Source organism: Panicum virgatum, chromosome 1N (genome assembly GCF_016808335.1).
Source record: "Panicum virgatum strain AP13 chromosome 1N, P.virgatum_v5, whole genome shotgun sequence".
In the NCBI taxonomy this organism is placed as follows: domain Eukaryota; kingdom Viridiplantae; phylum Streptophyta; class Magnoliopsida; order Poales; family Poaceae; genus Panicum; species Panicum virgatum.
The window spans coordinates 64137663-64208928 of record NC_053145.1 but is presented as its reverse complement, the minus strand read 5'-3'; the positions used below and the strand labels follow the sequence as shown (position 1 = coordinate 64208928).

Genomic DNA, 71266 nt, shown 5'->3' with positions numbered 1-71266 from the left:
GGGAGTACGATAACCGAGAAGCAGCTTCTCGGCGGACCGATAGGGCTGTCACCATATGCGGTCTATCCCAGTCAAACCGTGGAGCAACGTCATATCCGAGGGATCCCGTATACCCGGGCATCATGCCCGCATATGAGGTCACTACCTTAGCACCCCCGGCTCCCCCACCCTTCGGATGGACAGGTAAGATGCTAAGGCAAGCCCGAAAGCACAATGAACCGATATCCTTACCCAGATCATCTGGTCTAAGCAAGCAACTAATACAACTTGATGAAGAACAGATCATGGCCAAGCAAGCTAAGAACATAGCAAGATAACCATGAACGAACTCTGTATGAAAAGCATAACGATAGTCAGAATACAAAGCCATATCGGAGGCCGAGGATTGCTCACCGACTGGATTCGCTAAGGAAATGAAGAACTAGCCTAGCTCCACTACCCTAAGGAGTACAAGTCACAAGAGAGTGTGAGAGAGGCTTCCAAGTGGTGTGTCTTGTGAGAGTGGTGAGAGGCCCCTTTTATAGCTCTTGAGGTCGGTTTCCGCCATCTTTAAATATGGAAACATCATCAACCGACCTCTAGTGGATCAGATCAACCTTCCCGCCAAAATGCACCTGGACATGTGCTTGTCTAGGTTTGACCAGCCCCACTTTGCCACCTCTGGCCACCGTCTTTCTCTGGTACACTGCCTAGTAGGTCCTGATGTCAGATGGTCGGTGCCGGGCTTGGTTGGTCGGTTTGGTCTATTAGGTGGGTCTCTTTTGGATATGTTACGCAGGACGTGATCTTCTGCGACATCGTCTGTGTATTCTTCGTGTTTTCTTCTTATTCCGGACTTGTGCTCCTGTAAACATAAATCTTTCAAAACAACTATAGAGCTAGGTTAGTGATACAAATATGCGAGTAAAAGTTATGATTTTCCTTCTTTAATGAGTATAGTTGACGGTCTTATTTTGCACTTAACGACCGTCAACAGGACCCACCGACGTTTACCGCGCCCCCATCGCGGTAAAAGCCAGAACCACCCCGGGCGGCACCCCGGGACTATCCGGGGTCCCCCGAACCAGGAGGGTCCGCGGGGCGACCCCGAAGGTCACCACGTGGCCACACTCGCGCCACCCCAGATGTCCCCTGGGACACCCCGGGAGCACAAGGACTGGCCAGACTACCCTAGATCGCCCCGGGGCGCAAAGGCCCACCGGTCAGTGTCTACGGCCACCCCGAGTGACCCGGAATGCTCCAAGGTCGCCCCGGGACGCCTCTGACACCGACGGGTCCCCAGAAGCCTGCTACGGCTGGTCCGACAAGACGCCTGCCCGCCTGACTGAAAGCATCTAGGCCCCTAATTCGAGTTTTGGTAATTAATGACAACGGTTTGTGGATTAACAATTTCATTTGAGATAATGAGTATAGGTTGATCCACGGATGAAAGATATTTGGTTGTGAACGTATGGAGTTTTGGAAATGTGAGCAAAGCTCGGGCTCAAGGCAAAAGTATAAAATAGGGCTTTTGCATTTTACCGGTCACAAGGCGATTAGTGGATGAAAAGTGACCGGATTTGTTGGATAGATAGCCGTACTATCAAGAGGGGTTGTGTACTCATGCTTGACGGGTCTTTAGTGCCATTTTGCTCAAAATGTCTAGTTGCATGCATGAGGGCTAACGGCGTTTTGAAAAGATTTGAAAAAGACTAGTTTGAGAGCTGACTGAGTAACGGCGGACAGTCCGCACCACAGGGGCGGACAGTCCGCGCCCGTTCCAGAGAGCTTGCAGAGACTCTGGTGGGCTGGCGGACAGTCCGGCCCAGGTGGGCTGACGGTTCGCCACTGTATTTCAATTTGTACCAGAAAGGGTGTCTCTCTGGTGTGGGCTTCAAAGTTGAACGGCGGACAGTCCGGCCTTGGGGCGCGGACGGTCCGCCGGCTAATCTCAGTTTTGTACCAGAGAGGTTGTTTGTCTGGTTTGGGCTGAAAAGTTAACTGCGGACGGTCCGCTCCTGAGGCGCGGACGGTCCGCAGGCTAATCTCAAAGTTGTTCCAGAGACGATGTTAGTCTCTGGTGGTGTGGAACTCTTAACTGCGGACGGTCCGCCCCTGGGGCGCGGACGGTCCGCCAGGGCTTAACGGCTAGTTCTGACACGCATTAAATGCACTCTGACTCACTGGTTTATAACGGCGGACAGTCCGGTTTTTGAAACGCGGACGGTCCGCGACTTCGCAGAAAAGAGTGTAACGGCTAGTTTTTGAATGGGTGTCTATATATACCCAATGCCCGGCCATTGGGAGGCTCTCTTGGCCATTTGGACAGCTTTCTTGACACATTAGAGCTAAGGCATCCCTCTCTCACACACACTTGCTTAGAGATTGCATTCTTGAGATTGTGAGAGCTTCCTAGTGCATTGCATCAAGAGTTTGAGCTTTGTGGCATTAGGGAAACTTCAAGCAAGCGTCATCAACTTGTTACTCTTGGGAGTTGCCGCTCCCTAGACGGCTTGGAGAAGAGGATTTCGTGGAGCACCTCCAAGGAGATTGTTGAGGAGCCCCGATTTCGGTTGTGAGAGGTCTTGTGCTCACCTCACCGGAGTGGTGAAGAGCAACTCTAGTGGAATCGAGGTGTGGAGCGGTTCCTTGATTCAAGCCGGCTCAAGATCAAGAGGTTCTTGATAGAGGAGCGGTTGGTTCTTGGAATCCACCTCAACGTGGATTAGGGCTGACCGGCAAGTCATCGACACCACGGGATAAACTCTTGTGTCAAGTTTGGTTACTTCTCTTGCTCTCGTTAATTCTTGTTTTACTTTGAGCAATTTACTTTACTAGAGCTTGTTTTGCATCTTGTCATCCTAGGTTGCAAACCCATCTAGAGATAGTAATAGCTTGACATAGGGCTTTTCTTTGGTACTAATTAAATTTCTCTAGTGTTGTTGACTTTAGATTTTAAACCGCCTATTCACCCCCCCTCTAGTCGGTGTTCTTGATCCTACAAGTGGTATCAGAGCTAAGTACTCCATTAATTGCGGATTTAACCATCTTGGAGTAGAACAATGACTAGTGATCATGGGATTCATGTTGGGAAGCCACCATTCTTTGATGGAAACAATTATGATTATTGGAAGACTAGGATGTCGGCACATCTCAAAGCCATGAGTAGAAAGCTATGGAGAGTAGTAAATGATGGATATGTCATTTTGGACCCAAAGAGTTTGACACCCCTAGATGAGGAAAATGAGACACTAAATGATCAAGGGGTTAATGTGCTCTTTAGTGCTCTTGATGTGAATGAATTTAATAGAGTCAAGAGCCTCACAAATGCAAATGACATATGGAAGAAGCTCATGAAAATTCATGAGGGCACATCAACTGTGAAGGAGGCCAAGTTATATTTGCTTAAAGGGAATTTTAGTGAATTCACCATGAAGAAGGATGAGAGTATAGCCGAGATGTTCAACCGGCTAAATGACATTGTGAATGACCTCAAGGGACTTGGATTTGAAGTACCGGATGGGGATTTCAACCACAAGTTTCTTAGATGTCTTCCGGAAAGATATGACACAATTGTGACCTTACTTGTAAGGTCAAATGTGAAGACCGCAACTCCCACACAAATATTGGGAGAAATTCTCACCCATGACATGTTCAAGAAATCTCAAGATGAAGCTCATGGTGGAGAAATTGATATGAAAAAGAAAAGTGTGGCATTCAAAGCTCAAGATAGCAAAAATGAAGAAGAAAGTGGATGCCAAGAAGAAGAATCGGATGAGGAGATGGCTCTCTTTGTCAAAAGATTCAATAGAATGATGAGCAAGAAGAACTTTGGCAAGAGAGGTCAATCATCGAGAAAGAATCCTTTTGTGGACAAGACTTGCTTCAATTGTGGTGAAGTAGGTCATACATTGTCAATTGTCCAAACAAGAAAAAGAACAAGAAAAATGATGAAAAGAAGAAAAAGAAGTTCATCAAGAAGAAGAAGAATGGCCTAGCTTATTTTGTTGAATGAGATTCTGATGCAAGCTCCGATGATGATGATGATGATGACAAGCCATCCAAGGGAGTTGCCGGGGTCGCCATCAAGGAGGCTCCATCACTCTTCTCTACACCACATTGTCTTATGGCAAAGGGTGGTGCAAAGGTACAATAAGATGGTGAACTTGATGAACTTTCATATGATGATCTTGTTGAAATGCTTAATGATGCCGATGAATTCATGACTAAGGAAAAGGCTAAGTTGAAGGACTTGAAGTTGAAGTTTACTTCTCTTCAAGATTCCTATGAGGAGCTAAAGACTTCTCATGAGAATCTCAAAGAAACTCATGAGAAGCTTGAGGAAGTTCACAATACCTTGCTTAATCATGAAAGAAAAGCAACTTTGAGCATTGGTGTTAGTTGTGATTTAATTGATGATAAATCTTGTGGCTCTAGCTCTACTAGTTTTCTTTGCACCAAAATTGATAACCCTTCTTGCAATGAATCTCTTATTATGGAAAATGATTTGTTAAAGAAAGAGATTACTTGCTTGACTAATGATTTGAGAAAATGCTATGATAGTAGAGCAAAGTTTAATCATTGTTGGGCAAGCCAAAAGTTAACCTTGAACAAGCAAGGGTTTGGATATATTCCTAAGAAAGGGAAGAAGGCTTTTGTGCAAACCAAAACTACTTTTGTGAAGAGTAGTGGCAAGCCATATTGTGAAAAATGCAAGAAAGTTGGTCATGTTGAGAAGAATTGCATCAACAAGAAAGTCGTATCCTTTGATTCAAGTTACATTCTTATGAAAAATTCAAATGGCAATGTTAGTGCAAAATTTGTTGGGATACCTATAAATGGTGCTAAAAAGAATGCCATTTGGGTGCCAAAAGTCTTGGTCACTAACATTCAAGGACCCAAGAAAGTTTGGGTACCTAAAAGAGTTACTTCCTCTTTGTTGGTGAATTACAAGTCCGGAGGAAGACATTGGGTGCTTGATACTGGATGCACTCAACACATGACCGGAGATCCAATGATGTTCTCCTCTCTAGATGAGAATATGGGTGGCTATAGTGACATCATCTTTGGTGACAATAGCCGGGGCAAAGTCAACGGAGTTGGTACAATTCCTATCTCAAGTGATCATTCTCTTTCAAAAGTATTGTTGGTTGATTCTCACAAGTTTAATCTCTTAGCGGTCACTCAACTTTGTGATTGTGGATATAAGTGTAGCTTCACTAAAGATTATGTTGTAGTGACTAGCTTGGATGGAAAAGATCACATCTTTACGGGATTTAGACATGAGGATGTATATCTTGTGGATTTTGCTACCAAAGAGGCAAATTTGTCTACTTGCTTGTTCACTCAATCATCCTTGGGTTGGTTATGGCATAGAAGGCTTGGTCATGTTGGCATGAAGCAACTCAACCGACTTTTGAAGCATGATTTAGTAGTTGGGTTGAAGAATGTGAAGTTTGAAAAAGATAAACTATGTAGTGCATGTCAAGCCGGAAAGCAAGTTGCAAATACTCATCCCACTAAGAGTGTCATGTCAACTGAGAGACCATTGGAATTATTGCATATGAATTTATTTGGTCCTACAACATATAGAAGTATTGGTGAAAATTGCTATTGTTTTGCGGTAGTTGATGATTACTCAAGATTTACATGGGTTTTCTTTCTTCATGACAAGGCCGATACATATGACACATTCAAAAAATTCTTTACAAGGGCCGAAAATGAATTTGAGCTCAAGGTGAAGAAAGTGAGGAGTGACAATGGAAGTGAGTTTAGAAACACAAGAGTTGAGGAATGGTGTGATGTGAAGGGAATCAAGCATGAATTCTCAACCAAGTACACTCCGGAACAAAATGGTCTTGTTGAGAGAAAAAATAGAACCTTAATAGATATGGCAAGATCAATGCTTTCCGAATATAATGTTTCGGATAGCTTTTGGGCCGAAGCAATCAACACGGCTTGTCATGCCTCTAATAGATTATATTGCCATAGATTTCATAACAAGACCCCATATGAGTTGCTCATTGGAAGGAAGCCAAATATATCATATTTTAGAGTGTTTGGTTGCAAATGTTATATTCTGAAGAAGAGAACTCGGTTATCAAAGTTTCAAAGCAATTGTGATGAGGGTTTTCTTCTTAGATATTCATCAAATAGCAAGGCTTATCGGGTCTATAACAAAACTCTTGGCATTGTTGAAGTAGCATATGATGTTGAGTTTGATGAAACAAATGGTTCTCATAATGAACAAGAAAATCTTGATGATGTGAGAAGTGATGGTTTGAGAAATGCAATGAAAAATATGTCAATTGGTGATTTTAGACCAAGAGAAGAAGATGAAGATGAAGATGGTCCTTCTATCTCTATTAGAGTTAATCCTTCAACTTCTATCTCAAATGATCAAGCACAACAAATTATACAAGATTCAAGTAATGATGATTCTCAAGTGCAAGATCAAGTTGGTTCATCTAGTGCACCTTCTTCATCAACTCAAGAACCCATTGTTCCTCAAAGAATTCATCATGTTCTTGCAAAGGATCATCCGGTGGATCAAATCATGGGTGATATTAGTAAGGGTGTCCAAACTCGATCTCGCATTGCTTCATTTTGTGAACATTATTCTTTTGTATCTTTTCTTGAACCTAACCGTGTAGATGAAGCATTGAGAGATCCGGATTGGGTGAATGCTATGCATGAAGAATTAAATAATTTCACCCGGAATCAAGTTTGGGATTTAGTTGAGAGGCCCAAGAATTATAATGTTATTGGCACTAAATGGGTCTTTAGAAACAAGCAAAATGAAGATGGAATGGTTGTGAGAAACAAGGCAAGATTGGTAGCTCAAGGCTTCACTCAAGTCAAAGGTTTGGATTTCGGTGAAACTTTTGCTCCCGTTGCTAGATTGGAAGCTATTAGAATTTTATTAGCTTATGCTTGCTCTCACAACATAAAACTTTTTCAAATGGACGTGAAAAGTACTTTCTTGAATGGCAAGATTAGTGAACTTGTTTTTGTTGAGCAACCTCTCGGTTTTGAAGATCCCAAGAAGCCAAATCATGTATACAAGCTCTCTAAAGCTCTTTATGGTCTTAAGCAAGCTCCACGAGCTTGGTATGAAAGATTGAGGGACTTTCTTATATCTAAGGGCTTCAAAATTGGTAAAGTTGATACTACTTTGTTCACTAAAGATATTGGTAAAGATTTGTTCGTTTGTCAAATTTATGTTGATGATATTATTTTTGGTTCAACTAACCCAAGTTTTTGTGAGGAATTTGGTGAAATGATGTCTAGGGAATTTGAAATGTCCATGATTGGTGAATTGAGTTTCTTTCTTGGACTTCAAATCAAGCAACTCAAGGAAGGCACCTTTGTGTGTCAATCAAAATATGTGAAGGATATCTTGAAGAAATTTGGTATGAAAGATGCAAAACCAATCAAGACTCCTATGGCCACCAATGGGCATCTCGACCTAGATGAGGGAGGTAACCCGGTTGACCAAAAGCTTTATCGTTCTATGATTGGTAGTTTGCTTTATTTGACCGCATCTAGGCCCGACATCATGTTTAGTGTTTGCATGTGTGCACGATTTCAAGCCGCACCTAGAGAATGTTATTTGACCGCCGTCAAAAGGATATTGAGATACTTGAAATATTCTCCTAATATTGGTTTATGGTATCCCAAGAGTGCTCATTTTGATTTGGTTGGATTCTCGGATTCGGATTATGCGGGGTGCAAGGTTGATAGGAAAAGCACCTCCGGTGGTTGTCAATTTCTTGGAAGATCTCTTGTATCATGGTCATCAAAGAAGCAAAATTCCGTGGCTCTTTCAACCGCTGAAGCGGAATATATCTCGGCCGGAAGTTGTTGTGCACAATTGTTATGGATGAAGCAAACTCTTCTAGATTATGGTGTGAAATTTGATGAAATTCTCTTGTTGTGTGATAATGAAAGTGCCGTGAAGATTGCCTCTAATCCGGTTCAACATTCAACAACCAAGCATATTGATATCCGCCATCATTTTCTTAGAGATCATGTGAACAAGGGTGATATCAAGATTGATGGTATTGGCACGGATGATCAATTAGCCGATATATTTACCAAGCCTTTGGATGAATCTCGGTTTTGCAAGTTGAGAAATGAGTTAAACATCATTGACTTCTCAAATGTGGCTTGAAAACTAGCACATGTGGCATATGATTCTTTCATGCACTAGTTGTTTCATTTTTCTGAATTTTTGAGGTATTTTTGAGCCATTTATGAGTTTTCATGATTTTACTCAATTTATTTTTGAATTCTTGTTAAAACTTGCTCATATGAGTCTTTTGAAGGTTTTCATGCAATATTTGAGATTTTTGGATTTTTATATGAGCAATGATCCCAAATTGGAGTTGGAATTGAGAAAATTGGCAAATTTCTGGGCTGACTGAAATTTGGTACCGCGGACAGTCCGCAGGTATAGGGCAGACAGTCCACCGTTCATGAGAATTGTCCACCAGAGGCTCTGCAGAGAAGTTGTCAACCGCAAAAATATACTGCGGACAGTCCGCCAAAGGACCGCGGACGGTCCGCCAGAGGCTGTGCAGAATATGCCAGAGGCAGTGTCAGTCGGGTTGATGTGTAAAATATTCAGAGGCGGACGGTCTGCCAAAGGACAGCGGACAGTCCGCGAATGGATAGAAAGGTGGGGTTGGCCAGACTTGGTTTATAAGGGGTGTCCCTCTCACTCTCCTCCACCAAACCGCACACATAGTCAAAAAGCTCTCTCTTTTTCTCTCTCAAGCACGTGGGGGAGACGACAAGGTCAAGGCTTTTTGACGTGGTTCCCGGACGGTCCGAGCACATCCCCAGACTCTTCTCAAGATTGTGCATCATGTCCTCTCGGTATTTTGACGAATCCCTAACTCTTGTTCTTGGATTTCTTTATTGGAAAGAGTTAGGGTTAGATGCTCCGATCTATTTTTTTGACCATGGATTCGTGCAAATACTTGGGGGATCTTATTCTTAGTGATGAGGAGATGCTAGAGTTAAAATTTGGTTGGTTGATTTGAATCGAAACTCAAAATATGGGTGAATCAAAGATGAGGGCGATTTTGTGTTCCTGCGCAGAACAGATGAGTCGCGGACAGTCCGCCTACTGGACGCGGACGGTCCGCAGTGGTAGTTCATGAACCGCGGACAGTCTGCATTCAGAAGTGCGGACGGTCTGCCAGGGTCAGATTTTTCAGATGAATGCTGAATTGACTTATATCATTATGAATTGATCCTATTGCTTTGGTAATTGTTCTTATGGTTAAATCTTGATCTCAGGCCACCTCGGAAGATCATCAAGGTCACAGCTTCTAAAATCAAGAAGGCAATTACTTCCAAAAGGCAAAGAGACAGTGATGACTCTGATGATGTGGACTATACTCCAAATGTCAGTGAGATGGCTGCAGCTTTTTCAGTAGGAGATGCAGGTGATGAGTCTTCAGAGGAAGATACTGAGGGGGTTGATAATGATGTTACAGATTTGATGGGGCTAGATCTACCTAGCCGACAGTGGACTGCAGAAAGCTATGCAAATGCAAGAGCAGTGGATCAGTTCAGCTTGTCTCGTGACACCAACATTCTCTTCTTCAAAACCGAGGTACAAAAAGATGTTTACTTTGGTCATCTAGTTAAGAAAAATGTATTCAAACATCAGACCATTGACCTAGGATATATGAGACAACAACAAGTCATGACTGATCTAGTAGATAGATTTCAGCAAATGGGGTTAGCAAATTTTTTGCAGCATAGGTGTGATTGGAATGAAACTGTGATACGCCAGTTCTATGCCACTCTAGAGATCAACATGGTTGAGGAAACATTTAGGTGGACAACTGGCAAAAGAACCTATGGTGCTACATTTGCACAGTTTGCTGAGGCAAATCAATTGGATTATAATTTCATCACTAGTAAGCAAAGTATGAATATTGTGTTAGAAAACCCTCTAGATGAGAATGACTATCCCATGTTCTATGAGCCTGCATATCTTAGAATTGCTACAACTTTTGGGGGCACTCAGGGTCTGAGGCATCATCCTGCAGTGATCAATAAGATTGTCAGAGTCACATTCATGCCTAAGAGTGGCAACAAGGACAAGATTAGAGGGCACTATTGGAATGTGATATCTCATGTCATGAACGGAAATAGAATAAATGTCATTGCTCTTATCATGGATCAGCTTGCAGATTTGAGACTTAATATGGAGATGAACTTATATTTTGCTCCATACATTATGTCCATCATCAAGGTTAAGTCTAGCTTCAGAGGGTTATGTGAAAGCAAGCACACACCTTTCAGGCCATTCAAGAATGACAATGCTTTTCTTTTGAGGCCTTTGACTCCTTTCCCTGGAGATGATATGGATGCTGAAGCACAGGGGCAGGATGATGATAGTGATGAGGATGCTCACATGGGAGCAGCTGCAGCTCAGCATGCCATGCCACCACCGCATCCTACTGCACAGCAGCAGTGGGCTCCTCCAACTGGCTATTTTGACCCATACTTTGCATCAATGCAGGAGAGCATGTCCTCTCAGATTGCGGGGTTGGCTAGTCAGATGCAGAATCAGATGAACCTCAACTTTCAGAACATGCAGCAGCAGATGTTCCAGCCCATGATGGCTCAGATGCAGGGGTTTCAGGAGAGTTTACACTCAGATATAGCAGCTCTTGACTCACGTTTTGAGGATTTGCCCTCTTCTGAGCAGTTTGAGCAGCTTGAGCAGAGGCAGGAGCATCTAGAGCAGCAATTTGATTCTTTCAGCACAGCCTTCACAGGGTTTACTGACCACTTCTACTCAGTGTTTCCGGCTCCAGTGCCGCCTCCAGAGTTCTACCCGCACCAGCCGTTCTACCCACCGCTACCTCCTCCACCGTCGATGGATTGACTTTCTTGGCAATTGATGCCAAAGGGGAAGAAGGAGCTTTGGAGTGCTTGGATCTAGGGGGAGCTCATGGACTTCTCATGGAGATCATTCGCTTTCGGCTTCCGCTTGCCACTCATGCATATTTGTGTTGAACTATTGCTTTACATATTTATGTTTGATCGGTTTGAGATTTGTGTTTGGATTTGAACATTTGGTTTGTAATGTGTGATGAACTATGTTAGTTTGAGCTACTCTTATCTATTTATGTTCATCTTGTGGTTGTGAGGTTGTGCTAACCAAGCTAAATTTCATATCATATATATCTTGTATCTTGTATGCCTCGATTTCCACTTGTAGGGAAAACTTCGTCAAAAGTCTCAAATATATATATGTGTACTTGGTATTCATGCAAATTTATATGCACATATCAAGGGGGGTTCTCTCTACTCATCGAACTTGGTGAATTTATTCATACCATATTCTGAAATTTTCATGAAAATGAGTAAGTTCTTCCAAAGTTCAATTCCAAGTCCACCTTATGCCTAGTGTATAAAGTTGACTTGAACACTTTTATCACTCCAAAATTAAGTGTTGTCATCAATTACCAAAAAGGGGGAGATTGAAAGCATCTAGGCCCCTAATTCGAGTTTTGGTAATTAATGACAATGGTTTGTGGATTAATAATTTCATTTGAGATAATGAGTATAGGTTGATCCACGGATGAAAGAGATTTGGTTGTGAACGTATGGAGTTTTGGAAATGTGAGCAAAGCTCGGGCTCAAGGCAAAGGTATAAAATAGGGCTTTTGCATTTTACCGGTCACAAGGCGATTAGTGGATGAAAAGTGACCGGATTTGTTGGATAGATAGCCGTACTATCAAAAGGGGTTGCGTACTCATGCTTGACGGGTCTTTAGTGCCATTTTGCTCAAAATGTCTAGTTGCATGCATGAGGGCTAACGGCGTTTTGAAAAGATTTGAAAAAGACTAGTTTGAGAGCTGACTGAGTAACGGCGGACAGTCCGCACCACAGGGGCGGACAGTCCGCGCCCGTTCCAGAGAGCTTGCAGAGACTCTGGTGGGCTGGCGGACAGTCCGGCCCAGGTGGGCTGACGGTTCGCCACTGTATTTCAATTTGTACCAGAAAGGGTGTCTCTCTGGTGTGGGCTTCAAAGTTGAACGGCGGACAGTCCGGCCTTGGGGCGCGGACGGTCCGCCGGCTAATCTCAGTTTTGTACCAGAGAGGTTGTTTGTCTGGTTTGGGCTGAAAAGTTAACTGCGGACGGTCCGCTCCTGAGGCGCGGACGGTCCGTAGGCTAATCTCAAAGTTGTTCCAGAGACGATGTTAGTCTCTGGTGGTGTGGAACTCTTAACTGCGGACGGTCCGCCCCTGGGGCGCGGACGGTCCGCCAGGGCTTAACGGCTAGTTCTGACACGCATTAAATGCACTCTGACTCACTGGTTTATAACGGCGGACAGTCCGGTTTTTGAAACGCGGACGGTCCGCGACTTCGCAGAAAAGAGTGTAACGGCTAGTTTTTGAATGGGTGTCTATATATACCCAATGCCCGGCCATTGGGAGGCTCTCTTGGCTATTTGGACAGCTTTCTTGACACATTAGAGCTAAGGCATCCCTCTCTCACACACACTTGCTTAGAGATTGCATTCTTGAGATTGTGAGAGCTTCCTAGTGCATTGCATCAAGAGTTTGAGCTTTGTGGCATTAGGGAAACTTCAAGCAAGCGTCATCAACTTGTTACTCTTGGGAGTTGCCGCTCCCTAGACGGCTTGGAGAAGAGGATTTCGTGGAGCACCTCCAAGGAGATTGTTGAGGAGCCCCGATTTCGGTTGTGAGAGGTCTTGTGCTCACCTCACCGGAGTGGTGAAGAGCAACTCTAGTGGAATCGAGGTGTGGAGCGGTTCCTTGATTCAAGCCGGCTCAAGATCAAAAGGTTCTTGATAGAGGAGCGGTTGGTTCTTGGAATCCACCTCAACGTGGATTAGGGCTGACCGGCAAGTCATCGACACCACGGGATAAACTCTTGTGTCAAGTTTGGTTACTTCTCTTGCTCTCGTTAATTCTTGTTTTACTTTGAGCAATTTACTTTACTAGAGCTTGTTTTGCATCTTGTCATCCTAGGTTGCAAACCCATCTAGAGATAGTAATAGCTTGACATAGGGCTTTTCTTTGGTACTAATTAAATTTCTCTAGTGTTGTTGACTTTAGATTTTAAACCGCCTATTCACCCCCCCTCTAGTCGGTGTTCTTGATCCTACAAGTGGTATCAGAGCTAAGTACTCCATTAATTGCGGATTTAACCATCTTGGAGTAGAACAATGACTAGTGATCATGGGATTCATGTTGGGAAGCCACCATTCTTTGATGGAAACAATTATGATTATTGGAAGACTAGGATGTCGGCACATCTCAAAGCCATGAGTAGAAAGCTATGGAGAGTAGTAAATGATGGATATGTCATTTTGGACCCAAAGAGTTTGACACCCCTAGATGAGGAAAATGAGACACTAAATGATCAAGGGGTTAATGTGCTCTTTAGTGCTCTTGATGTGAATGAATTTAATAGAGTCAAGAGCCTCACAAATGCAAATGACATATGGAAGAAGCTCATGAAAATTCATGAGGGCACATCAACTGTGAAGGAGGCCAAGTTATATTTGCTTAAAGGGAATTTTAGTGAATTCACCATGAAGAAGGATGAGAGTATAGCCGAGATGTTCAACCGGCTAAATGACATTGTGAATGACCTCAAGGGACTTGGATTTGAAGTACCGGATGGGGATTTCAACCACAAGTTTCTTAGATGTCTTCCGGAAAGATATGACACAATTGTGACCTTACTTGTAAGGTCAAATGTGAAGACCGCAACTCCCACACAAATATTGGGAGAAATTCTCACCCATGACATGTTCAAGAAATCTCAAGATGAAGCTCATGGTGGAGAAATTGATATGAAAAAGAAAAGTGTGGCATTCAAAGCTCAAGATAGCAAAAATGAAGAAGAAAGTGGATGCCAAGAAGAAGAATCGGATGAGGAGATGGCTCTCTTTGTCAAAAGATTCAATAGAATGATGAGCAAGAAGAACTTTGGCAAGAGAGGTCAATCATCGAGAAAGAATCCTTTTGTGGACAAGACTTGCTTCAATTGTGGTGAAGTAGGTCATACATTGCCAATTGTCCAAACAAGAAAAAGAACAAGAAAAATGATGAAAAGAAGAAAAAGAAGTTCATCAAGAAGAAGAAGAATGGCCTAGCTTATTTTGTTGAATGAGATTCTGATGCAAGCTCCGATGATGATGATGATGATGATGACAAGCCATCCAAGGGAGTTGCCGGGGTCGCCATCAAGGAGGCTCCATCACTCTTCTCTACACCACATTGTCTTATGGCAAAGGGTGGTGCAAAGGTACAATAAGATGGTGAACTTGATGAACTTTCATATGATGATCTTGTTGAAATGCTTAATGATGCCGATGAATTCATGACTAAGGAAAAGGCTAAGTTGAAGGACTTGAAGTTGAAGTTTACTTCTCTTCAAGATTCCTATGAGGAGCTAAAGACTTCTCATGAGAATCTCAAAGAAACTCATGAGAAGCTTGAGGAAGTTCACAATACCTTGCACCCTCCTGGTCTTGTTCCCAATTGACTTATACATAATTTGAACTGCTTAGGTTGTGTTATGGTGGGTTTGCATTGTAACACCCTAGGATTAAATTCTGGTGCTAATCATGTGTTTAGTTGCTAATCAGGGTTAATCAAGGTCATTAGTGCTAATCGAGTTTGCATAGTAACTCTCAACTTAGCTGAGTTCGAGCACGTTTTTCTCCTTAATCCAAGCTCCGAATCAACTTTCGCCCAAAACCAAAGTTGTAGATCTTCTTATCCTCTACAACTTCTATTTTGGCCAAGTTTCAAGTACCAATATGAAATTTGGAGATTTGGATGGTCAAAATCCGCTCAAAAATCGATGACTGTGTGTCACTGTGCTGCGCGCCGCCTATACCAGCGACTGTGGCCGGCGGCGAGCCCTCCACGCGTCGACCGTCGCGCCGCTCGACCGCCGTCCGAGCGTGCTTATCCAGTCCCGGCGCCCAACTCCGTTTTCCCCTCCTCCTTTGTTCTCGAGCTCGTGCCGAGCCAAGCCCGAGCAAGCCGCCGCCGGCGTTCGTGCCGGCCAAACTCGCTGCCCCTTCTCGATTCCTCACGCCCTGACCTCCCTCTCCTCACCCCGCACCTCCTCCGCCCCATCCCGAGCTCGGCCGAGCCCTATCCCGGCCGAATCGGCCCCTCCTCCGTCGACCCGCCATTGTTGTCCCCGTCGAAGCTCCGCCCCTCACGCCGACGACCCCTCTCCGATCGTCCTCTGTCCAATTCGAGCCCGTGGTGAGCTTTCCCGCGAGCCCCTCATCCTCCCCGACCCTTTTCCCCTTCGATCCGGGCGCCGTCGACGTCGGAACGCAGCCGCGCCGCCGTGGCCGCCAAGCTGTGCCGCTGGCGCACGCCGCGGGCTGCTCCTGTGCAGGCCCGGCCGCCACCGCCGCAAGCCCCGGGGCCGCAGGGCTCCCCTGGCCGCGGGCCAGCCCCGCCCGCCGCCGGCCGGCCACGCCGCCGGCGGGGAACGCAGAGCGCCGCCGCCCCTGCCCTTGCGCGCGCCGCCAGCCTCGCGTGCGCCCCTGGCCGCCCTGCGCGCGCCACGCCTCCGCCGGCCCGCCCTGGCCGCGGCTTGGCATTGCCGCGCCGCCGACCGGCCGCCGCCGGCGGGAGCGCCGCAGCCGCGCCTAGTCTGGTGGCGCGCTGGCCATGGCGCGGGCAAAACAGGGGAGGGGCTGGTGGCTGGGCTCCCACTGACATGTGGGGCATGGCTGTCAGCCCCTATTTAGGTTTTGTTTTCCAAATTCAATTATTTGTTTCGGCTGAAATTTTCATAAATGCATAACAAATCACAAAAAATGCGAAAAATGCAAAACCAGTTCCTATAGCTTCGTAATTTCATGCTCTATCTGATAGAGCCATGTAATAGCTAGATTCCATCCTTTTGTTAGATGGTTTTGCTTGTTCTTGTTTAGAGGTATCTAAAATCTTGAATCACTCCTTTGCATTATGGAGCTGAACCTGAATCACTCAAGAGCATTCTTGTATGTTTGATGGAGACACTTTAGGCTAAAAGACATTTGAACTAGGAATCCATCTCAGCACTGAGCCATCCCTTTGAACCATAGTTAGGGCTGTTGTTATCCATTTTATCCATGCATTCTTGTATGTTTACTGCATTGCCTTGCATCATTTCCTGAGTTTCATGCATGGCATATTCTTATTCGCATAGACGCTGAAACTGAAGTCGCCTATGAGCTGATTGCCGAGCCGGTCCAGGAGCCTTCCGCAGGAGAACCGCAGCCAGGAGAAGTCGTTGATCAAGCTACCGAAGAAGTCACTAACCCTGCTGACCTGCAAGGCAAGCCCCGGAGCATAACCCTTATTTTTAATTTATGCAATGTTTTATTTGAAGTATTGCGCATTTACATTTGAGGAGTTGATTGGAACCATAGCTGCATAATCTTTCAGTACCCAGTGTCTTACTAGATGCTAGATCGGTAGTACTGCTATGCTTAATTAAGATTCGGTAGAAGACGGGTGATTTCCTATCACCCGCGAGATATAGGTTTTTGTTACTTCAGAAGGTTATATGAGAAAGAGTATTGTAAGAATGAAAATGGAGACCGGGCGGAGGGAAGTTGGGCATAGATATGGAATAAAGGAAAAACGAACCTCCGCTTGTGTTGATTGAGGACCGTACCGTTGTTGGCCCTTTGATTGAGGATTGAACAGTACTAACCACATGCCGGAAGTAGGAGGTAGTCGAAACCGGTAAGCTAATTACCTAATTGCAACGGAATCTGACTCTCCATCCGCTACGCTGGCGTGGTGCGAGGGCGGATGATGTAGTTGTCCACGGGTTCACCGGGTGTTCGCACGTGTGGGACTCATCATCCGAGTGTTTGCGGCCACGAGTCAGACTTCGAGGTAATTATGGGAACAGTTGCTCGGTGTGACTCGACAGGGTTGCACTTGGCGTGTGAGTTAGGTCCACCTTGCAAGGTTAAATCGGATCGATTCGCCGTGACTCGTGGATATGAGAGCCTAGGTCGATGAGTCGCATCGTAGTAAAGATTGAAAGGACAGAAAGATGGAAGTTGGAATTTTGGTTATGTTTCTTTGATAAAATAATCTGATCAACCATGTATGCTCTAGAGAACTAGGCAAACCTAGTTTATAGCTGTCAACTCAATTAGAGCTAAAATATTGAAAATAAGGATCCAGTACTAGTGGCTTTTCAGCAAAAGAACTACAGAGCCAAAAAGCCTTACATGTTTAGGAGTCGGCTAAGTATATACCAATAGTCGGGTAAGCCTTACTGAGTATTAGAATACTCAGGCTTGTTGTTGTAATATATTTTAGCAGGATGCGTTCCGGAGGACTTCGAGGAGATCTGCGCCTCGTGGATCGGTCAACCACTTCCTCCGGTTTGGTCGGTCGAGTGGGTCCCGTCTTCTCCGTGAAGTTCGGGCAGGTGAGCCTCACATCAGTGGGCAAGATGTGAAGCTCGTCTTCTGTCGTCGCGTTATCTATCGTATTGTATTTTGAAGCTTGTTTTGAACTCTAAATTACTTTCTGCTGCGTTTGAACTCTGAGGTTTGAATTGCAAAACTGGCTTGTAAACACTTATTGCAGATTAAGTTGGTACTTCTATTATAAACTCGGGTTGTAAATGGCTTTGAACGCTTTTATTGCCGATAATCATCTGTGCTCGTCTTTTGGCGAGAGTTCATGTGTAATCGATCCTGGTTACAGCAGGCGGTCTGAGTGTACTGGTTGAGTGCAGTAATTCTGGATTAAGTTTAAGTGTTAATTATTGCATTTGATTGGTATTATTTGGATTGTTCTGTGACATGCATGCCCTTAATCCTTATTATTACTGTTCCTATGAATTCAACAAGGCTTTTCTAGGAGAAATGGTCTTCAAAGCAACACCAAGCCTTGAAGAGGAACAGGCAAGTGCTCAGGAGCTTGCGCTTCTGGACAGGTCAGTGTTAAGCCGTGCGCGCGCGTGTGAATCTGCCAGATCTGTGAACCTTTTTTTGGCATCATGTATAGGGTTATTATAGTTTTATCTACATTTCATCTTTATAATGCGCGCGTGTCAAAGGAAGTAGCCAAGTGTATCACATCAGAACTTTAGGGCAAAATGAAGTTATACGTTATATGCATCTGCAGAAACATTACAATACCATTACCATTACTTGAGAAATGGCAGATAGTGGATGGTTCCATTTATTCCTTTAGTCTATGTGTTTAATAAAAAGAGATTACAATAACAAGCTTATGAATCTTAGCTTTGCACTAACCGAAGAAGGAATGGAACTTTGAGGACGACTTGCACCTTTCTTGTCTTGTTCTCAGTTAGCTTTTTCATGGATTGGAGTGCTCATGTTGTGATGTGGTCAGTTGCATGGGCTATGCCCATGAAAAATTTCCATGCCCCATTCAGGAGAAACAGCAGTGAAAGCAATACCAAGCCTTGGAGGGGAACAGGCAAGCGATCATTGACATGCTTACAGATGCAGGTGCCGGAAAATTAGGGACACCGGGGAGAATGACCCGCACTGGAGAACATCCCATCCCGTTCCATCTTTGCATGAACTCCTACACGATACCCAAACGTCGGGGAGTACGATAACCGAGAAGCAGCTTCTCGGCGGACCGATAGGGCTGTCACCATATGCGGTCTATCCCAGTCAAACCGTGGAGCAACGTCATATCCGAGGGATCCCGTATACCCGGGCATCATGCCCGCATATGAGGTCACTACCTTAGCACCCCCGGCTCCCCCACCCTTCGGATGGACAGGTAAGATGCTAAGGCAAGCCCGAAAGCACAATGAACCGATATCCTTACCCAGATCATCTGGTCTAAGCAAGCAACTAATACAACTTGATGAAGAACAGATCATGGCCAAGCAAGCTAAGAACATAGCAAGATAACCATGAACGAACTCTGTATGAAAAGCATAACGATAGTCAGAATACAAAGCCATATCGGAGGCCGAGGATTGCTCGCCGACTGGATTCGCTAAGGAAATGAAGAACTAGCCTAGCTCCACTACCCTAAGGAGTACAAGTCACAAGAGAGTGTGAGAGAGGCTTCCAAGTGGTGTGTCTTGTGAGAGTGGTGAGAGGCCCCTTTTATAGCTCTTGAGGTCGGTTTCCGCCATCTTTAAATATGGAAACATCATCAACCGACCTCTAGTGGATCAGATCAACCTTCCCGCCAAAATGCACCTGGACATGTGCTTGTCTAGGTTTGACCAGCCCCACTTTGCCACCTCTGGCCACCGTCTTTCTCTGGTACACTGCCTAGTAGGTCCTGATGTCAGATGGTCGGTGCCGGGCTTGGTTGGTCGGTTTGGTCTATTAGGTGGGTCTCTTTTGGATATGTTACGCAGGACGTGATCTTCTGCGACATCGTCTGTGTATTCTTCGTGTTTTCTTCTTATTCCGGACTTGTGCTCCTGTAAACATAAATCTTTCAAAACAACTATAGAGCTAGGTTAGTGATACAAATATGCGAGTAAAAGTTATGATTTTCCTTCTTTAATGAGTATAGTTGACGGTCTTATTTTGCACTTAACGACCGTCAACAGGACCCACCGACGTTTACCGCGCCCCCATCGCGGTAAAAGCCAGAACCACCCCGGGCGGCACCCCGGGACTATCCGGGGTCCCCCGAACCAGGAGGGTCCGCGGGGCGACCCCGAAGGTCACCACGTGGCCACACTCGCGCCACCCCAGATGTCCCCTGGGACACCCCGGGAGCACAAGGACTGGCCAGACTACCCTAGATCGCCCCGGGGCGCAAAGGCCCACCGGTCAGTGTCTACGGCCACCCCGAGTGACCCGGAATGCTCCAAGGTCGCCCCGGGACGCCTCTGACACCGACGGGTCCCCAGAAGCCTGCTACGGCTGGTCCGACAAGACGCCTGCCCGCCTGACTGAAAGCATCTAGGCCCCTAATTCGAGTTTTGGTAATTAATGACAACGGTTTGTGGATTAACAATTTCATTTGAGATAATGAGTATAGGTTGATCCACGGATGAAAGATATTTGGTTGTGAACGTATGGAGTTTTGGAAATGTGAGCAAAGCTCGGGCTCAAGGCAAAAGTATAAAATAGGGCTTTTGCATTTTACCGGTCACAAGGCGATTAGTGGATGAAAAGTGACCGGATTTGTTGGATAGATAGCCGTACTATCAAGAGGGGTTGTGTACTCATGCTTGACGGGTCTTTAGTGCCATTTTGCTCAAAATGTCTAGTTGCATGCATGAGGGCTAACGGCGTTTTGAAAAGATTTGAAAAAGACTAGTTTGAGAGCTGACTGAGTAACGGCGGACAGTCCGCACCACAGGGGCGGACAGTCCGCGCCCGTTCCAGAGAGCTTGCAGAGACTCTGGTGGGCTGGCGGACAGTCCGGCCCAGGTGGGCTGACGGTTCGCCACTGTATTTCAATTTGTACCAGAAAGGGTGTCTCTCTGGTGTGGGCTTCAAAGTTGAACGGCGGACAGTCCGGCCTTGGGGCGCGGACGGTCCGCCGGCTAATCTCAGTTTTGTACCAGAGAGGTTGTTTGTCTGGTTTGGGCTGAAAAGTTAACTGCGGACGGTCCGCTCCTGAGGCACGGACGGTCCGCAGGCTAATCTCAAAGTTGTTCCAGAGACGATGTTAGTCTCTGGTGGTGTGGAACTCTTAACTGCGGACGGTCCGCCCCTGGGGCGCGGACGGTCCGCCAGGGCTTAACGGCTAGTTTTGACACGCATTAAATGCACTCTGACTCACTGGTTTATAACGGCGGACAGTCCGGTTTTTGAAACGCGGACGGTCCGTGACTTCGCAGAAAAGAGTGTAACGGCTAGTTTTTGAATGGGTGTCTATATATACCCAATGCCCGGCCATTGGGAGGCTCTCTTGGCCATTTGGACAGCTTTCTTGACACATTAGAGCTAAGGCATCCCTCTCTCACACACACTTGCTTAGAGATTGCATTCTTGAGATTGTGAGAGCTTCCTAGTGCATTGCATCAAGAGTTTGAGCTTTGTGGCATTAGGGAAACTTCAAGCAAGCGTCATCAACTTGTTACTCTTGGGAGTTGCCGCTCCCTAGACGGCTTGGAGAAGAGGATTTCGTGGAGCACCTCCAAGGAGATTGTTGAGGAGCCCCGATTTCGGTTGTGAGAGGTCTTGTGCTCACCTCACCGGAGTGGTGAAGAGCAACTCTAGTGGAATCGAGGTGTGGAGCGGTTCCTTGATTCAAGCCGGCTCAAGATCAAGAGGTTCTTGATAGAGGAGCGGTTGGTTCTTGGAATCCACCTCAACGTGGATTAGGGCTGACCGGCAAGTCATCGACACCACGGGATAAACTCTTGTGTCAAGCTTGGTTACTTCTCTTGCTCTCGTTAATTCTTGTTTTACTTTGAGCAATTTACTTTACTAGAGCTTGTTTTGCATCTTGTCATCCTAGGTTGCAAACCCATCTAGAGATAGTAATAGCTTGACATAGGGCTTTCCTTTGGTACTAATTAAATTTCTCTAGTGTTGTTGACTTTAGATTTTAAACCGCCTATTCACCCCCCTCTAGTCGGTGTTCTTGATCCTACACTGACAGAGGCGGGGCAGCCTGGAAGACAGCGCCTACCATGCAAAGAGGGCGTTCACACTAGTTAGAAAGCAATAGAGAAGGCAGATATAGTCTATAAATAGGAAGGTCCCAGGACATAGGTACTGGTTCTTTCGCTACCTAACTCATACAGAGATTTTGGGCTTGGGCTCCCCAACTCGGGATCAGCAAAGAACCAATCACAACTCATGGGACGTAGGGTATTACGCCCCCGGGCAGCCTGAACCTGTCTAAAAACCACCATCTCCACTCGCTTCCTTAGTGGAGATCCTTGCACGATTTATATCTCTGGCCGAATTTCTAAACGGGAGTTCCCACGAATTCCTGCTCGCGGTACTCACCCACCGTCAACAACCTTCTAGAATGATCTACACTATGCAAGAGTAAGATATTTACCATGGAGTAGTCTAGATTTGATAGTAAAATAAATTAGAGAATGTTGTAATATCTAGGACATTTCTAGAATGTGGGACACTTGTCGCAACCTCATGGTTCCCCATTGCCCTATAAATAGATCCTCCCTCTCTTGCCATGCCATTCATTCCAAGATCATGGTAGATGAGTGGTGCTAGGAAGTAGTAGGAAGGGTGAGTGCTAGGTTAGCCACAAAGAGAGGGTGTGTTGTGTACTCCTATGTAATATTTTTGTGTTATAATAAATCAAGTGTTTTGTAAGTGTTAGTGTTCCAGTTTTTAAGTACTTAGTGCATAAGTTGTGATCTATCGTAGGTTGGCTCTGCCACAAAGAGAACTCTTTCTTATTTCAAACACCAAATTGGCAATTGTACTAGGGTCTTACCAGAATGAGACACCTCATCATCATCACACTCAGGTGGAGCATCATATGAAATTGTGAAGTATCAATTGTAAAGCTAGTAAAAAGATTATTAAAGGTTCAAATGGAAAGGGGTGCTTTCAGCATACCTTCTTGGTTTTTCTCTTAGATGCAGTCGAGCGTTTCACCTTTGGCTGAGCTGCATTCCCTGTGATATGCGAGCAGATAGTCAACAATTGCTAACACGCACCACAGAAATGAGAGGTGGAAAGGTTGTGCAAGGTTCATTTTCCTTAGCTGAAAAGTTATTAGATCTCAGCTCAAGCTTTTCAAATCGAGAACCCTTTCTTATTTCAAAATAGCAAATTGGCAAGTATAATAGGATCTTACCAGAATGAGGCACCTCATCATCATCACACTCAGGTGCAGCATCCTATGAAATTGTGAAATACCAATTGTAAAGTCAGTAAAAAGATTATTAAAGGTTCAAATGGAAATGAGGGTGCTTTCAGGATACCTTCTTGGTACTGGCAGCCAGGCGTTTCACCTCTGGCTGAGCTGCATTCCCTTTGATATGCGAGCAGACAGTCAACAATTGCTAACACACACCACAAAAATGAGACATGGAAATGTTGTGCAAGGTTTACATTTTCTTTGGTAAACTTATCTCTCCTTCTTTCCCTCTCCTTCTCATCTGCCATATCCATTTTCTCGAGCATCTGCATCGACCATAGCTAGTTAGCAAGCATAACAGAAGAAAGTAAGCAAAAAATTAGGGGATGGCATTGCTTACATTCCAATCTTTCTCTAAAGCATAAGTTCTCTCAACCAAAGTGATTTTGCTGATGTTTTCTCTAGTTCCTTAACTTCATTATTAATTTCTCTCTCAGCAATGAGATTCTGCGTCCTCTCCACGTTCAAGGTATCAATCGACAATGAGAGGAGATAGTCATAACAAGGATCATCTCCTTTTGCGGCTACATGACTTTCTTCATTTTCTTCGTTCTCTACTATAGCTCCCAGAGCAGCTGTTGCCCTCTTATTTTTCTTTGGCAAGGGATCAAAATTCTTTTGCCGAAGCTCTAGGAATAGATCTGCCCTCTTCCTGTTAATGACTACAATTTCGTCATTAACAACACAACGGATAAACCTAACTTTGTTTTCAAGCTTCTTCAAGTCCAGCTTGATGTTTTCCAAAAATGTTTTCTGCAAAAAGATAAACTAGTTAACTTGGTGTTCGAAAAATATCCTGAGAAGAACAAAGTTAAGGTGTGCACCTTTCTCTTAACATAGAAATCAAGTCTTAATTTGAAGAATTCTTCAAGGAATATAGAAATATCACATTTTAGTGATAATAGGACACAACAAAATAGGGTCTGTAGCAATAATAAAGATGAGACACATACTTTGTTCAAGAGTTGAATACTTTCATAGTTTGCCACCAGGGGTCAAACAAGTGCATATTTGTAGGTGAGCCCGTCGACGGGGTTGGAGACGATGAGCAGCAATGTGTCCGGGGAGTGCTAAATAACATGGTGGTGGAGAAACATGTCGCCGAGGACCAGAACGATCTAGGAGGCAACGGAGGGGAGCGCGTCGAGCAGGACGGCTCCCGGAAGATAGCGGGGAGGGGAGCGAGCGGATGAGGGCGAGGCAAAATGAAAATGAGGATAAAGGAAGACGGACCTGGCGTAGTTAATTCCGCGCAGGGGGGGGGGCGTTCGCGTGCGTCTAACAGGGGCATGACCGTCATTTATCTCCAAATGCATGGATGGTCCTAAATTGGACAGATTTTTTTAGAGAAATCTGTTGACAAATTTTTAGCAAAACTCTAACAACAATGTAGCGAAGAGAAATCCCTTTTCGCTTCCCGTGGTCGTCCCTCTGTCCGCTGCCCGCTTCCGTCGGTGAAAAAAAAGAAAAACCAAAATCACGCCCCTCGCACACCCCACGTTCCACGCAACTTGCACCCCAACCGTCCGCGTCCGCATCCGCACCAGCCCAACGGCCCAACCCTCCGAGGCTCCGAACGCCGCCCACCCGCCCCGCCCCGCTGCCCCGGCCTTCCGCGATGCCGCCGCCCTCTGGCTGCTGCCTACGCCCCTGTCCAGCCGGGCGCTCTCCCAGCGCTCCGCCGCCCGGCCTCCAGGCACCCAGGCCCCGCCGCCCGCCTCCGCCACCCTTCGGACGCCTCCTCTGCCACACCAGATGTGACGGAACTGCCAAATTAAAAATCTAATTAAGCGTAATGCCTGTCATTTGAACACATCGGGCGCATTGGCTTAACGACTTAATTTGGTGATCATTTCTCAACCCACGTCCCGATCGAAACAACACCGATAGTCCCACGCAAAGGTGTGCGTAGATGGTACAAACACGACATACATTGGAAAATACAACAATATATACAAGACTCAACCGTAAGTTTTACAAACCAAATTTAAAACATACATAATTTACAAACTTTACATTACTGAACTAAGGTTCGAACAGAGGTAAGAGTCTACGACTACCACACTTGTACGCCGAGGCTACCCCTAAGTGTCTGGCTGCGTCCCGACGGATGAACTTAACGCAGCAGGGGCAGAAGTCAACGTCCAGGTGCCCTGAAATAATTATGGCAACAAACCCTGAGTATACTAATACTCAGCAAGGCTTACCCGACCAGTGGGTATAACTTAGCCCACTTATATAGACATGTAAGGCTTTTGGCTGGTGGTTATTTTGCAGAAAACAGCGACTAAAGTAATTCCTTAATTTCCATATTTTAGCTCCAGATTCTATATAATTTAACTATAGCCCAATTTTTGCTTAAAACCAACTATAGCAAATATAGTGGTGCAATCCATGATAGTTCAATGTGATCCTTAACATATATAAATGAATATACTCATCATTTCATCATAACACTACGATAACCTATCTAGCATAGCATTTCTATCGTCCTATACATACTAGTATAACTCAAGGAAACCTAGGGTTCATGCAACTAGGGTTTCAAACAACTCCTAAACGTAATGCACAAGTAATAAATACATATATAGGTGTCATAATTTTAAATTAATAGGATGTGCCTTGGGGCTTGCCTTGTGGCTGTTGCTCAGAACTGGGGTCAGACGGGCCTTGGGCCGGGTTCTCACGCCTCTCCTCCTGGGCTTGATCCGGCTGCTCCTTTGGTGCCGCTACCACCTCATACACGATGTCCTCAATGGCGGATGCTACACGAATGCATATGAAATAATTGAGGTCAGCTCAATGATGTAACTACTTTACTTCAATTGGAATGCCCTGCGGACTGTCCGCGCCCAAGTGGCGGACTGTCCGCGCCCAAGTGGCGGACTGTCCGCGCCCAAGTGGCGGACCGTCCGCAGTACAACTCTGCAGACCCGCCAGAACCAACAGCCTCTCTTGACAAATTTCAAATCTATACGGCGGACCGTCCGCTCCAAAATAGCGGACTGTCCGCAGTTTAACTTCCCAAAACCACCTAAGCCAATGACGCCTCTGGACAAATTTTAAACTCTACTGCGGACCGTCCGGCCCTCCTTGGCGGACCGTCCGCAGTTTTACTCTGTCAAACCACCAGAGACGACAATGTCTCTGGACAAAACTCTAGACTCTATGGCGGACTGTCCGCTCTCCAATAGCGGACCGTCCGCAGTTCAATCCTGCGAACCCCACCAGAGACAGCATCGTCTCTGTACAACTTCTAACCTGACCGGCGGACTGTCCGGCCCTCCTAGATGGACCGTCCGCGACTCATATCCCTTGACACCGCACAACAGGTGGTAGCAAGCGCGGCGGCGGCGGCGGCCGTTCACCGGCGCCGGCGGCGCACAACGGAAGGGGAAAAAGGCCGGAGAACACAAGGAACTCACCACGAATCCATTCCCGCGGTCGGTTCGGGCGGAGGATGACCGGAGAAGCGGATTGACGGTGGAGCAAGCTTCAAGCGGGCTCCAATGGTGACCGGCGGCGGTTGGGGCGATTCCGGCCGGGAGAAGCCGGGCTGGGGGTTGGGGAAGGTGGAGGAGGTGCTGGGGATGATGCTCGCGCAAGGAATCGAGGTGTGGTGGCCGGAGAAGGGAGATCGACGGAAGGAGGCGGCGGCGGCGCGAGAGAGCTCGTCTCTGGTCGACGTGAGGAGGAGGAAAGAAGATATGACAGACGGGTCCCACAAGGAGGTAATATATCTAGATGTTAACTGGGCGGACTGTCCGCCGCTTCCCTAGCGGACCGTCCGCTGTTTTCCTGGGTGTTACACCAGCCATCCACGTGCTTCCTTGTCAGCAACAGCGTTTGTTTCCCAGAAGATGGATCAAGCAGCAGCAACAGCGTCGGTCTCCTCTCCCAACCACGGTTAGTTTTTGATGATCGGGCTTTTTTCTTTGGAAGGGGATGCGTTACTCTGTGATGATGCGGTTTATCTTACCCTTTTCACTGTAATTTTCATTTTTAACTTCAAAAACTGTAATTTTCATTTTGCAATTGCAACTGGGAATCCAGAGGAGATGGAGATTGAGCAAATTTTGTCTGATCTTCAGGTGTTGAAGAAGCTCTACGGGCTGCTTCACAGGGGCCCCGCGGACAATACTGTGAGATTTTTCTTCCATGCCTGGACTGCTGTTTCATTTGTGTGTTAGCAAATCTGACGCAGTGGATTGTCTGTCTGAGATGTTGAAACGTTTGTGCAGTTAGATGACTCGTCCAGGTCTCTCCTCATGAAGATGCTGGATGATGCTACCCAGCAAACTCTCATGAGGCAGGCAAAGGTATTCTATTCACGATCCATTGTTTGATTGTAAAGAGCATCGATTGTCACCGACTGATCAACAGAAAATCGCCTTTGTTTTGCAGTTGCTATAAGGTTCTCTGATGTCGCCGGCACTGGAGAGAAAGCGCTCCGTCCGATCCGACCCCCGGCCGCGCGACGCCGAGCCGGTCCTAAACCTTAGGTCGCTGGCCTCACTGAGCCCCAGCGTCCAGGCCGGCGCCCCAAAGCAAAGCCTTACCCCCGCAGCGTTCAACGGTGTCGAGCCGAGCCGGCCACGGGCATCGCCACGCAGTGGGAGAGCCGCCTCTCCTTGTCCGTCTTTCCTCCAACCGCACGTCGCATACTGCACTGTCGCCGCGTCGCCGTCAAGGTCTGGAGCATCTGCGCTCCGGCCTCAGCTTCCACCGCTCGCCCGTCGCTGCGACGTCGCGGCATGGCACGGTGGCTGGAAGCGCTCGGCCGGACGATCACCACCGGGACGGGGCGCGCTGCAACCCCAGCCTCGGTGACCCTTCGTCGTCACTGGAGTTCAGCAGCAGGCGCCGCGCCATGTCCCGGGAGCCGTCTCTGGGTCTGGGGCCAGGTCCCGAGCATCTGCGCTCCGGCCTCAACCTCCACCGCATGCCCGTCGTTGCGACGTCGCGGCATGACACGGTGGCTAGAAGCGCTCGGCGGGACGATCACCACCGGGACGTGGCCCGCCGTAGCTCCGGTCGTGGTGACCCTTCGTTGTCGTTGGAGTTCAGCAGCAGGCGCCTCGCCGTATCCCGGGAGCCGGAGTGCTCTTCCTCGAGCAACACGCTCGTCACCATACGCAGCCGGATCAGGCTGCACGGGGAGGTCACGAAGCCCCGCCTTCGTCGCGCCGTAGAGGAAGAGGCGAGCACCTCGCGGCGACGGAGGAAGGGCTCCTCCTCCAGCTCCAGCGCGGGCTGGGGCGGCAGCAGCAAGCAGCAGCGAGCGCTGCACCCGATCGACTCCGCCAGCCGCGTATACAACAGCAGAGTCTCACCGAGCGTCGCCAGCTCGTCTCCGTCCACCAGCCCCACAGTGTCGTCGGCTTCAAGCGTTTCCGCTTCCCGCTCCTCTCCCGTGTCGGTGTCGGTGTCGGTGTCGCGGCGGGTCAGTGCGCGGGCGGCGGCGTACGCATCAGCTGAGGTGTCCGACTTGCTGAGGAGCCGACGCCGTTGGGAGCGCCAGGAGAGGCGGGAGGGTCGGCTGCGCAAGTTGAAGAACAAGACAGGACATGGTCTTCCACCACCGCCACGACCACCACTACTTCCAGGAGGTGGGCCCGTCGTCCCGGCGCCCCTGCCGCGACCACCACCACAAGTCGCCATGGCCGTATCTCAGGGGAATATTACACCGCAAGACACGCCAGGATGAGAAGCCCACGAGCGCGACGGTGGTAAGCACGCCGGCGAAGAGCCGTGGCGGGCAAATGCACGCATCGTTCGTCTCGGTGCTGCGGCGCAAGCTAAGGGAGCCGGCAAGCACCAGATGAGGGGGACGGCGGTCAGTCGGGTGCAAGCCAAGAAGATGCACTGGTGGCAGTGAGGGAAAAAAATTCGACAAAATTTCCACGAAATTTCCGAAATTTCGGTCTTTCTAGAGGGGGCAGGTAAAAAGGTGTACCGTGCAAAATATTTCGGCCCACTTTGTTAGCTGATGTGTATGTTTCTCTGCTGGTTATAGACATGAATTTCTATTTTTATCTTGAAGATATAAAAAACTTGGAAGCAGAAGTCCAGACATTGGAAGAGCTTTCCAAACAGCAACTACTTGAGATATATGAGATTCGACAAGCTAAGGTATTTTATTTTCCATGTACCATACCTATGTTGGCATTTTCTTCTAGTTAGTGGATACACCCAACTACTTTCGCAAACTTATGCTGTTTCATCCTACAAACTACCTTTGTGAGCTGTAATCCTCATTTCATAGCAGCATCAACACTTTAATAAGGATTCGGGGACACAAGATATGTCTGACTGTAACTTAGCTGTGTTGAGTTATTCTGTTTGTTGTCCTATACTCATATTGATAAATGTCCTTTTTCCCATGTCTCTTGGTCTCTAATTAAGTTTCTCACTAATTTACTTTATTGTCTACTACACCCCAATCTACATCACATGTGTCATAAAATCTTTTGTATCAGTGTACAGGAAGAATAAGTTGCAAAAATTGCAGTCTTTTGCATTTTTTATGCCATTTCGCAGTAGTGATTATTTTTCCACCATATGCTACCATGCCCTTTTGCTATTAATTGCTTTCCAGATAGCTGCTGCATATTCTCGAACGTGGAGAGGCCATCTTCATAATCTACTTGGATATGCGTTGTCAGTGTATTGTGTTTTTAAGATGCTTCACTCCAAATTGTGTTTTGATTTGCCCACAGTCACGATCAATATCACAGAACTGGATGGCCATAAATATCTATTTAATTAGTACATTGCCGCGTTCGCTTGATCACTTTGCCACTCTCAAGTTGGGGCCTTTAGAGCATCTCCAAGAGAAGGCGAAAACACTTTAATTTGTAGCAAGCAAAGTTCCACGAATCTTTTAGGATCTGTGAGCTGAAATTTTTTCCCCTATTGTTAAAAGGTTTTAACTTCTAATGCCTTCCATGATGCAGCTCATCAAAGGGATACTGTGCACTTTATATCCCTGTGAGTCTCCTCCCAAACTGCCGTGACTACAAATAAGAGGCTTCTCAGATACTACAACAATAAGAATTTCCTAAAACCATGAGAAAAAGTTAATGGCAATCTAAATTCAAAAAGAAAAGGTACCATGATTCTAATTTGCATTGCTAACTAAGTTGCGCCAAAGTACAACTAAATGCATGTCAATTCATGATATAAAAAATGCACTAAAAGATTAACCTTTTGTGGGTCATTAGGGGCATATCAACTAATGCCCTAATGGTCTGTATGACTGTATTGTAGCAGCACTGATCAAATATCCTGCTGATACATCTTGGGTTTTTCAAGGAAAGAACTAAAAAGAGCAGTGCAAACTATAGTATAAACTGTAGAACGACTGTATGTCTCACTATTTAGGATGGATGATTGCATAAATGTTAACCGTATCATCATGCAAATTCATTGTACAAGAAAAAGGCCAACTTCCGACGGAGCGGAGCGGAGGCCCGTCGCCGGGAGGCTTGGGCTGGAGCGGTACATATACCCTTGATTAGGGTTTGCTCCACAGTTCATTATTCCTCTTGTAAGCCGCCGCTAGGCGTTGTACACACACCCGATATAGTGAAGTTCTTGCTGGTTGGCGCCCGTGGTTTTACCCTTTGCATTGGAGGGGTTTTCCATATTTAATCCTCGTATCTTCTGTGCTTTGATTTCGTTGTTCTTCGTCGTTTTGTCGCCGTCGCTTCTAACAACTTTTAAGCACTACCATTAGTACGAAAAGTTCCCTAATCATTGTCAAATCTCCTAGATGAGCAACAGCTAACTTAAGTGTGGTGAAAAAAATTCCTTCAGCTAGAGGCAAGGAGGGGGTAGGTGTAGTAAATAGTACAGCTAAGTGCCATCGCAACATATTAACCATTCAACCCACATAGTACCATGCAGACATGTACTGTAACTCTGTAAGCATGAGGGGTAAAAATATCACCTGTCAAAGCTTCACAAAAAAGGAATGCAACCATTTTCTAGAACACAAAAGGAATTCAAATTCAATCATGCAAATATTTACAATGGGCACACATTGTGGGACTTCACTTCCAGCATCAAATGGTCACATATTGCACAAACTATCAACTATACTAGTTAGCCTTCAAACAATGTCATGATTCTATCGTACAAATAACCTGGCTTCTTATACAAATAGAAGATCACTAGCACAAAAGTTTACAAATTCGATAACTTGCAGTAAGGGCTTCTTTTAATGTTCTGTCTGTGTTCACATCTTAGAGGGTGACAATTTTGGGAAACTAGCTAGTCATATAAGAGCAGATGGCATAAATGAATTAGTGTACATTTGTCTTGATGGTTATATCTAACACGGTGCCTGTTGGATAAGTAAATACATCAATAAAACAACGTAGTAAGCTAGGTCCATAAACTAACGTCAATGTTTTGCTCCAAACAAACATTTCAGCAATGATATTGACTCGTATGCTATCCTTATTGGCATTGAACACAAAAGACTAAGAAAGAAATGGTTACATATTATCTCCATGTTGCATCAATGTAGTCAGTTATTTCCATTACTGCTCAATCACATTGTATTGTCACATTTATAGAAATAATTAAACACATCTAAGAAGGTTAATGTCATAATTAGTGAAAGAATAATAGAAATGGTAAATATGGCAAAACTTCCACAATGGTAAGGAAAACTCCAGTGCCACTATGTTCTCATTTGAATGTGCAACACCAAAATTCAAATTCATGAAAGGCAATATTTATCTAGCATGCTAGTCATCTGCAACCAACAACTCATACAAGATTGAAACAAACATGCTAAACTTCCAACAACCAACATATGCTCCAACAAATCCTTACGATAGAAATAACAAACAATCTGTACTAAAGCGTGAACAGGGCAATTCAAATTGAAGCAAGGACCAGGTTGAACACTATCAACTCATGCCATACAGTAATCACTGAAACTTATTATCTCCTAGCAACAAAATTTGAAAAATTATAGACCCGAATAATTAATTATTCAGGTTTGTGAAGGTGTTATCTATGCAGGAGAATAGGGGCGAACCCAACATAAGACATGGGAGCAGAACATAGGCAGGATACTCGATAAAAATTTCCAACAAAATAGAAGCCAGTAGGTAATATACTTTAACTAGGTAGATCCGACAACAAATAGCTTATATTAGGGTTTCTGGTGTTACGTTCCGAAGAAGGGGAGGGCATACCTCATACCTGGTGGGTGATCATCGCCGGCAAAGGGCTTGGCGAAGACCAAATAGCGCCGACGCTCATCCAATCGTCGCCGCCAGGAAAGGAAGTACAAAGACGAAGAGAGTAGAGGGACTGAGAGAGAAGGGAACGGAACCATGAACTCCCAGTAGGCACGGGCTGTGTCGTGCAGGTTGCCACGGCGGTGATGCTGGCGCCCGGAGGTGAAGACGTGGGCGGGGGCGGGAGGGTTGAGGAGGGGCTGCCGACCATCGTCGAGCTCGGTGAAGGGGAGCGGCGGCAACAATGGAGGGGATCCGGGGGAGGGTCGCAGGGAGCAGCGCGCGGAGTCGAAGAGGGGAAAATGAGGGGAATAGGGTTGGCCGGTTGGGGCAATTTGGGTGAGGAGGCGTGGGATGGGCTGGTGGCCCAACTATGGCCCGTACTTGGCCCGTGCCTTAGCAGCCATGTTCCGGACTTATTCAGAAGCCCACTCCGTAAACGCAAAAACGCAAAAATACAAAATTTTGCGAAGGAATCTTACTAATTTGAAGTACTAAATGAAGTCTATTTACAAAACTTTTTGCATGGATGAGCTGTAAATCGCGAGACGAATCTAATGAGCCTACTTAATCCATGATTTGCAACAGTGATGCTACAGTACCATCCGCTAATTATTAATTAATCATGGATTAATTAGCATCGTTAGATTCGTCTCGCGATTTACAACTCATCTGTGCAAAAAGTTTTATAAATAGACTTCATTTAGTACTTCAAATTGGTAAGATTCCGTCGCAAAATTTTTTTGCGTTTACACCCTGTCGAACTAAACAGGGCCATAACTTCATTACCAAATTGACTGCTAGTACTATTTATGGACAAACTGACCGACTTTGTCAGAGTTTTGTAGACATGTCACATGTCAGGGAGCATCTGGCCTGCATCAATACATAGAATTTACAGTTATGAGGACGTGGATCTAGGTATCTCCATTCTCCACAGAGTGTGTCATCTCCGCAGAGTGCGGCGCCTCCTGCATCCTCTGCTCGAAGGATGTCTCAATCTCCGACGCTGGCGACGAACCGGCGTTGATCATCTCCGAGCCAGCAGAGATGCTGAAAGGGCTCATGCTGATGGCTTCCTCATCGCCCGCCGGCACCGCGCTGTTGACGCCGCCGCCGCCGCCGCCGCAGTTCCGCACGGTATCGTCGACCCATCTTCGTGTCTGGCTCCCGTCCCGGATGGACTCCTCGTTCCACGTCTTGAACGTGGGGCACTTGAGGTCCTTGTGGTCGAAGTGCCGCAGCCACGCGCGCAGCCGCCGCACCGACGAGCTCCCGGATCCGCCCTCCTCCGCCGCCCGGACCTCGCCGCGCTCGCGGTAGACGAAGGTGGCGAGGTAGATGAGGAGCATGAGGCCGGACACCACGCCGGTGATGAGGAACAGCCCGCCGAAGCTCCGGAAGCTGAGGTTGGAGGAGCCGACGGCGGCGCTGCCGCCCTGGCTCGGGCACGCGCCGGGCTCGCCGAACCACTTCTTCTCGATCTGCGCCATCTCCTCACTTTCCGCCAGCGTCAGCACCGCGCGCGACACGTCCGGCGTCAGCGGGCTGCCCAGCGGGAAGACGAACCCGAAGCCGTCGGTCTTGTAGACCGGGCCGACCATGGAGTAGCCGTCGCAGTAGCGTGACAGGAAGAGCTTCAGGTACGGGATCTCGTCGAACACCGCGGCGACGCCGCCGTTGGCCGGCCCCCTCGACAGCGCGTCGGCGTACTCTTCCACCGTGCTCAAGTTCCTCATCTTGGCCTCGTCGAAGCCGATTCTACGGAGCGAATCCTTGATGAAGGAGCCGTCCTGGTACCCGATGTAGGCACCGCTCCGCTGGAGCTCCCTAACGTCGGTCACCGTCGGCTGGAGCTTCTGGACGGTCAGCATCGACGTCAGGCTCGCCGTATAGCTCGAGGTCAGGATGAGGACGACGAACACCCAGATGATCACCACGAACCTCGACAGGTTGCTCTCGAGCTTCTCCTCTGCAGAATGCAAAGCTCAATCTTTAAGCCATCGTACGTTTAACTAACCAACTGGTGCTCTAGATTGAAAATCATGGTGCGCGCGCGCGTACTGTGCGAAAAGACGAGCGTGGAGAAGGCGAAGTAGAAGATGAGGCCGAACTGCTGCCACGGCGTGCCGCGGAACTCGGGGTTGATCCGGTGCTCGATCGCCCACACGACGAAGCCGGTGAAGCAGAAGAAGGCGAGGCTGGCGAGCCAGAGGCTGGTGGTGAGCGGCTGCAGGAAGATCCACATGCTCGTGCTCGTCTCCCTGCGCACCGACACCACCATCGACCACCCTGAGTCAGTGAACGGCATGCTGAAGTCCACATTGGCCATCCTGCTCGCCGTGATCGTCACGTCGCCGACGACGATGTCGGCTTTCTGCATTAATCGGCATAGCTTGTCAGTACATAGCAGCCTCAGTTCAACGTGTCAGTACTAGCTAATTCCCAATTCCTCTTGATCCAATCTCTCTACAAAACAATGGACAATGCTGACCTGTTCCGGAAGCAGGGACACGAATCTGTCGTAGGAATCCGAGCTGTTGGGGATCGGCACGTACTCGTAGCTCACCGGATACGGCATTTTGCTCATGACGGCGTCGAACACCTCGATGCAGTAGCCTGTGATGTTGTACGCTCCGGTGGTTGCGTCCCCGGCGACGTTGACGAACTCCTTGAACCCTCCCTTCACCGGCACGGCGACGCGAAGCTTGTGGCCGTTCGCCGACACGACCCAGCCTCTGGGTGGCGACGTCGCATCACCAGGCCAAATGACACTAGGCTTCAGACCTTTGGCGGCGTTGGCGTCCAGGGCCTGCGAGATCCCGGCCTCCGGCGTCCAGAACCCCACCGGCCTCGCTCCTTTCCCGATGACGTTGACCACCTCGTAGGCCGGCGGCTGCAGCTGCCCGTCGACGAGGGTGAAGTTGCCAGCGAGCCCGCGGAACGTCGTCTCGCGCACTGCCTTGAGGAGTGCCTCTCCGGTGGCCGACACGCCGAGGCGGCCCAGGTCCGTGAGCGCCAAGCTCTGCTGCGGCGTCTGGAACCCCGGGCTGGAGACACCGGCGGCCTCGGCCGCCGTCGCGATTGCCCACACCGTGTCGTACGACCAGAGCATCAGAATGGTGGGGTCATGGGCGTAGACGTCGGCGCTCGGGCTCACCCGCCGGAGCCTCGCCCTGAACCGCGCCGAGAAGTTCCTGACCTCGTCCGTCATCTTCACGTACGGGCGGAGGCTGACGACCCCCTCCATGGCGTTGAACTCGTCGGGGCTCAGCGCGTCCACGACGCTGCCGACGCCGTCCGTGACGATCCAGGCGTAGTCCTCCGACATCATGCCGGCGCTCCTCGCCCGGCGGAAGAACCGCGGGGCGAAGAAACGGTTCACGTGCACGATGAACACGCGCGTCGGCATCGCCATGAAGCGGTTGAGCACCGCGTCGATACGGTCGTCGTCCGCGTCGACCGGCACGGCGGTGCGCTCCATGATCCTGGCGCCGACGCCCTGGAGCGCGTCGGCGAGCGCCGGGAGGATGCCTGAGCCGTAGGGCGAGTCCTCGTACACGATCACCGCCGCGTGCCACACTGCCACCTAAACGTGGCGAGGACGGCGGCCACGGGCGCGGCCTGGAAGGAGTCGTTGGCCGCGGTGCGCACGAAGAAGGGCGTCTGCGCCGGGGACAGGTCCGGGGAGGTGGCGGAGGAGGAGAGGACGGGGACGTGCGCGCTGTTGCCGAGGTAGGCCACGAAATCGGCCTCCGCCGACGTCGCCGGCCCGATGATCGCCTGCACCTGCTCGTTCTTGATCAGGTCCACCGCTGCGCAAACAAAAAAGGGAAATGCCTTCCGATTAGAAACGATGGCCCATAAACATCTCGGCCCAAAGGAGAATCGGGCCGCGTCCAACAAACTTCTTCTTTCTCAAACGAACAAAAACGTTGTCATCAAAATTGCGACAGCCCACGATGCTGACGGGCCTAATTTACATGGTGAAGAATTTCCTTTAAGATTTGTTAGTGTGAAATTTTCTCATTCCAGTTGCTAGAGTAGTTTGAATGTTTGATGCTTTGCTTCTTTGCTTGCATGGCACAACAAGTCGTCGCGAGAATATTTCTTTCCATACAGACATACAAGAGAAAGGTGCCTTTTCGGTGAGAGACGTCTAGAAAGCCGGGTTCCTGTACAATCATTTCGTTGACCAGACCTCGAATTGCGTGGCTGCCAAGACGTCTGGTTTGTTTGTCTCTGGTTGACCGACTGCAGCTAGGGGTTCTCCTCTGGTGTCCCGTACTACTACCCATCTTGATCACCACAATCCTACAGAATAATCAAACTAGTTCTTCTATCACAACAAATTCTTCTATCGAAAGACACGCTAGCTAGTACTGATAGAAATTGGCTGGTGAAAGGTCGTCATTGCGCAAGTGAAAGAAACTAAATGTGTGTTTAGTTGGTGAAAAGTTTAGATTTTGATACCGTAGCACATTTCGTTGTTACTTGACAAATAATATTCAATCATAGACTAATTATGCTTAAAAGATTCATCTCGTGGTAATCAGTTAGACTATATAATTAGTTATCTTTTTCAACTGCATTTAATGCTCTATGCATGTGTTCAAAGATTCGATGCAAAGGGTACTGCAGGAATTTTTTTGGAAACTAAGGCCCTATTTAGTTCGCGAAAAGGTTTGGGTTTTGGTACTGTAGCACATTTCGTTGTTACTTGACAAATAATATCCAATCATGAACTAATTAAGCTTAAAAGATTCATCTCGTGCTAATCAGTTAGACTGTATAATTAGTTATTTTTTCAATTGCATTTAATGCTCCATACATGTGTCCGAACATTCGATGTGACGAGTACTAGAAAATTTTTTGGGAACTAAATAGGGCCATCATGGACTAGTTGCAGCTAGCTATACAGGGGCCCACCAAACGCAGGCAGCTCATCGTTTTCTTTTCTTTTTTCTTTTTTTGAAACACAGCTCATCGTTAGGCGATCGCTGAAGCTGACCCGACTATTCCAGGACTTATGCAGGCTGCTCGTCAGTCCCGGATCCGATCGCGCCAAATTTTCCACGCGGAAAGATGAGGAATTTTCGTGTATCAAGGCTGCGGCCAATACGAAGAGGGTTCAGTAGTCTTCAGTCTTCAGTTGTCACTAGTGTCTGACGGGGACTTGACTGATCCCCGTCCACTTCACGCCCGCGCAGTAATTTGTGTGCCAAAAGGTTCAACTGAATCTGATCCTGTCGTGAAAAGCGAGAGCACTACTGTCTGTAACACTACTACTAATAAGTAGTGGTAAAATTAGGTTAATCTTGTTTAAAAACGAAAAGTTAAGTTAACCTCAACCTAGTTGGACGCACCATCTATAAACGTCTGTTGGAAAAGAGAAAAAATTAAGACATGGACAGGGATTAGCCGCAGATGCGATCTACATCTCCGTCAGCTGCTGCTTTCGTGCTTGGACTGAAGTCTAGCACGATTGAATGTTACTTATGTTCGGACACCGGCCAAGAGCTGGAGCATCATCTCACATCTCCCTCGCCTCGCAACGCGCGCACATGCCTCCTCGGTGAACGACCGACCAAAGACTAGTCCAAGGCTGACTCTGAAGGCAAGGAAGAAGGCGACAGACATGGCATGCATGCATGGAGCTGAAGCCTGTTGGTCTCTAAACAAACTTATTATCGCATCCACAGACAGACAGGCACGTATGTGATGTGTACAGATCCTGAGAAATCTAATGCTTTTCTGTCCTTTTAGGGGAGACCATGATCGACTAGTAGTATGTACTAATAGTGCAAATTAAATGGCAGTTTAATTGGTTGCAGGGACGACGGATATTAGTTGAGATCCAAAGCGAGGTTTGATTTATTTGGGATTTAATAATCTCCTGCTGTGTCTTTTTCATACCTTGAGGGGAAACAGCAAGGCGTTTTTAAATTGGGAGCCGTTGAAAACCCGAACCAGAAGAAGAAAAAAAAACTGCGTGCGTGCATATCAGTTCTGGGTCGGCATCGTGGTCGCGGATGTGGTAGCTAGACGAGAACGCGACGACCCATACCCGGCCGGTGCACTTAGCTTGAAAGCAACTCGTCATCAGTTGATGGAAAACTCTGATTATTATTAGGATCTCCGGCGACGATTTCAAACCCGCGCAGACAACAAGATGGAGACGCAGCATGACAAGCTAAGCTTGAGGCAGCCATGGCCCTCGAGGTCGACTACTGGAGCTGGCAGAGCCACAGCAACCGGTGGTTCATGGCTCATATCACAGATGACGACGCAGCTGGGTGTAGCTAGTTGAACGCCACAAGGACGATGCTGCCCCTTGATATTTACTGTCTTTGCACTACTATTCCAATTTTCACAGCAAATTAATTAAATCAGCGACTGATTCTACTTCTAGATTCTAGAACAGCGCAACTATATATACTAGCAGTAGTAAGCTGGTAACCAAATTAAACCAGTGAATGAACAGTAAAAACTAGCTAGCTCCATCCATATGTACTCATGCATGGTAGTAGGTAGCAAGAGCTTGATCAGCCAAGTAGCTAGTGGTATATATTCAATTTGCAAGCAGTACGAACTCGAAGCACAAGTGTATCTCTGCACTACTCTGAAACAAGGGCGAGGATCGGAGGAGCTTACCGGCAGACGCGGCGCCGACAACTTGGCCGCCGGAGTCCCGGAAGCGCGGCGTGACCCTGGTCCGGCAGCCCGGGTGCGCGTCGTAGTAGTCCTCCAGCGCCATCTCAATGCCCACCCTCCGCCGCTGCCCAATCGACGACGTCAGGTTCAGGATCACGCCCACGCGCACCTCGACCTGCCCCGGCGGCGGCGCATCATTCCGCTGCGCCGTGGCCGCCTGCTGCAGGCTCGCCGCCAGGACGCAGCACCAGGCCAGAGCGAGGCGGCGGAGGCGGAGGGTGGAGAAGACGAAGCGACAAGACGAGCACGGCCTCCTCATCTTCCTACCAACCTACCTACCTACCACTCCTTCAGCTCCAGCAGGGCAGGCAAAGTTCCTGGGACGACGGCGGCTGCAGTGCGTGTGCGTCTCTCTGCTGGTGTTCAGCGGCGCCATGGGGCCTTGGCTCGCTTTAATACGCGCGGCGCGGGCGGCGAGAACGAGGGAGAGGCAGACAGACCGCGCCGGAAAATTATAAGCCGTGTTTGGTTCATATTTTGAAAAAAAATTCACAAAAAAATGAATGCATGCATGGAGTACTAAACAAAATTTATTTGCGAAACTTTTTTACAGATTGGTGTAACTTTTTGAGACGAATCTAATGAGCCAAGTTCCACCATGATTGACTACAGTGATGCTACAGTAACCACGCCTAATCATTCTCAGATTGTACAGTCAAAAGCCTCATTAGCTATAGCAACTGCTATAGTATTATAGTTACGGAGATGGTTTCGTAATTAAATTTTATTTAATATTCCTTATTTAATATTCTTAATTAGTAGTCAAAGGATTGAAATTTTTTTCAGAACCATCCAAACACGGCCTAAATCGCATGCGCGCTTGACTTGACCGGTCGGATGCGAATGCGATGTGGGGGTGGCGCGGCGCGGGGCCAGGGTTCACCTTTTCGTTTTTTTACCGAATCCCGCCAACTGCCGGAAACGAAATTTCGGCCGAAATTTCGCCGAAATTCGCTAATTCCGAACGGAAAGAGAATTCAAATTCAAAAAACGAAATTTCGGTGAATTCCGACCGAAATTTCGGTGATTTCGACCTAAATTCGGTGATTTCCGACCGGAAAATGATGTCAGTTGCGATTTTCCTACTGTTCCCGAGGTCAAATGAAAAACTTTTGAATACCAACTTTGTTCATTTTTTCGAGATCTACAACTTTTGTTTCAGGAACTTTTTCATTTGAGCAATGGTTTGAAAGTTATTTAATTATTTCAAAAACTACCAATTAAAAATCTTGTCATTTCATGTGACAACTTCCATTTTCTCTCTTAGTCCTCAACTAGACTTTTATTATTCTTGTTATTGCGGATATGCCTATAAAATTTCAGAGATATTGGTTGATCTAATTGAAAGTTGTTTTAAATCCGGGACAAACATGATTTGAATTGGTTATCAATTCATGTGACAGTGTTTGAATTTTTTTTTGGATTCAATTTGTATAGAGAATTGTTAAAGCATTCTGAAAGGTGTGCTTTCCTACTTCGTTAACTCTCATGCCAACTCAAATTCTACCTCATTAGACTACAAATAACATTGTTTTTCAACTAAAATGCAATTTTAGCCTAGCAAATGATCTTAGATTTGAGTGTGTTCTAGTCCTATTTGCTCAGAAGAACACCTAGTTTTTTATCATATTTTTTCCGATTTTTTTATAAATATTTTTGAATTTTTAAATTTCAAAACGAAAAATGGCGAAAAGTACCGAAATTTCACTTCCCGGCTACTAGCGAAAACGAAATTTTCACCGAAATTTCGGCAAAATTTCGCCGAAAAAGTAAACCCTGCGCGTGGCACGCAGCGCAGGAGGCGACACGCGAACGTGGCAGCAAGCGGAGGCATCGCATCACGAACCGGTGGAGGAGAAGTCGGTGGCGGGGAGGGGCGGAGGACTCGGGGTCGCGGCATCGGGTGGATAGATGGATACAGTTCTAGTGGGGACGGCGAAAGCTCCGCGACCGATGCCATGGCGGGCCCCATGCTCCTTTTGGTCTTGGTCTCGGTTTCTTGTGTTCTGGCGAGACAGAGAATGGAAGAGCCGGGTTACTGCCTGCACCAGACGCTTACTTTTGCCGACAATGTGGTCGTAAACATTGAGGCTGTGTTTAGATTCGTAAAATAGTAGTAAAAAAGGTCACATAGGGCACTGTAATATTTTTTATTTGTTTGTGATAATTGTTGTCCTATCATGACCTAACTAGGCTCAAAAGATTCGTCTCGTCGTGTACATCAAAACTATATAATTAGTTTTTTTATTTATCTATATTTAATGCTCCATGTATGAGGTAAGAGATTTGATGTGATAGGTGAATAGTGAAGTTTGGAGAGAGAAATTTTGGAACTAAACACAGCCTGACCTAGCTAGCTGCACTTTTGCAAGGACAAACTGGGGCCGTTTAGTTCCCAAAGATTTTTGGGGCAAAAATTTTTAGAACCGTTTGACCACTAATTAGGAGTATTAAATATAAATTAATTATAAAATTAATTACACAGATGGACGGGAAATCGCGATGCGAATCTATTAAGTCTAATTAATCTGTCATTAGAGGTTGGTACTGTAGCATAACATTGTCTAATCGTTGCATAATGAGGTTCATTAGATTCGTCTCGCGATTTCACCCTGGGGTCATGGAATGTGTTTTGTCAGTTATTCACATTTAATACTCTAAATTAGTGGTCAAACATTGCAAAATACTGTAGCACGTGAAAATTTTTGGGGACTAAACAGGCTTTGATCATCTCGGCGTACCCGCTACGCGCTTGATGAAGAAGAAGAAGAACATTGTTGCGTTTGGAGGTAGATCAAATCTGAATCCCACAAAAGTGTCGCGTACTGCTAGCCTAGTAGTAGTAGTAGTAAAAATTGACCGCAGCAGACCTTTAGGGCCACAAGCTGAGCTCTTCTTACCTGCTGCACAGTTAACAAATAAAATAAAGCCTGTGTTTGGGATCTGTAACCCGTAATGCTTTTATCAAGACCTCCGAGTCTTTCATGCTCTGTAATATCGAACCTCATGTAGTCTCGACCTTCTTCCTCCTTAAATGAATTAGCAGCGTTGCTGCTCCTTTTTTTTTGAAAGAAAAAAGTTATAAGATGGAGATGCGTGACGATCTCGCGTGGGGTATGTTTAGTTCGTGAAAAAATTACTGTAGCACATTTTGATTTTATTTGACAACTATTGTCCAACCATGGAGTAATTAGTCTTAAAAAATTCGTCTCGTCATTTACAACCAAACTGTGCAATTAATTATATTTTTTAACTATATTTAATATTCTATACATGTATCGTAAAATTTGATGTGATGTGCGTCAGTAAAAAATTTTAGAAACTTTTCGCGAAACTAAACACAGCCCACAAGACGTTTATCCTCAGAGTGCAGAGAAGTCAGCAGAGCGGAGAGAATCTTTTGCAGGGCACGCCAGGGATACTGAAAAACTGTTGGTGACAGTTGGCAATACATTAATTTATGGTTATACGAGACTAGGATATTGTCAAGTATAACTACTCCTGCTCGCTACAAGGTCTAGAGCACCATAACAGATCATTAGATTTGTAAGCTTCCTTTTTTAAAACCAGACTATTAAAGTTGTTGAAAAGCTAGAGACACAGTATCTAACTAGAGCATAAATTAAGCTAATACTAATGTAAACCAGAGTTATATCTACTGTAATGTAACCGAGAAAGATACCAACCAACATGACACATGCATAGTTTTATTATTTATATATTTGTCAAAGGGTGGAAAAGGGAGCAGAAATTTCCTGGGGTTGTCAAACTTCAACTTGACACAAGAAAGCCAGAATTTAGTCGTCTGGTTTTCCAGATGAATGTAATTCACTTGCTTCGCTTGAAATTATTTAATTTGCCACTATATATGCTTAGGTGTCACTCCAGTAACGGCGTAACGCCACTGTATTTGTAAATATAGGCTCAAAGTCGTAGATGTTGGTGCTACTGAGAAAAATATTGTGACATTACAATGTCAAAGTTCTTATTAACACGTATATTAACTAGGGAAACTATTATAAAAACGAAAAATACAAACTTGAATGCAAAGTCAGCTCACGTGTGATAATATATTTTTTGTTAGGTTTCCAGTGCATGTAGTGACTTTTGCTTTCAAGGCAGATGCGCTCTACAAGATCATGGAACTTCAAGCCAAATTCAGAACATTAATTAAACTTTTTTTTGAAGAATAGAACAATAATTAAACTAGTATTGATGTATGGTGCAACGGATTGTGGCATTTGGTCGCTTTCAAGTATGTGATCAAATAGAAAGAGGATGCTTAGTCCAGCAACTTCCGTAGAATTTCCTTGTCATAAAAAACCCTGACGTCAGATTAATTTCATCGTGTCATTTCTCATGAAAGCAACCTCGACGCTAGGGCCTGAAAACTCAGTTGTTTTCGCTGTTCCGACAGTTTATCCGCTGGTTACTTAAGACTGGTGAATTGTACCGATCGAATTGGTAATAATGACACAATAGAATAAGCCTTCGGATTTGCGTAGTAGTTTCCGTTTCTGCAATGTTCTCCAACATGGATTTCCCTACTCTTTCTTGACGAGGCTCTAGATGGAAATCAACACATGCTGCTTTCAGCTTGATCTTCTAGAAGTACAATGAACCCAGGTAACGAACACCACAAGCTTCCATTCCTCTGGTGAAAACCGCCTCTGACGTTGACGTTTGGATTTACTGCACACCTCACTCCTCTCGTCGTCCCACAGCTTGATTAAGACTCGTGAAGTGAGTACTATACTGAAAACGCGTGAAGGTTTCCATGGCAGTAATTTTCTAACTGGAGAATGTCAAATGGGGATCCAACTAAACATGGGTGACGGCAATTTTAAATGGAAGACATGATGCTGTTTTAACGTAAGAGAAGGGCTTGGAGCAACTTGTTTGATGGGCACTCGAGACTGAATTTTGGTGGACCGGTTCAGAGTCTCCGGACAGACGTTGTCTATTGCGGTTGCTGGTCAGCATCTACAATAAGCAATTCATTGTGCACTGGTACCTTATTGACCGCGTGAGCCTGTTGCCTCATTTCTTCTCGTGAGATGAGGATGGAGTTGATCTCAAGTCCGAACAGAGCTTTGGTTCTGACTTCTGATACTATAGTCTGGTGGGATTTACCAGCGCAACTGCAAAATACGATGTCCTTGTCTGAATAAACAGGTTGTATATTGCATTGCATCACCTCCCACTTGCTGAATATTGTTTGCTGTAAACGTGAATGAGCAGCGAGTGGTAAACGTGAATGAGCTTCCAGAGCATTGAGCTGAGCAGGTAGGCACATCCTATATGTCTAACGGAAGATGGTTAAGCCAAACATCGCACGGCCCATAATAGCCCATCTGCTCTATGCTATGTTGCTAGCCCACGTGAAACTGACACTTCAGCGAGTGAGACGGCGCCGTAGCCCATGCATGAGCAGTGCAGTCCCAGCATAACGTAACAAAGGTGGTAAGTATACTATCTTTTTTTCTTTTATTTTTTTCTAAATATCATGTGACCTAGTATATGTGGAATATTATATTAACAAATTCAATATTTTAATATACAAGATTCAACAATCATTCGGACTTAGTTCAACAATTCCAATAAACAAATTCAACATTTCATACTGAGATATTGAAGCTGTATATAAAAATTATTGAATGTATATATTCCAAGTGTTGAGTTTTTAAAAAATAAAAAATATATTCATACGGGGTTTCATTTTGTTGCATTAATTCTAAACAATACGATGGTTCAAACGGAATCGAAAACGGACCACGGTTTAAGAGAAAAATGTGTTTTAAGCTAGCAAATCAATTGAACCTCCACCCGCTCAACCAACCCTGTCGCGACACCTGTCACCCTAATTTTGAAGCAGTCCGCTGATCCGCTCAGCCCGCAGGAATCTCAGCCACTTGTTTCTGTTCTGCACGCATCTTAAAGTGGAAGTTTCATAGCAAACTATCTTCCGGAAGATGTATAGGTTTCCCGGAAATGTCGTGCTTCCTCCAGAGCGAGCACGTTCAAACATTGGGCCAGAAATTTACTGCATCGGGGGGCCAAGAAAAGCCTCTCGACAACACCGGACTGGACCGGGCACGCGAAACACGGGCCTTACGGGCTGATATGCGGAGGCGCCTGGGGCCGAAGAAGTCAAGCCTGATCCACAGCCCAAGGACGCCACCAGCAATGGATTGACACCGCCTCGTTTTTCTTTTTGAAATTACACAACACAACTCAGACATTCACGACGCACGTAAATTCACATCTTATGAATACATATCCGCAAACCCTACCTCTATGAGCATATTCGAATAATGAGCCGACAAATCCTCAAAATTGATGAAGTCACTGCAGCCTCGCCGTTGTCGAGCGTCACCTACCACCGAATCCACGGCGCCTCGTTTTTCAGTGGGAGTGGATCCAGTGAACTCTGCTTGAAGAGCTGGAGCAGCCGGAGACTCGCCATGTGGAGCGAGCGTCCAGCCGTCCAGGGGACGTCGAAGCGGGGCGCAACGGCGCAGCAAGCAATGGATCGTCTCGGAGATGGGGAGGGAAAATGGCGAGTAGAACATGGACACATGCCAAAGTAACTATGGTGAGCAAAAGTTAGTATTGGTCTATTGGACCAATCTGCCAGACACATGCTTTAGGAAACTGTCACATTGACTGAGGTTTGGCTCACCACGATTTGGATGGAGACTTTACGCTGCTATCTATCAAAGGCTAATATACAAAAACAAACTAATCTTGTATTCCACACAGCTTTCGGCCCATTCAGGCCCTGTTTGGGACCGCTTTTCTGAAACTCGCTTATAAGCTGAGTAGACTTATCTGATAAGCTGCGATCTGGAGAATCTGCTGTCTAGAATAAGCAAGGTGTTTGGCTGTCCTGATTATTGCTGGTAGATTATCTGTCCTGTATATAAAATGACTGCTATACCCCTGAGGCTGATAATACCACTTTTTGTTTGTAACACTGATGTAAAGGCAATTTTCTGCATCTTTTTGAAGTTTGAGATAGAAATCTAGTTATACAAAAATATAGAGTACAATAGAAGTCAAATTAACTCTCATTTGATCCATTGAAAATACTACAAAATACTAAAAATTACAACAATAAATCAACCAAAGCCGAAGCAAGTTCATCACGGAAGGCACACATATCTATATCATCCCCCATTAGGCTAGCGTCTTCTGAAGGGTCTTCGTCACGAATGTCATCCACATAGGTTATGAAATGTTCATCATTTATGTCAGTTTCTCTAATGAAGTTATGAAGAGTCATACAAGCAACAATAATCTGAGACTGCTTATTAACTGGAAAGCTAGGTACTTTCAAGAGAATGCGCCACTTCATCTTGAGAACTCCAAATGAGCGCTCAATCACATTTCTAAGGGATGCATGATGATAGTTGAACACCTCCTTCAATCCCACTGGGCGGCGACCATGCTGCCATTCAGGCACATGATACCTTTGACCTTTGTATGGTGCTAGATATCCTTTTCTGTTAGGATACCCGGAATCAACAAGATAATACTTGCCTTGAGGTGGATGTGGAAAACTTTCCTTGTAGGTGACTAAAGTATCCAAAAATACCCGAGTGTCATGAGCAGATCCAGGCCAACCAGTAACAACAAATGTGAACCGCATATCAAAGTCACAAACCGCCATGAGAAGTTGCTGAATTATTACTACTCTATGCCTTCTTCTCATATGTTTCCACCAACCTCCTCATAAGGGTATCCCTATATGTTTTCTTTTTCTTTCCAGAAGGGGAACCTGTGGTTCTCCGTGAAGATGGAGCTGGCATTTTGTTAGCACTTGGGGTGACCTGTGGTGCACCCCTCTCGCCTTCACCATCCTCGCGCATCATCATGCTCTTCCTCCTCTCCCCCCGCATGACCAGTTCCAGGAACATATGCAGTTTCATTTGTAACACTAATTGCTTCAAACATTATGCGCATCATGTCCTCATGCTCAAGAACTGAATTTTTGAATGATATACATCCTGGCATAGCCTGAAACAGAAATTAGAGCAATTAGAATGTCACCAAAAAATAACAAGTAATGCATGTACAAAAAACACGAAATGACAACTACTAACCGCATTTTGGTCAGCCCACCACTCATCCGAGGCTGAAATACATCCAGCAACAGGATCTCTACCCAATCCTGTGGCTCTCATGTTCAAGGTCTTCCACTGAGAGTATTTCTTCTTTAGAACATCCCATCTGTTCTTCATTTAGTCTTGGGAGTATGGTCTCTTTGTTCGGTCAAAAAACTTCACCAAATTAGCATAACCCACGGAATTCAAGCAATGTTGTGGCCTGTTATGGGCAAGGACTTCTTCTACACATATTTCGTTGAACACTTTGGCTGCAAATGCATCCCATCTAGCTGGAACCTTTGTTGCTTTTTCCATCTATAAATTGCAAGATTGGTGGAATTTCTAGTACCATGAATATTTATAGGCTTGATTTCTACTGCACAAAGAAGCAACAAGATTTCTACTGCACAAATTTCTACCAATTCCTAATTTTTCCAGAGCCTGTTGTGCTAACCTTTGAAGCAGTGTTGAGGAGGGAGCCGCTGCGTGGTGCCTGCTGGTGAGGGAGGCGCGCTTCCTGGTGGCTGCAGCAGGGAGGAGGGGAGGCCGGCGTCGCCTCCTGGCGGGCGCAACAGGGAGGAGGGGAGGCCGGCGGCGCCTCCTGGCGGGCGCAGCAGGGAGGAGGGGAGGCCGGCGGCGGGGAGGCCGGCGGCGCCTCCCGGCGGGCACACCAGGGGGAGGTCGGGGAGGCCGGCGTCGCCTCCCGGTGGGCGCAGCAGGGAGGCAGACTGGGACGGCGTCAGTGAGGAAGGAGAGGCCGGCGGCCGGCGCTAGGGAGGGAGAGGGGCGGCGGCCGGCGGTAGGGAGGGAGAGGGGCGGCGCCCCCGATCCAGATCTGCTCGGGTGCGGGAGAAGGGGCCGAGGGTCTCTGAGGGAAAAAGCCTCGCGTTTCCAGAGAAGCGACGGTCGAGCCGCGTTTCAAAACGCAGTGCTACGGAGAATTTTTTAGCGTTGGCGTTGGAAATAAGCCAGTTGATAATCAGGACGTTTGGCGGGATTATTTTGTTTATTTCGCTTAAAATCTGAGTTGAGCGGTTTCAAACAGGGCCTCAAGCGATGATCCAAGCTTTACGCTTTTTTTACCAACCGAACAACCAGTTTAACTCCCAAGCGCTCAGTGTGGGCGTACGTGTAAACTTGAGTATCAGCATAAGCAACTCATTCAACCACGGTTTTGGAAAATTACTCTTGGTATTCATTCATAAGTTTCCCCGAACGAAGAGACAAAAAGAAATGGACATTCAAAAACAAGAGTTCATCCATTAGTCAGAAACTTCACGCAGATAACAAGTGGAACATGTTTACCAGATTTTTATAGTCATCAACTGAATATCGTAAACTTCAGTTTCACAGAATGAAAATACTGCAAAGTTGACTAGGATCACGCTGTTAACGGATCACCTATGTACCTGGACCTGGCCCGCCCCTTTTGGGCTACGAAATAGCCATCCAGTGTCATCCAAAACAGAACACAAGGCACAATCCACGCTGATGGAAACCTGGGTAGTATTGGCTTGGCATTGTTGAGTGACAGCGAGAAGAGCTGTAACATCTCCAAGATAACAATGACAAAACGAACCCTAGGAGTCACTACAATCCATACATCAATCTCCAGCTTTATACATCAAGCCAGGGAACCCCAAACAGCGGTATTCTTGTGTAATAAGGAGGGAGAGCAGACCAACCTAATGCATTTCAATCTCCTGCACCGGAATAGCATTCTGGTTCGATTGACGTGCATCAGAAGTGCTGGATGAGCTCGCTATCTCAGATTTGCACAAAGGGCAAAGTGCATTTATCTTGAGCCATTTATCAACACAATCCTTGTGGAAACAATGCGAGCATGGGAGTTCACGAAGCTCATCATTGTGTGCATACTTGGCAAGACAGATGCAACAAACCTGCAGTACCAAAGGGTACAAGAAAAGACAAGTGATGAGGATAAAAAACTTAGATCTCTGTAAAAAAAATGAGTCCAGCAAGAATGAAATGGATAAGCATACAGCATCTTCAGCAGAAAGTGATCGCTCCTTCTCAGTCCCCGCAGCCACTACCCCACCTTCTTGGCCTTCAGTTTCGCTTCCTGAACCATGGCGGCGTTTCTTGGTTTTGAATTTATATGTAGGCAAAGCATTAATAGATTCCGAAGTAGCCCCCCTTGTGTTGTTTGTATCTTCTCTAAAACCCATAACAGATATAATGCAGGGAAGGCAGCAGCATATCATCGCGCAGAGGATGAACGGCATGGCATACCCAATGCAACTAAAAGTGAGGAACACAATACATAACCTGGTGGGAAGCAAAAGTCAGCAACAGGATAAAGGAGGCGACATCTCATTCATGGAAAGGACAGTTTGCATTTACCTGTACAAGTTTGGAGCATCAGCAGCAGAAGAACGTCCACCGAATATCCACACATTTCCAACAACAAACCATACAGCAAAGAAACAATCCAGGGCCATCTTGAAGTGGTCAAACAGTGCATTAATCCTGCAGATGGCACAGTGCATTTATCATTAATGTATAGTCGCAGTGCTGGTGCAGCATGCATATACATGAACAAAAAACGCACAGTTCACTGCCTTCATTGTAAATATCCAGTACAATTTATGAAATGAAGGGATCAAGCAAAACCATAAAGCCGTAAGATGAGCCTGTACCTGGGATTAGCGAGCACCGCATTTCGTGCAGCATTCCTACGACGCTCTGATGCACTTGCTGCATGAGTGGCTTCAGTTGAGTTGTTATGAGAGGACCCTTGTGGAGCGTGTGCTGGCTCATGCTCACCATTTACAATATTACGATGTATATAGCGCCAATAGAGATGGGGTAACGTTGCAAAACAACCAACTGTATAACCTATGACCCACTCAAGTAATGGAGCTTGTGGATGCTCCTTTCTTGACAGGCAGAGAACAACTATGGCAGCTACAATCTGGCTCACGTTGACAATAACTTCAATTGAAATCCACAGTCCAGAATTCAAAGGGCTTCTGTGCCGGCGAACATAGTTATCACTTCTCCTTGTGCCTGAAGTCTGCCCTGTACTAGGTACAGCACCTATTGCTGATGGTGCCTGCAAGGCAGGTACTAGAGCTCTAGTTGAAGGCCTGTCTGCATGATTCAGTTCTTCATGGTTCTCTCTATCGACACCGCGAGAAACCGAAGCGGAAGAACCAGTGTCCCTCGGAATATCAATTATGTGTTCAGGGCCACTTACACCTGTTGCTTGTTCCATCCTTGAAGTGCTCATGCTAGTATGACCTTGAGCTTCAAGTAACGTGAGAAGCCAAGTTCAACACCATCCAGGAGTAACCAATAAAAAGAGACAAGTTTCACATTTAGAAGCTCTGTAGTCTTCCTCAAAAAAATCAGGAAATATTTCTATGTACTCTTCAACAGAAACTTCCAGACTTCAACTCTTTAGGCTTAGATCTCCAAGATAGTTGTTCTGCAATGTCACATAAGGAAAGAAACATGAATTTATTGCCATATGCACTGGCAAAACACAAACATGTCTAATGACACGTGCTGAACCAACCCAGCAGTATTATTTATCTGAATATCTTATGCATTATGAATAGTTTCACCTCAAAAATACCGTATCAATTAGGCTGAAGATGAAATCGTTACTAAACAAAATATTGCCAGGTGATAAAAAATATGGGCTACAAATATTGTCAAATAAGCATACTATATGGTTAAACGTTCAATTTAGCATGAGAGCAATTATGAGTAAGTATGACTAGTAGCAAAAGAGAATTACAAATTCTGCATGATAGCATAACATCTCTTCAATCCATGGAATGGCATAAAATTTTCAACACAGCAAAAACCAGTTGTGTTTGTGTAGCTAGGCTTTCACAATGACAAGTCACGAGTTGGGCTTAGTAGAGTTGAATACTCAAATTCTCAAGGAAAGGTTGGTGTGCAAAACACTAGAAGAATAGGCAAGCAAACAGTGAGCTGGGCAAATAGTGGGAAATGATATCTAGTTTTATTGGTCCCCGCTCCAGTGAAGGGCAAATCAAGCAGAGTAGCAGACAAATAAATAACAAAACGCGCAAGTTCATGGGTTGGATTTGGAATTTCCATAAAACATTAATGGTTGGCCCAGTTTACATGCTCAAGTTACATATCCCCCATCAACTCATGAACATTGTCTTAGTTTCTGGGTATCAAATACTACATAAACCATTCTATGTCATAGATAACCTTCTTCCCTTAGCATCATGCAAACTTCAACCCACTGCTGCCCATAGCATCCATGGTCTAATCTACACCATATCAATCGCGACCTCACACCCCAACAATTTTGGAGGCCTAGTTTCCCCAATCTACGTAACTTGTGGATTGACAGTCGTCAAGTTAACCACATTAGCTGCAGCCTCTGTCCAACTTTATCAACTCGATGTCCAATTTTGTCTGTCCAGATGCATCCACTAGAACAACGACATAAATCTGAACCTGACTAAAATTGACCCGCAGCAGACTTATGAATTGGTACTACACATGAAAACTCCCGAGATAAACCACATCCAGGCAATTCGGTGACCTCGAGGAAGCAAGGAAGCACACGACCGATTTCAATTTTGCTAATAAGCGGCCAGATCTGGGAAGGGGAGGGCCGAAGAGGCGGGGGTCTGATGGGGGCAGTACCTGTCGGATAATCCACCGGTGGACGGAACGGCAGCAGCGGCCCTCCCGTGGCACGAGGAAGCTCGCGGGGGCACAACACACGGCCGCAACCGGAGAGAGCGAGAGACGATGACGCGCGCCCGGAGCCTGCTCGCGTGATACGAAGGTAGAAGACGGCCACCCAACCCTAGCCTGGCGAGGTAGCCACCAGATGCGCCCCCGCAGAGAGGCCGGCCGGGTACGCGCGGATACTGCGCCCGCGCCGCGGCGAGCAGAGGCACGATCGGGGTCGGGGCGGGCGGCTGCTGCGAGGAAGGAGTCGCCCTCGCCTGTGGTGTGGTGGGGTGGGGTGGAGCCGAGGACGGGAGGGGAGGGGTTGGGGTGGGTTGGTGTGGTGGTGACGAGAACGGCAGCAAGGGTGGTGCCGTCTCCGGAACGGGGAATCGGGAGGATGCCTTCGGGTCTCCGCAAAGCGAGAAAGATGGGCCAGCTGACGCGGCAGCAGAAGCCTTCTAAAATTCCTGCGCGCGGCCCATATGTACAGCCGAAGACCAACATCCACAGATCACTGACGAAAGTCTTCATCCATCCGAGCTCTGAACTTTCAGGTTTCAGCATACACAGCTATTGCTCATGTTGGACTTTCAGATTATGCGCTATGACCACGATCTAAATCCTCTTGATCGAGCTCTCAATACTGCATACTTGTTCAAACTAGTTTGATCATAGGGCATAATCACAGGAAAAGTCATTTTTCAGATGACAATTGCTGCACTCACGACGGCAAGAAATTCAGAGTAGGCCTTGCAGAAAAACTCAAGCCATTTATCTTTGAGTCATGTTTGGGCTGTCAGGTTTGCAGAAGCACAAGAAACCGGACAGGTTATTGTTAACGCAAGAAATCTGACAAAAGATAATTAAACATGTACGCTCATTGATTTGACCTAGCAATCTTATTAGTTCGATCATACAATGATAAATGTAACAGCCCAGCCCGTGTAGTTATTGGACCAGGCCCAACACACATGCTAGTGTTGGTTCACTAGCAGTAGCTAAGGGAAATAGTCCCACATTGCCTAGACTGGAGGAGCTAGGTCAACTTAAATAGGTGGTTTGAGAATAATAAACTCTAGTTGCAATCTTTTGAGTGAAAGCGAGAAAGAAACAGCAAAAGAGTTAATTTAGCAGTTGTGGTCCATGGTCCATTCAATGTCTAAGTGGATCTTAGTTTTATTTTCCTTTATACGATATACATGCATTAATGTAGTAATATTTTATAACTACATACTAGTATGTTATTGCTACGTTGATACTCTCTCTCTCTCTCTCTCTCTCTCTCCCCCCCCCCCTTTATTTTGTAGCAGATGTACTTATCAGATCCAGAAGCGAGCAGTTTAACATCTGTTTAAAAGCTGTGATCGACGGATGGGGCGGCGCCCATCAGTCTGTTTCCAAGAACATGGCGACTGAAATTCTAGTGCCGCTAATGACGACAAAAGCCAACATAGATCCGTCAAAGCACCTGCACTAATTTCTCCTTGCTTCCGAGTTTTAAGCATGGCAACTATGACAAAGACCAGGTGCTTCTCGACAAATAAGTATGACAAAGACCAGGTGCTTCTCGACAAATCAGTTGCCAGCTTCTATCCTGATGAGGGAGGGAGGGATAGGTCATAGGTAACCGAAACAAAGACCAGCTCCTCGAACTTTACTATGATTTTAGACCAGAAAATAACGAAGCTCAAGTCCAAAACCCAATGATGACAAAGCAACAGCCAGAGGAGTCTGTTGCTCAGAAATCCACAGCTGCTTCGAGCTTGTGGCGGCACAACAATGGCCCGGTCCATGTCACACTCGATTTTACAAAGAGCAAGATATCACAATAGCGTGCCAGTGCAGCAATTAATTCAAAGCAACATCAGGTGCACAGGAAAAATCAGCGCCAGGATGCTAATAACAAACCACCACATCTCCACGGCTACAAAAATTGGTAAAATCAATGTAAGTGAGGAACAGAAACCCCTGTCGTTTCTCTCTTCACCTGTGGCGACGATCACGGTCGCGCTCCCGACTCCTCTCGTAGTTATGGTCCCTTCCTCTGTCCCTCCCCCTTTCCCTGTCGCGGTCTCTGCTCCGGCTCCGGCTCCGGCGCCGCTCTCTTCCATGTTCCCTGTTGCTGATTTCCTTGTCATCGTAATCATCCCTACCACGATCCCTGCTCCTCTCCCTGCCTTCCCTTTCACTGGAACCTACAACAGCGAATTAACACCAGGTCATGTTCAGCACTGACAAAGCAACAGATTCATAACAGTAACTATCCCTTTTTTCTTCCCTATGTGCAACAGATATTCAAAAATTCAAAGCACATACAGAACAATCCCATGACAATCACCAAAAAGCACGAACTGGACGACAAATAATCCTACAACAGCCTGGAATATGGGTTTATCAAAGTCAGTGTGTCGAGAGGAATACCACGATGCTCAACTTCCCATCCAGCACGTCCAGACCCAGGATAATTCTGGGCACTTTCAGTATGCTGTGCTTTGGCACGAAATTTCTTTTTGAGGTTGCCAAACTCATCATATATCTCTCCATCATCCTATGATACAAGCCATATTTAGACATGGAAAGCAACGGTTACAATATATATACATACACAAATAATGTTCAGTAAGCATCCTACCTCCTCAGCCTCTTTCCGACGCTTTTTAACTTCCTCTAGTTCTTCTTCATCAAGCTCTTTGTACCCACCACCACGGCCACCCCTAAAATGATAAATTAATTGGTGACAAAAGCCTCAATATTTGAATAAATACCTTCTAGTTATAAATAATTAAATGCATGATTGCTCACTCATGGACATAGCATAACATGTACACCAATTTGTGCTGTTCTATACTTACATGTGATGGTTTTTTACAACACATTTCGCAAAATATGCTGTAAGATTCACAACTAGCCACTCACTATTGTCAATGGCCCATGGGCCAAACCGCCAAAGTGTCGCGGTGCTGCACTCAACATCCTTCGAGTCCAGTTTTGAGCCCGAAAAGCCAAAACATGGGGACAAGAAGGGCACAATATCACTGCAGTTAACCTGCTATTTTTCTAAGGCTATCCTATGTTGATGCAAGGCCACATTAAACCTGACAGCAAGTGTAGTGTACCAGGTGGAAAAGCATGATGTTTATCAATTAATGAAACAACCCTCATGTATCATTCACCACATATAACAAATGCGGCTCTTCTTTGGATAAATTAGTATTATAATCTACAAGATGTTTTGCCACGGCAGGTCAGATCGCCAGCCGTATGGGCCCAAGAGCACAAACTATACTTGCTCAAGTACATTTTACACACAAATTATTAAATAACACGGTTATGAACCAGCCAAATGCAAATAGTAAACCTTGTACTTACCTTACACCGCCTTCATTTGTACCAGGCTTGGAAGTGTTACATATATTACATTTGGTCCGCTTAGCCCAGTTTATGTTACCGCACCTGGAACACAAATGAAGTTGGGTTTCATAACATCATATCAGACAGCAGGTTTGTAGTAAAATACAAAATTGCAACAGATATAGAGGGCAGTGGTCTAGTTTAAGCATAAACAAGCATATAATATCAAGGCTTGGAAAGCACTATCTCGTTGGTTTTCATGAGGCAGCAATCAGATGATACAAAAAATGAATGTGAAGACACAGCTCAAAAGATGTATCAAATCTATGAAACAAGAAAACCTAAGCTCTTAGTCTCTTACATTGGACATGGCCAATCATTTGGACCAAACAATCCAGGTGGACCCCCGACAACAGCAGCAGCACCAGCACGGTTGCTTCCTCTTGCATCAGCGCTACCATGGCCTCTACCCCTACCACCACCAGCTCCACCGACACCAGCAGGGCGAGCAGCTCCACAGCGATTACAAACACCACGGAAGGCAAAGTTTACATTGCCACAACTGAGAGAATAAATCATATCAGAAAGAATGGAATACACAATGAAAGACTATACAAGTCAACTGGAAAACTGAAGTGATAAAGAAGTTGCTCACCAATCATAACAGACCTTGTATTTGGACACATCCAATCCCCATCTTGCTGCCAGGCCTTTCCTGGACCATCACCGCGTCCTCTACCTCTGCCAACACCGTTATCCAATTCATATTGTCCACCAAGGTCAGCAGTGATGGCCAAATTTGTGGAACTATCAAATGTATCTTTACTTTTTGACTCAGCTATGTGAACTTGGATAATACTCCCATGGAAATCTTTGTTATTGAACCAGTCCACCGCAGCTGAAGCAGCATGTGGATCCTCATAGGTGACCGTTGCATCACCCTTTGGTTCATTGGTAACCTTGTCCCTATATATCCAAATTTTTGGACGCCCAGTCCTCTTGTCCTTCTGCGTGGTATGACAACAGAGAAGAGACAAATTTATCATGAAACAGAATTTGAAAAAAGTAAGGGATCTTGACGAACTTGGTAGTGGTTGAAAAAATGTTACCTGATAAGACCCATACCTTTAGCAACCCTATGGTGCCAAAATATTCAGCTAGCATAGTCTCATCAGTTCCAGGAGGCAGGTTGCACACGTAAACTGAACCGTTTGGGGCCCCTCTTGACATATATCCAGCCATCTGTAGCACACCACCAGTATCATTATTTTTAAATTATTTTGCTTCAGAAAAGGTAGAAGGGCTACACACAAACAAATATTCAAATATATGGATACATGATGTGGTAGTTTGGGCTACAAACAGGAGGATAGTACAATAACTATAAACAAAAAAAAATAGTACAAGAACTACAAACAGATAAAAGAAGCATGGCGTAAAATTTGAAATACACTGATGCAGGATGTTGTAGCTGCGGAAAATCTTTGATCAACTGAAAAATGAGCTCTAGGCTAATTTTAGATGCAACATTCTCAGTTAATACACATTCTTTCTTGATTTGAAATGATAGAGGTTGTGGCCAGAAAAAAAAAATACTTTTGTATACCAAAACCTATTTCTACAGAATAATATGGGCCCTGAAAGAACAACAATGAAACCAAACATAACAAGGGAGCAACAAAATTTAAAAAGCAGGAGCAATGCACTTCATGTTTCCATTCAGAAGACAATTGAAAATGTTACTGTGCATTTTTTTTACAGACCAACTATTTTAGGAATACTTTTGCAAACATTTCAATACAGATGCAGTCATGTTGCAATGTTGTCAGATGTCAAGGGAGATGAAAATTTGTCTATTTCAGATGCCGAGTGCTGCACACACAAAGCGCCACTAACACAGTAAGTCAGATGCAAGAAGATAATAGACGATTTATCAACAGCATCGAGTGAACTGCTGCAGGGTTCAATCAATTATACAGGAGATGTGCCCCTATACTTTGTAAATCGACAATTCATTCGTGATTCAGCAACCTACCAGCCATCAACATACTAACCCGCCATGCATGGCCAACTTGCTAAATGATATGATATTTACACAAACATTTGAAGAATTCGATACGGATAGCAGACAAAACAGATGAGGGGAATCATTATGAACTGGCGCATCGGGTCAGAAACCTCAGGTATTGCTGCATACGCTTAAATCAAAATTGCACAGTTCAATGGGTCACACACTCATTAGCAGCAGTACCAGGGTCCTGATATATAACACTGCTAAAACATTGGAAACCAGACGGTGTCAAGTCAAATCTGCCTACAGAACATGAACACTAGCAAGTCAAACCGTATCTCAGAACAACGCAACCATACACAGATCGATAGTGATACAGGTGCCTAGTCAAATCCCCCCAACTGGGGCGCGTGGAGTGGGTGTGAAGACGTGACGCCGGCCGAGAGTCCCATAACAAAACGCGCAAGTTCGTGGGTTGGATTTGGAATTTCCATAAGCGATCAGATCTGGGAAAGGGGAGGGCCGAAGAGGCGGGGGTTTGATGGGGGCAGTACCTGTCGGATAATCCACCGGTGGACGGAACGGCAGCAGCGGCCCTCCCGTGGCACGAGGAAGCTCGCGGGGGTAGCACACGGTCGCAACCGGAGAGAGCGAGAAACGATGACGCGCGCCCGGAGCCTGCCCGCGTGATACGAAGGTAGAAGACGGCCACCCCCAACCCTAGCCTGGCAAGGTAGCCACCAGATGCGCCTCCACAGAGAGGCCGGCCGGGTACGCGCGGATACTGCGCCGCGCCGCAGCGAGCAGAGGCGTGGCGAACGGGGTCGGGGCGGGCGGCTGCTGCGAGGAAGGAGTCGCCCTCGCCTGTGGTGTGGTGACGAGAACGGCAGCAAGGGTGGTGCCGTCTCCGGAACGGGGGATCAAGATGGGCCAGCTGACGCGGCAGTAGAACTGTAGAAGCCTTCTAAGAGCTTCTCCAGTGGCCGAACCCTCGATTGATGTGGCACCTGATGAATCGAATCATCCGCTAAAGAAAGCCTATTTTTTCGATGAAACACAAGATTCGACTCTTAATTGGGAGTCGATTCCTGCGGAATAGAAAATGAAATCAAAGCTATCTACAGTAAGAACCAATGAGGGAAAAGGCGGACAGTGGGCCCTTCGGCATTAATGAATTCGGAGGAGAGAGAAAATCTATGTTATTTTGGAGCATACGTGGGGTCCATAATTCGTTCGGCATTAATGAATTCGGAGGAGAGAGAAAATCTATGGTACTTTGGAGCATACGTGGCGTTCATGATTCGGTTCATACGAATCAACCACTGTTGATGGCCTAAGGTCCTATTTGGTTTCTGCGTTAGGCTTGCTCCAACGGTGCTCTCTATATGGCCCCCCACCCCACGTAGGGGGAGCTTTGGGGGGAAATCCGATCCAACGGTTCCCCCAAAGCTCCCCCTATATACGGGGGGAGTTGAAACTCCCTCTATATATAGAGTGAGTTTCAACTCCCCCTATATCTCTAATCACACCGTTTCTTCATGATATTAATCTCGTTTGAGCCCCGTAACATGATGATAATGCGTATTATGACAGTACAAATACTGTATGATTTTTTTAAAATTCAAAAATGATAAATAAATAGTTAGTTAATGAGTGATAGTATATAGAGGGAATAGATATGGGGGAATGGTTGGAGAGGAGTTATAGAGGGAGGTAGTAAAATATAGTAAATAGTACGTTTGGGGGGAGTTGGATGGGGGGAATGGTTGGAGATAACCTTAGGGAGTCCTAGCAAACTTGCGGAATCCAATTCGGCCCGCGAGCGTCAGCGAGCGTCGCAGCGCTCGGTTTTCCGACCGTCCGCCCACGTGCATGGGTCCTACCATGTATATATCAACTGCTTTTAACTCTTTATTTCCCCATCCTGCTTGACTCGTCTCATCGGTTTCTATCCTATTTTTTCGCTCTTTTATTCTTCACTTCGAGTAGCTGCTGCGCGCCACCGAGTTGCTGCGAGCCATGCGGCACGGCTACGGTGAGTACTTATTATTATTTTTTCTTTTTCCTTTTATTTTTCCTTCCAAAAAATTGGTGCAACCCCCTCCCACTTCCACTTCCACTGTCCGACTCACACCATTCTTTTTCCATTTTTTTTTTGTCCTTCACCCCTCCGAACACTGCTCCTCGTGCACAGCGCAAAGGAGTCCTCCCCGACCACTAGTTGGACAACGCCATTCTCATTCTCTTTCATCATTCAATATAAAAAAACTATATGACAAACTTATATAAATATAAACCATATACAAAATATGTGTGATTTAAAATATTATAAAAAGTTATACAACAAAAATTATATACTAACTGATATACAATATATCTGTACAACAACATGTTTTATATTCATAAGTTGTATAACAACATAATTTATATTCATAAGTTGTGTATAAAAGCCAAAAACTTATGCGCATAAAATACGTGACAAAAAATTATATTTATAGTTTGTATGATAAAGTTATAGATTCGTATTATAACTTTTTATGTTGTACATAACTTTTACGTATAATATTTTTTTAGCACAACTTTCACAGTGCATACAAAATTTAATGTGTAGTTTTCTAAAATAACTTATAGAGGATAACTTTTCAGCATAAATTGTAAGAAGATGTTATCTGGAAGATTTCTCATACAACTTTTGTAGGCACAAATTTATCATGCAACTTCTAAACACAAAGTCTTGGTATAATTTTTTAGTACGATTTCCATATAAAAATTGTCAAAAAAAATTTCAGACATATAGAAGGTAAAAAAAAAGAAAAATTGGAAAACAAAAAAAATAACAACACTTATGGAACGTAAAGGAAAAACAAAAAAATAAAAAGAGAAAATAAATACCTGTGAGGTCATTCACATGGAGGAGGTGGGTGAAAAAAATCACGACTCGTGTGGGTGCGTGGAGTCTGCACGCTTTCCAAAAAGGGAAAAACATGTTCTCGGAAATCGATTGTTGGAATCCTTACTGGCGCGCGCGATTAGCAACGCCTAGGAAACTTTGACTATTAATTACGGTGTCAAACAAAGTTATTTTACAAAATAAACTTCAGAATCCCTGCGCTAGGAATCCTGAAGAATCTAATGAGACCTTTGCCGTATGATTAGATGATGATTACTGTAGCATCACTGTTGCCAATCATGAATTAATTACTGTTATTAGATTCGTCACGAAAAATACTCACATCTATGAATTTTTTTTTGCAAATAGACTTCATTTAGTACTTCATTCATGTGAGATTTTTTTTTGGGAACGCGCGTACTAGTCCCTAGCATGAACCAAGGTCTAAAACTCCTGCGCGCGGAACATATATACAGCCGAAGACCAACAATAGATCACTGACAAGGCTTCATCCATCCGAGCTCTGAATTTCAGGTTTCAGCAGCCACAGCTATTGCTCATGTTGGACTTTCAGATCATGGGTTATTACCACGAACTAAATCCTCCTGATTGCAATCTCAATTCTGCTTACTTGTTCAAACTAGTTTGATCATAGGCCATAATAATCACAGGAAAACTTTTTTTTAGATGACTATTGCTGCACTCACGACGGCAAGAAATTCAGAGTAGCCCTTGCAGAAAAACTCAGCCAGTCATGTTTGGGCTGTCAGGTTTGCAGACGAACAGGAAACCGGACAAGGTTATTGTTAACGCAAGAAATATCTGACAAATAATAATTGAGCATGTATGCTGATTGATTTGACCAAGAAATCTTATTAGCTCGACCATACAATGGTGGATTATTCTCGGCTAGAACACCCGTTACAAACGGAGTTCACCTCACAGCAGTTCGGGCAGCCGACGCTGTAACGCCTTGACTTGGGCCTGATCATCCTGAGCGCCCCTCTGGTGCCGCGCACGACCTCCACGCCGGTGAGCACCGCGAAGGTTTCCACGTCCAGGTAGTCGTTGCCGCTCTTCCCCCGGCACCACAGGTCGAACATCCTGGCGACGCAAAACTTGCCTTGCCTCCACCCAGAGGCAAGAGGAAGCCCATCAGCGGGACCCACCGCGGCGGCAGCGGTTGCGCGAGCTCGCCCCACACTTTGCGAAGCACCGGTGGGCTCGTCCTGGATGCCGCGCCAAGGTCGCAGGCAGCGAACTGCCTGCCCTCCGACGTGAAACCGAACCAGAGCCCGAGCTCGGGGGCGTACTCTACGCGGCCGTAAAACGGCAGCGCCCAGTCGCCGGCCTCGCTCCACACGCCGCTTGTCGTGTCGAAGGAGAAGGTGCCACCGTTCCTCGTGGATATCCATATCTTCGAGTCGCTGGCCACCCCGTAGGCGGTGATGAAGTAGGGGTCCCCGTCCCTCCCGTTCCTCTCATAGCAGCGCGCCAAAGGATGTCGGGCCAATTGGTTCCGGCAGTCCGGCGGCACTCCGGAGGTCGTGGGTTCGATCTCCGGAAGGGGCGAATTTCTGCCTCCGGTTAAAAAAACCTCCTCGCCTGCCTCATGTCCAAAGTACTGTGGAGCCCGGCCTAACTCACAAGGCGACGGGCCCCCGTGTACGAGTGAGGCAGGGGTTCGGGGGTTTTCTTGGCCTGCTGTGAGAAGGTCATTCTACCTCTCAAACAATGCCGTGGGGGCGGTCTTACCCCCCGCATGTCAAGTTTTTTTTTCTCATAGCAGCGCCAGCGGTATTCTTCGTCGTAGTCCCCCACCTTCTGCCACTCGTAGTCCTCATAGGCATAGGGAGGCGGCGGGAGAGAGCGCCAGTACCAATTCTCGTCGGTGAAGCGGCTCCCGTCGCTCGGTGCGCGTGGTGGATGAGGGCCTCGAACGAATGGTCTTCCTCGTCCACCCCAGGGTTCTTCTCGAGGATGTAGAGGATGCTTGGGCGAGTGCGGCGCGGGCATCACGCGGAGGCCGCGGGAGGCGCCGTCGTAGAGGAAAGTGTTTCCGTTGGGGTCCATGGAGATGATGCTGTTGCTGTTGCTGCCGAGGGAGGCGAAATGAACGTCACCGAGGTCGTCCGACTGGAGGGGGTCGTAGAAAGATATTGTGGCGCGTGGTAGGCGGGCGTCCTCCACGATAGTTCCCTTGCTGTTTTCTGCAGCGGCCAGTGCCTACTGTGTTGTTGGGTAGAAACATCTCCACGGGTTGATGCGGTGCAGAGTGGAGGCAGGGTTGTGACCGATACACCTCTGGACTATCAGATTCACGAACCGGCGGCTCATCTCGATCTGATTGCCTGGGCCGTCTAGCTAATCCCCCTCCCTCTCTCTAGATTATTGATTGGCTGATGTCCATTTTCTGGCAATTAAGAGAACAAATGAGTAATTTTTGCCACATGGTACTCAGGTAAAACAAATTTCTCACCTCGTGATCTGCTTGATCGAGATATGCAGGCAGTTCGTCGTCTTCATCGGCAGCGAGTTATTGCGGGGTTTCGATGGGCTAGTATTTCGGCGGAGGTTTTGATATGCATTATATGGTGTTGAGAGAAAGCAAGGCAATCTTCTAGAGTGATCCACATTATACAAGAACAAAGATATTTACCATGGAGTGGTCTAGACTTAGGAATAAATAAATTTAGAAAATATTAGAATACTTAGGAATTCTCTAGAACGGGAGACACTTGTCACAACCTCATGATCCCCTCTTGCCTATAAATAGAACCCCCCTCCCTTCCATGCCATCCATCCAATGCCATCCATCCAAGAGCACGGTAGATGAGTGGTGCTAGGTACTAGTGAGAAGGGTGAGTGCTAGGTTAGCCACAAATAGTGAAAGTGTTGTGTACTCTTGTGTAATACTACTGTGTTGTAATAAAGTAAGTGTTCTGTAAGTGTTAGTCTCCCGGTTTCTAAGTACATAGTATATAAGTTGTGATCTATCGTAGGTTGGCTTTGCCACCCGGGATCACATATGGTCTGGGCTTCATCGTAGGAAGGCTCTGCCTCCCGGAAGCCAGCTTTATCTGTTGGTAGGCTCTGCCACCCGGAAGCGAGAAGGCGGCTCTGCCATCGAACGGACCTCATACACTAAGTATCTAGAAATTGAAAAAGGTAACAGACTCTAGAGTGAGGTAACAGACTCTAGAGTGAGTTGGTGTGTGTATTAGGTGTAGGTCCTCAGCTTAGTGGGTATTAGGTCCCCCTCGATTTCCAACATATGGGTATGCGTATTTTATTGTTTTAGGATATACATGTATGCATGTGTGCTTTACCTTTTAGGCATAATCACTTTATCTGACATTCCGGTTGAACTTCTATGGTTTAGTGATGTATCAGCAATGTCATTCATGGGAACTAACTTATAATATTCCATTTCTATGGCAGGTATGTTAATGGAATGTTCCAAGATGTCAATGATGCGAAATGGAACCCGCTTGAGTTTTGTAAAGCTCATGTACCCCTGCAGAAGATTAAGTTAATAGGTGATCAAGGGGACAATGAGTATACCATTCTTACTGAGTTGGCCAAAGGTTGTTTCGCATCTCTGCTACTACTCATTGAGAAGCTCAACAAACATGGCTTTTCATTCCACAGCCCTCTTATAGTATCCTAGCTAATGGTGGATAAGCATGGTCAGTTCGTCATCTGCGATGGTACTCTTCTAACGAAGACCAATAAGCGGCAAATTGCAAGGGCTTATCTCAATTCAGCAAATGTTTTCGAGTATCTTATCAGGCATAGCTGCGGAGATGCTGTCCCTACAGACAGCTTCCAGGATCTCTTGAAGAAGATAAGGATGAAAAGAACACCCCATGGATACTTCATGTTGGTGCATCTGGCGCTTCTACCCCTCCCATCTTAGTCACAAGCGTATATGGACATCTATGATCATGTAAAGGAGAAGCTAGCTGATGAACAGGCTAAATCTATAGTATGGTCATCACTGAACACTTCAAGTGTGAGGTGGAATTTGATTATGGAAGGTAATTTGCTGTTGAGGGCATGGTCTGAAGATCCATACAATCAAAACCGCAACCCAGAAGAGAAGCGCTACTCATTTGGCAATGCGTTGCATCTATTTGTTTATCTAAGGCATGTACATTCTCATCTTTTGGTGTACCAGAAGCTTCTTGGGAAGGATTTCACCAAAAATGATGCTAGAGCACTAGTCGACTGCAAGTTTTCAAGGGTAATGTCAAGTCTCCACTGGCAATTGTGGGTCGCGAAAGTTCTCGTAGACATTGAGAGTGAGGCTTACTTCTGCAAACCAGGTAGGGCTTGCTGCCCGAGTCCTGGGTTCTGCCTGAGAAGGGAACCCAGGCTTACTCTACAGGAGAGTCTGAAGAGGCAAAGGTGACACCCCACCCCCACCCCCCCTTAAGTGCATCTAGGCCCCTAATGGGTTTTGGTGAGTTGAATGACAACATGATTAAAGGACTAACGATATTATTGAAGTTGTCATGAGTATGGATTTATTTACAAATCAATTATTGTTATTAGCTCATGTTATCGAGAATCAAACAAAAAGCAAATACTAGTGAAAGTCAAGCATGTTGTGAAGAGAAACAAGAAACAAGTGTTCATGCAATGACAACAAATGGTTTCTATATATATGGCTTGGCACATTTGAGGTACAAGTTGTTGAAATCATTATTGCAAGGCTTCATGGATTGATAAAAATTAAAAGAAGACATACTCTTGTGAGCTAGACATTTTGGTCTTATTTATGGAAGCTTGCAATGCATGAAATATGGTTATCATTCATGATTACAATGCAAGACAAAGAAATGAAGACATGAAAATGGAATATGGAATTCATTGTTGGTGTGCAAAGCTTAACTCAACATGGCAAGGGTAAGTGATGAAGAAACCAACCGAGATGACTAGTGCGAGGGACTAAGCAAGCTTTGGTGGAGTGACTGACTCACCATGTGTGCGAATTGCTAAGGTGAAGTGCTAGTATCCGTGGGGTGTTCGAAGGATCATATCCAAATCTTGTTGTGAGAAGCAATGCAATGCATCAAGTATCATATTGGAGTGACTTGAAGATCCAAGGATAGTGTTGCAAGATTATTGGGACTCTAAGTCACTGGCTCAAGTATGGATTTGCTCAAAAGAGAAGATCATGCAATGTTGGAATTCCAAGTTCGAGAAAATCAAAGTATGGCAAAGATGAAGTTATTCAAGACTCAAGTGGATGAAATTTGTTTTAAATTTAATCTTGAGTATAGCTATGCCATACTATTAAGAGGGATGCAATGTTGATTATTTGACTCGGTCAAAAGTGCTCATAGATAACCCATGTGAGGATCCTGAGAGAAAACCTCTGAGAACTAACTTAGAAATACTTGAATGATCAAGTATTGACTTGATGGATCAAGTAGGGTCTTCTAACCAGGGGTTTGTGGTTCTCTGGCCCTGACCGGTTTGACCGGTCTGGGGGACCGGTCTGATCGGTCTGGGTCCATCGGCTAGTTTATTCAAACCATCCGGTCTGACCGGTCTGTACTGACAGAGCAACGGCTAGTTTTTGGGAGTGGAGTATTTATACCCCTCAGCCTCTCCTTTGAGGGCTGCTGGTTCTTGGCATTCATTTGAGCTTTTTGAGGCATTTTCTTGACCAGCTAGCTCTCCCCAACACTCTTTGTGAGTTGTGCAAACAAGATTACATATCTTTGGATTCGGTTGAGAGATTGAATGTGTGTGAGCAAAGTGACTATTGTGAGAGCTCCATTTCGAGCTGTTGAGAGCATCCATAGCTTGAGCACTCTTTGTTTCATCAAAGATTCGATTTGCATTTGTTACTCTTGGAGGTTTGCCTCCTAGACGGCTAGGTGTCGCCGGCTAACTCCCGACGGTGTGGTGAGAAACGGCAAGTTTGTGCGGGCGTGATCTTGCCCCCTTGGTGGAAAGGATCAAGATAGTGAAAAGGAGGAAGTGGTTGAAAAAGACCCATCTCAAGGGATCGAGTTGCAAGAGACTCAAGTCCAACGAGTTCCTCAACGGAGACGTAGGATTCACGTTGGTGAATCTGAACTTCGGGAAACAAATCCTTGTGTCTCCTTTGTGGCTAGCCTCACTACTCATTTCTCTAGCTATTACTTTGTGCTTCCGCTTCGATCTACTTGGTGGTGTTGTTTTTATGTGTGCAGGGACTAGAAATATACTTAACATCATCTACAAAGACACTACACCAAGTTATATTTGTGCTAGAGTAAAAGAGAGGAGAAACTCTGATTTCGGGCAGGTTCTGCATAGGACTGGTCTGACCGGTCTATCCAACCGGTCTGACCGGTTGGATAGACCGGTCATGCGACTAAGTCTTTGACTGGTTTGACCGGTCTGTGTACTAACAGTGCTTTCAAGTGTTAATTTTGTAGAAAATTTTAGAATACCTATTCACCCCCCTCTAGGCGACATCCAAGGTCCTTTCAATTGGTATCAGAACTTCGGTCTCCGGATTGAAGCTTCACCGATTGGAGAATCGCGATGTCGACTACTTGTGAGGTACCGTTTGAGCCGCTATCACTTGATGGCTCAAATTACTCTTCTTGGTCAACTCATGTACTTAATCTCTTAAGGACCATGGGTCCTTCCTTTGAGCAGATTGTTGATGAAAGCATTCTTCCTAACGACTTTGATAATTTGTTCAAATTGTCAAATGAGGAGATGAAATGCTTAATCAACAATCATCATGTCGTTAACATCTTGTTTAAGAACATGGATAGAGAACTATCAGATCTTATACACAAGGATGATAAGTTGAAAGAGACACGATGTGATGCCCATCATCTTTGGAAGTTCATTGAAGGAATTTGTGAAGAAGATGATGACGATGAAGATCAAGAAGAAGAAGAAGAGTCACTAGAGGAGTGTACTACAACAGCAACATACACTCATCCTCTTGTGACTCCCTCCGAAGAACAAGGAGCCGAATCATCAGGATCTGCTGGTTCCCAGCTGGAACCGGTTAGACCGGTCTAACCAGGAACCAGAAGAAGAAGAGCAAGAAATGCTCCCGAAGGCGATCAAGACAAGCACAAGCTTCAGAGATGTCAGCATCTTCCAGTGATGCTGATAACAAGTGCTTGATGGCCAAAATCAATGAAATGGTTAAGGAAGATGAATTTTAAGTTAAAGTCATTAAGGCTTTAACTCAAGAACTTGAAATGATCAAACAAGAACAAGCTTCCTTGGCTCACAGGTATCATGAATTGTCCAATGATTATACTAATGCTACTAACTCATCTATTAGTGTAGCATCATTGGAGAAAGAAAATCAAATGCTCAAAGCTCAAGTTGAAAAGCTCACTAGTGAGCATGTGGCTCTACAAGGAACTCATTTGGAACTTGAAAAGTCCTATGAGATGCTTGTGGATTCACATGTGTCCTATGTTTTTAAAGCAGTAAGGCCAGGCGAGGCGATCCACCACCGCCTTATTGCCTAGGCGGGCTAAGGCGGGCTAAGGCGAGACCTTAAGCAAGGCGAGCCGCCACCGCCTGAGCATGTGTCACTACAAGTTGCTCATGAGGTTGCAATAACATCGGTAACATCCTATCAACCTCTCGCACACACATGCACATGCTCACAAGTTCAAATCATATTATCTTGTGATAAACTGTGTTGCTCCCAAGCAACAAATTCTTGTGTTGAGCATGTTGTTGCAGAGTCATGTGATGACCTCACCGCGGAAGAAAATGATGAACTCAAGCGAGAGGTCGTAAAGCTCAAAAATGAAATGATGAAGTTGAAGAGCAAGGGTCAAGTGCAGCCTTCTCAAGATAACCGTGATAACATGGTGAAGAAGCTTGAGAATGGCTCAAACTCTACTATCCCTGCTCCTCAACAAGATCAAGCAAAAGAAGAAAGTCTTGTTCAAGTCAAAAGATTGAAGATGGAATCAAAGAACAAGATAAAGCTTTCAAGAAAAGAAAAGCAACGTGCAAGAACTAGGATGTGCTTAAGATGCAAAGAAAAGAGTCACCAAATTGCAGCATGCCCTGTTCAGGAAAGTGAGATCAAGTCTGACGCGACCGGTCAGACCGGTCCCCCTAGACTGGTCAGACCGGTTGGGGCCTAGAGAGCTCAATCTCACTCCTACAAGCGCAATCAAGATTGCAATACAAGAGTGAAGCCCAAAGTGAAGCAAGTGCAGAATGTCAAGGATAATTCTGAGTCAAGCAAAACCAAACATCGCACTTGCTACACATGTAGAGAAAAGGGACATTTGGGTAATGTCCCAAAGGTAAATCACCCAACTCAAACCTTGTCCATTATGATTTCACTCAGCTTAGGAAGGACCAAACATGTACTTGTGCTATTAGAGTGATTGAATCTCCTCGAACTAGCATAAGGGCCATTTGGGTTCCTAAGCATCTTGTGTCTAACTTGTGTGGACCCAACAAAATTTGGGTGCCAAAAGGTACTTGCTGAGCTTGTAGGACCATGGAGATGCATTGGAGGCTTGGTTTGCAAGAATAAATTTTATATCTTAAGATGCAACCAAGTTCAAGTAAATATTGGAGAAATATCTACTTCAATGGCATCTCATTAACAAGAGTAAACTGTCACTTCCTTGTCACTTTCAGTTCTTTGTGAACAAAAGTGTGTCACAATTCTTGTGGTTGTGAAACACTTGGAAGTAACTTTGTTTCAATTCCTAGCTACCCTTTACTGTGTGTGTAAGGATCACTGGGGTGTCCGACCCTAGAGGGGGAGGGGGTAAATAGGGTCGCTAATCGCTTTCTATCCTAGGGCTCAATCTATTTGCATGAGATAAACCTAACACGTCCTACACATTCTAGTTATGACTAAGGTTTATCTATGCTACTCTCTACTTACCCTAAAAGACTTGCAACCTATAGCCAATCCTAATCAAACTAACTAGGAAAGTAAAGGCACGCAAGATAGAGTAAATGCGGAAATGTAATACGGCAAGTAAAGAGGTAAGGGAGAGAATATGCAAACTCCCGTGAAGACACCAAGACACACGATTTAACGTGGTTCGGTTAGGACACCAAGTCCCTCCCTACGTCCACGGCCACTTGTCCAACACGAACAAGTGTGATGCCGAGTCTCTCCGCTTGATCACCATCTTGCGTTCGCCACCAAGGCTCCCGGCAAGCAAAGGCTAAGTGACCCCAAGTCACCAAGATAAGGCCACCGCCACCGTCTCTCTCGAAGCGTCACCCACAGCACCGTCTTCACTATCGGAGCTTCTCACCAAGAGGGGTCTCCTTCCCCGCACAAAGTGTCGTTGCCTCTCCACACTAAGTCGGAGGGTCACACGACAAGTACACAAGATGCTTGCCACAGCAAGGCTTCTCTCAAGGAAGCTCTCGCAAGAACTAATCTCTATTACAAGCACTAAGCACTCTCACAAGTGTGCTTAAGCCTCTATGATGTACAATGAAGCTCTATGGTGGTTGGAGGTGTTCTTCAAGTGTAGTAAGCTTTCAGCAACTCTAGCACACTCAAATGACCCGGCCTTGGGGGTATATATAGGCAGCACAAGTAAATATAGCCGTTGGAGAAAAACTGCCAGAAAAATACTTAACGCCGGTTAATCCGACGCACCTCCAATAGCCATCGTTGGTTCAACCGGTGATACTAAACTGCCCGCCTCAAAAACTAGCCGTTACGTGTACGGGCAATGAACCGATGCTGCGTTGGTTTAACCGGTGAGTGTAGTTGTCCTGTGAACTCTGAAAAAACCAACTCTCTAGACAACTGCACTGACGTTCACCAAGACCCTATCGTCGGTTCATCCGGTGTATAGACCTTGCCTCAGCTTCTGGGTCCATTGCACCGACGTATTCAACTTTCCTAACGTCAGTTCAACCGGTGATACTAATCTTCCTGGTGTGCTCCAAGTCAATGCACCGACGTATGTGATTTTCTCAGCGTCGGTTTAACTGGTGATACTAAAGTATCTCTGTCTTGATTTCTTTGACTTGGATTTCTTCACGGTCTCTTCAATTCTTTGTCCTTTGGACCGAAGAGGTTTCAGGGGCGGCCCTTCGGGCCTAGCTACGCCTATCTTCTCTTTGTCATCACTTGAACCTAAAAGCCTAAGAATGGTCATCTTAACAATCATATTAGTCCAAGTGTTGTGTGTGTCATCAATCGCCAAAACATTATATTGAAATATGGCATGAGAGGCCATTTTAGCTACAGTGTGCCATATGATGCTTTAAACGCCTCTCTAGTAGAGAGTTTACTTTATGTTAAAATGCAGAAAACAAAGGACAAGTCATTTGCTTTCAACAAGACAAAATCTCAAAAGCAATGCCTCATTTGAGATGACATACGTGAGAGACGCTCCTTTAGCACTATCTTTATGTTCAGGGTCGGTGTCGGTGTTTACCGCCAAGCTTGCTCAGGGATACCCTTAGCAGTAGGGTTTGTAGGTAGGGATCGACGGCTCTAGAACTCGATGGTGCAAGGAACACAAAGATTTAGACAGGTTCGGGCCGCGAGTTGCGTAATACCCTATGTCCTGTGTGGTGGTTTGTATTGTCTTTGGTGTAGATGTGTTTCGAGGTGGTCCCTGTCCGCCCTTATATATCCGGGGGAACAGGGTTACATGGAATGTCCTAGCCGAGTACAGTTGGAGTCCTACTTCATCACGATCGGGTAGTTTCCTTGTATTGCAGCTAGTTCTACGCCTATTCGGGTAATTACAAAAGAGGTAAGGTGCATCCATAAGCTATCCCTTACTCTAGAACATTCTATGCCTATGAGCAGTCCTGCTGCCCCGGGTCTGACAAGCCCCCGAGCTCTTTGTAGCCGAGTCCTGCAGGCGTCGAGTACTTGGCTGGGCGTCTTCGAGTAGTCAGAACATCCTTCTGTTTGCTTCTGACTCTTCCTTCAGATACGTCGAGTAGTCCTTCAAGTACTTCTGTTTGCTTTGAGGCTGTGAGGTGCTCAAGCCCCGAAATCTTGATCATATATGGTGCGCGAAGTACTCGCGCTCCATATGAAGCAGCCCCCGAGCCTTAGGTTGAATCGTAGAATCAGGCTGAGGGTCACTTCAGTCTTTTTCTCCTTCTTTATTTTTCAAAAAAATTGAAAAATAAATATCTGATACATATATTTCGCAGCCCCCAAGTCTTGAATTTAAATCCTTCCATTTAGATTTAAGAATCAATGTAAACTCGTGGCAAAAACTGAAAACTTCCCTGAAAAGGAAAGAATCTGTTGGCATCCCAAATATTCACAAAATTGCCCCTGAAGACCATATAAAGCCGGTTGAAAACTTCCAAGGGTTTTGCCCCTTGAACTCCTGGCCGCCGTCAAACTCAGATTTCACATTTGCATCTTCTCAGTCAAAATCCAAAAGCCCCTCT

The 71266-nt window shown here is 45.9% G+C and overlaps 2 protein-coding genes, 2 long non-coding RNA genes and 2 pseudogenes across 14 annotated transcripts; 1 reads left to right on the top strand and 5 right to left on the bottom strand.

Annotated features, from left to right (window-relative positions):
• Positions 1 to 22547: 22547 nt before the first annotated feature.
• LOC120657427 lies at positions 22548 to 24070 on the bottom strand. Of its 10 annotated transcripts, none has more exons than XR_005668167.1 (7): positions 23791 to 24070; positions 23662 to 23702; positions 23540 to 23590; positions 23178 to 23499; positions 22902 to 23103; positions 22775 to 22817; positions 22548 to 22592 (listed from the first exon to the last, which is right to left on the bottom strand). It is a non-coding gene; the product is annotated as an uncharacterized LOC120657427 (long non-coding RNA). The 10 variants fall into 10 exon arrangements; XR_005668168.1 differs by having other exon boundaries at positions 23178 to 23489; XR_005668163.1 differs by having other exon boundaries at positions 23178 to 23590.
• A 2580-nt stretch (positions 24071 to 26650) lies between these two features.
• On the top strand, positions 26651 to 29262 carry LOC120657425 (annotated as a pseudogene).
• A 782-nt stretch (positions 29263 to 30044) lies between these two features.
• LOC120657426 lies at positions 30045 to 32403 on the bottom strand. 2 transcript variants are annotated; one of them, XR_005668161.1, is made up of 2 exons: positions 32050 to 32403; positions 30045 to 30607 (listed from the first exon to the last, which is right to left on the bottom strand). It is a non-coding gene; the product is annotated as an uncharacterized LOC120657426 (long non-coding RNA). The 2 variants fall into 2 exon arrangements; XR_005668160.1 differs by having other exon boundaries at positions 32057 to 32403.
• A 429-nt stretch (positions 32404 to 32832) lies between these two features.
• LOC120657424 lies at positions 32833 to 39217 on the bottom strand (annotated as a pseudogene).
• Positions 39218 to 48157: 8940 nt separating this feature from the next.
• Positions 48158 to 51978, bottom strand: LOC120657422 (E3 ubiquitin-protein ligase At1g63170-like). Its single transcript, XM_039935733.1, has 5 exons — positions 51576 to 51978; positions 49577 to 50367; positions 49281 to 49406; positions 48920 to 49205; positions 48158 to 48817 (listed from the first exon to the last, which is right to left on the bottom strand). Exons 2-5 carry the CDS (start codon positions 50167 to 50169, stop codon positions 48602 to 48604), a joined length of 1221 nt encoding a protein of 406 aa, XP_039791667.1. The 5' UTR covers positions 50170 to 50367; positions 51576 to 51978; the 3' UTR covers positions 48158 to 48601.
• A 1308-nt stretch (positions 51979 to 53286) lies between these two features.
• Positions 53287 to 57884, bottom strand: LOC120657421 (transcription initiation factor TFIID subunit 15-like). The gene is made up of 8 exons (XM_039935732.1): positions 57525 to 57884; positions 56085 to 56201; positions 55629 to 55966; positions 55321 to 55521; positions 54978 to 55061; positions 54241 to 54322; positions 54030 to 54156; positions 53287 to 53803 (listed from the first exon to the last, which is right to left on the bottom strand). The coding sequence occupies exons 2-8, from the start codon at positions 56199 to 56201 to the stop codon at positions 53592 to 53594; spliced, it is 1161 nt and encodes a 386-aa protein (XP_039791666.1). The 5' UTR covers positions 57525 to 57884; the 3' UTR covers positions 53287 to 53591.
• Positions 57885 to 71266: the final 13382 nt, after the last annotated feature.

Bases quoted from the DNA above. Each gene is read 5' to 3' on its own strand.
- LOC120657422 (XM_039935733.1), bottom strand. From the start codon at position 50,169: ATGAGCACTTCAAGGATGGAACAAGCAACAGGTGTAAGTGGCCCTGAA. The intron at 49,407-49,576 runs GTACAGGCTCAT...TGCCATCTGCAG, and splicing joins GCGGTGCTCGCTAATCCCAG to GATTAATGCACTGTTTGACC. The intron at 49,206-49,280 runs GTAAATGCAAAC...GCTTCCCACCAG, and splicing joins GATGCTCCAAACTTGTACAG to GTTATGTATTGTGTTCCTCA.
- LOC120657421 (XM_039935732.1), bottom strand. From the start codon at position 56,201: ATGGCTGGATATATGTCAAGAGGGGCCCCAAACGGTTCAGTTTACGTG. The intron at 55,967-56,084 runs GTATGGGTCTTA...CATACCACGCAG, and splicing joins GCACCATAGGGTTGCTAAAG to AAGGACAAGAGGACTGGGCG. The intron at 55,522-55,628 runs GTCTGTTATGAT...TTATTCTCTCAG, and splicing joins TGGATGTGTCCAAATACAAG to TTGTGGCAATGTAAACTTTG.